Raw genomic sequence first — 72,089 nt, forward strand, 5'->3', positions numbered from 1 at the left:
CCAGCACAGATTATTTCAGCCCTAAACGACCTCATACAGAGTTTCAATCTTATTGACCCCTATCTGACTATAGAACATGACAGATCAACGAATAAATACACCTTTTTTTCCCCCTCCACATAAAGTCTGGTCAAGATTAGACTATTTCTTAATATCATCAAACCTCTCCATGAAATGTCAAAAATACGAGATCAGCAAAAGAATAATTTCTGACCACTCAAGTCATAACAACACATCTAGTCAAATTTCCCAACAAGGTGGCCACTATAACTGGTATCTAAACTTTCTAAACCAAAAATGTTGTAGAGGAGATGGGTAGGACAATAGTTAAACTAGATCAAGAAGCACTACAAACACAAATCCTATTAGATATTAATTTGGCAGCTACTAAAACTGTATTAAGAGGAATCCTAATACAAAAAGCTTCAATTTACAAAAATCAAGAGCAAAAACAAATAGCCTTGCTTGAAATGCAGTACAACAATATTGAACAACTTCAATCCCAGTATTTGCAAGATCTAGAACGTAAACTATATGAAATCAAAAAAGAACTTTATTCAATACAACTACATAAACGCTCAGTAAATGAGTTAAAACTCCTCTATAAATACTCTGAATGGGCCCAAGTATCCTCTAAGGTTCTAGCAAATGTGATAAACATGAAGAGAAAACTCCAAAATATTCCAGAAATTCAATATAAAGAGAGAAACTTGTATAATAAAGTAGACATAATCAAATCTTTCAGGGAAATATATAACAATGTATGCAATCCTATAAAACAACACCATATGCTTAACATACAAGAGAATTTCTTAACCTAAAATTCTAAAAACTAGACAAAGAACAGTATAACATATTAGACAGCCCCTTATCAACCAGTGAAGTCAAGATAGCAATCAATAAACTAAAGATTAACAAATCCCCAGGCCCTGATGAAATTACGGCAATGTTTTACAAAAAAATCAGTCACATAAGCTCCAATCCTGTTAAGATTATGCAATCATATCATACAACATGGGTTCACTGACAAATATTTAAATAATTCAAAGACTATCTTAATACCAAAACCAAACTCTCATAATTTAAACCCTCAACTATAGGCCTATTGCCCTTATCAATCTAGATATAAAAATTCTGACCTCATTGTTGGTGAATAGACTACAAAAAAACCCTGGATAAAATTATTTCCCCAGAACAATTGAGTTTTATGAAAAGCAATTAAGTGACAATACCCGCATACTAGACACCTTAATTTCCCTCTTGGGTAAGGATAGGTTCCTAAGATACGCACTCACAAAAGACTCTTCAAAAGCTTTTGACAACGTGGATCTGGATTTTCTCTGTTTAACAATGACACATTTCAACTTTCCCCTTTCTTTTATAAAAACTGTTAAAATGATTTACAATGCTACCACCACACTATGTATTAATAAGGTTCACTCCCAACCTATTAATATAACAAATGACACCTGCCAAGGGTGTCCCTTGTCTCCATTCTTGTTTAACATATACATAGAACCGTTGTTATTACACATCACCCAAAATACCTATCACCACCTCCCTAATGTTTATAACACAATAGTAAAATACTCAGCTTTTGCTGACAACCTAAACTATTTCGAACTCCCAAATTAAACAATTATATCTTCAATCGAACAGTTCTCCAAAGTAGCAAATTATAACATGAACCCCCCAAAAATCCTCTGTTTTTCCTCTAAACCCACTTAAATCATAAAACTTCCTGTTTTCCCTTAGTTGACATACTCCTAAACTACACGCTAAAATCTTTAGGAATAATTTTTTTTAGCACCTATAAAGAAATGTATAAATCAAATCTCTTAAAAACATGGGAAACAATTAAGACATCTCAAGATGGGTAAATATTAATCTATCCCTGTTGTCCAAGTCAGACATTATTCAAATGAATATCCTTCCTAAAATACTATTTTAACTCAACTCTATTAGTCTTAAAATACCAAAATTGTTTTTTTTACATCAATGGAAAAGGCCCTCTCCCAATTCTTATGGCAGGCATCCGAAAACAACACTAATATGTTACCAAAACTCACAATACCAAAATCAAAATGTTTGGGGCTTCCAGGTTTCTATCTGTACTACCATATTATCAAAGCAAACGGATAAATCCAAATATCAGAATATGATAAAACTATAAAGATTTGGTAACCAACATGGGTCAATATATGGTCTAATCTACTACACTCCTTAAATATAAACCCTAAAGCTATCTCTTTTCTTAATCCTAATAATAAAATCTTTTTACAAGCTACACCCAGTAATCAAAAATGAAATAATGGCTTTCCAATCTCTCTTCACATCTCTCAATCTACAAAATCTCCTACAAACCATACACATGAACCCAAATATCAAGCTAAATAAAATGATAGATCTTAAACTATTCCCACTAATTAAAGATCTTACAGTATGGCATATTTTACAATATAAGGAATCAACACTTGAAATTTAAGAACGCAACTAAAGGCACCAAGCAGCTATAACACTATTCTTAGACAAATTATATCATTAATAAGGATAAAGTTCTCAAACTACAAAACTGACACTCAAAATATTCTAACTACCCAAAACATAGTCAAATCATTAGCTTCTAAGGAGAAAATGATCTGTCTTATAAATTAATTAGTGAGATAAAACATCAATCTGCTCTACTCTACTCAAGATATTGGGATATTAGTCAAACTATCACAACAGCTCAAAAATAAGAAGCTATTAAAAATACCTTAAAATTAACACCTTTCGAAAACCTAATATACACACACAATTAACAATAACAGATATTACACTCCAGCTGTCCTTAAAAACAAATTGGCTATAAAAAAGAAACACCATGCCTCTTTTGCTCCAGAGAGAACGTCGGTATTCTCCATATTTTTGGAGCTGTAAGATTATTTTCAAGCTCTGGTACTCCTTGAGAGTGCAAGTTGAAAAAATTGACTACGAAAAAAAACACATTTTCCTGGGGAACAATTCTACATATAATTCCTAGTTCAATCAAAGGAATCCGTAAACATATTTTAGTCCCAGTATGTGCCCTTCTTAAATTTTATATAACCAAGAATTGGGTAAATAAAATCTCATGGACAAACTTCAAGAACATGGCAGTCAAATATATCGCCTCCCACAAATTAGCTACAAAAAGCATAAAAAAAAACATATTTTCAAACATATTGGAATTCTCTTCTCGACACAATCCTAGTAAGCAAATAAAACCCAAACACACAAATACAATTCAGGTGGCTTTTACTTAAACTTTTATATACTAAACTAAGTTTATTGCTCAAAAATAATATGTCAAGATTAGCATCATTCAGATGGCATCCAACAGTGTTAAATAGTTTACTTTTGTACATAGTTTGTGTTTCACTAACCCTTCTGTAAGTAAGGTTATCATACTTACACAAGTCAAACGACATAAATGAGGCCATAAAACAAACTTTACATTTTACTCTTCAGTTACGAGAATAAATTTACTTTATTCTGAAATGGGGTAATATATAATTTCAGTTAAAATTAATAGTCAAATATGGGTCTCTTTATCCCCCTGTACCCTCAGAAAATGGTGAAACTGCTAGTTTTCTTTTCTTTTTTCTGTAAGTCTTCATGTGAGCATTGTGAAAATTGCTGTAAATTTGTTACTCCTTGTTTTATGTTGTAAATGTCTGTTTACTATGGCTGAAAAAACAAAACTAAAGTATATTGGAAACAAAAATTAATACAGGTTAAAATGTGTATAAAGAATGCTCCCCTCTAGTGTTCAAAAGAAATATTGCACCATGAAAACTAAACTGTTGATTCATAGTATGAAGGGTTCACAGGAATAAAAACATTTTAAAGTGTATTTTTAAAATAGGACAGTTGTCACACAATGAGGAAAAAGATGGTAAAAAGAATTAAAATAGCACAGCATGCTACAATAATTATTCAAATGCACTACATTATAATTTAGCTGATCTAAATTTTAATATTGGGGTCAGGAAGACCATGTCATTCAGACCAGGCCATCTGTTTGCTTCCAACACCAGCTGCCAGTATATCTCTCTATACTCTAACTTGGTGTCCCAAGGGCCACCCCTAATGTCAACCGGGACCTCATCTAAAACAATGAATAAAAATGTGGCAAATTCACACATCTGTATGTGCTTATAAAGTGCATTTCTCAAATTACACTTCCTAATGTCATAGACATGTTCATATATCCTTTTCCTCAAACATCTTTCCTTCTTGCCTATGTCAAAAGCCTCACATTTCCCACACACTGCAATATATACAAGCCCTTTAGTATCACAATTATACTAGGATTTCGATGTTATATACTTATTCCTACTACTAATATACATCTCAGAAGTGTTGAATATAAGGGACATTGTTTGTAAGCTCCACATTTACAAGTGCCTACTTTCTTTTTTCCTGTATTAATACATTTGTTTTCCAAAAGGTCCTTAATACATTTACTTTTCCTAAAAATAAACTTTAATGGCATGTCAAACTTAAGATTCAAGTCCGAAAATTTAGAAAGTCTGTCCCATTCTTATAGCAGAGCCCCTAATAATATTAGAACCCCTATTATAATCCAAAATAAAAGCATTTTCATATCCAGCATCCAACTTATTAACTTCGTCTTCTACCGGTACCATATCACCCATACCTAAATAGGCACAAATCTACCCATTGTGTTGAAAGACTATTTCCTTTATAAGTGTCTCAGGGTACCCTCTTTCTAAAAACATAGATTTCAACAAAGCACTCATTAATAGTCATTCTCATCAGACGTCATCCTACTTCCCCAAATGTATTGGCTCTTTACAATACTTTTCTTTTGGGAAAATGGATGAGCGCTTTGAAAATGTAAAAATGAGTTACAATATGTCTTTCCTGTGGACTTTAGATACAAATTTATTATCGTCCTACATAATGGTAACATCAAGATAATACTTTCATATCCAATTTTACAAGTGAAATTCAGAAAGTCAGTACTATTCAATATGTAGTTGAAAAAAAATTATGAATCTTTCTTCACTTTCTATCCAAAAAAGACAAATATTGTCCAAGAAACATTTGTAAAGCACCCAACATTCTTTAAATCTAGAATTGAAAACATTTCTCCTCCCACCATGAGAGTACCAAGTTGGCATATGTAGGGGCACACAGCTCCCATGGCAACTCCCTTATTTTGGTAGAAAAATTTGCCTTCGAAATATATAAAGTTATTGTTAAGAACCATCTCTTAATGCCAAAAACACAAACTTCTTTCTCAGTAATTTTTTTTATCCTTTCTTAGGATTTCCTCAAAAAATCTAAACCTTCCTCATGCGGATTCGAGGAAAAGAGATCAGTCATATCAGTGGTGATGAAAATAATGATGTGAAGTTGTTCTCTCTCGCCTTCATTCTCACTGATGGGTTCGGAGCTGATCCTTTGCTCCAACTCGGCCAGATGCAAAAGCTCTGTCTTCAAACAGCTTGTGGCCTTCTCCCTATCCCATGATGCAGTAGTGCTTCCCTCAGATCTCGTTTGCCGCTGCAACAGATTGGGAGTTCTTTGACAGCTCTGGCCAATATTGTTAAAAATATCTTTGTATTTTCTCTTTACAAGTTATACTTAGTACTAGAATGTTTTTTCTCTGGTTTTGGGGCCACTTTTTTCTAGGCCTATTTATAATAATCTTAGAGATTAGTTAGTTAAAGCAACTTTACTCCCTGTCCTTTCTGTTAGATTGAACTTGTAAATTTAATTCAACCCTGTGATGGTGGTAGAGTTGTATTATTATTATACCTCTGAACAGCATGTGTGCTTCTTATAGTTAGTACCGTAGTTTCTTGTAGTCTAGAGTTAGACGCTGTTTTTATTGGGGCTGTTGTTGCTGTTATTGATATTGTGTGCCTTATAGTTACATAGTGTGTGCTGTTGTATTATATGTTATATTATATAGTTAGAGCCCTACATTTTTTTTCTTTGGGGCTCTTATTATTATTATTATAGATAAGAGTGCTTTACCATGTCTGAGAAGGCTAAATCTGGTTTCAAGAAATGTCCCAAATGTGGGCAAAAGATGTCTATCACAGATGGGCACACAGACTGTGTTTGTCTAGGTGAACTTCACCTTCAAGAAAATTGCGCCATCTGTCACTCTCTTAGTTCTTGCATTCTCCACAAACGCAGGAGTAAATTAATGGTGAGAGGTTTATTAAAATCTTCTTTTCAAGAAGCCTAAGATAAGGACAAACCTAAGTCATCAAAAACTTTATCTTCCCACTCGTCCTCAGAATCGAAGCCGAAAAAAAGACTCATCGATATCTAAATCTAGCCGGACTACCACCTCTGCTCCAATGCCTGCGGAACCAGAGGTGATGGTTGTCAGTAGGAGCCAATCCCCAGTATTGGAACCGGCATCTCCTACTCTAAAGTCTCCAATTTTACAGTCAGAGGCCTCTTCTATAGCTTCCCGGTCCTCAACACTATTAGATAAGGATGTGGATTGAGTGGTGCAGAGGCTGTTGCAGTCACAGGCACTAGCAAAAATTCTGTAGAGTTCGACCCTTAGGGCTTTGGAACCGACCAGGACCCAGCCCATTTCTTCAGTTCCTCTGATTCGACCCGAAGTTTTGGAGCCAGACTTTTCAGAACCGATGATTGTGAAAACACTGGAGCTGACACCCCTGGTGCTTTCGGTTCTGACTACTCTGACTTCTTTGGTACCTACCTTTAGAGTCAAGGAGCCGTCACTCGCTGGTCGGGTCCGGAGAGGATGGTCGTACCGATCCTTCGGTGCTGACTCTGCCTCTCGGGACCTCGGCTCAGGTGAGTTCGGCACCTACCTCGGGCTCAGAGCCCACGGCTTTGGCACTGCAGAGACTGCCTGCTACTATGGATCCATATTCATAGGTAGGTACTAGGCTATTGGCCCTAGGGCCTATATAAGCTTAGCCAAATGGTACCCTGGCTTTTGCCACCCAAGAAAATTATTTTTCTGTGCCCCTGTCAAGCAGAGCCACAGAAGTGATCCCTGGGGTGAATTTCCCATCTCCCATCCAGTCATCAAGATTTTTCTTGAAGACTGCTAATGAGCTTTGTTTGATATAGATAGGTAGTTTGTTCCAGAGTATGGGAAGTCTCTGGGACAGGACTCTATCCCTCCAGCATGTTTTGTTTGTTGTGGTGACAAGGGTTATGTCCCTAGAGCATGTAGCTTGGAGGGTTGGGATTTCTTTAAGTAGAGCATGTCCAACAGCTCTGGGTTTGACATAGCTTTGTATGTTAGGCAGAGATCACCTCTGAGTAGGCGATATGTGATAGAGTAAAGCTGGAGTTTTTTTTAGATGGTCTGTGTAGGGCATCTGTTTGAGGCTGGTAATCCTCTTTGTGAGGTATTTCTGTGGCCTTTCTAGTTGTAGCTGTCTTGTGAGGTACATACCAAAAGGGGCATTGTACTCTATAATGGGTCTAATGAGTTATGAGTAGAGGGGAACAATGACCTCTCTTTTTTTTCCTGGATGAGAAACCTTTTGTGATGGTGTGTGCCATCTAGAAGGATTTCCTCACTACTGTGGCGATGTGATTATCAAAAGAGAGACTACTGTCCACCTGTGTCCCAAGGTCTCTTATCACACTTTCGGTGTTAAGTAGACTACAACCTATATGGTAGTTCATGGGTACAGAGTTTTTACCAAAAGGGATGACAATGCACTTTTTGGCATTCAGCTTGAGGCCATGGCTTTCGACATCAGGCATCTGTCTCAGTGAGGCCCTTTTGTAGGATGTCCACATCGTTAGGAGTTTTGCTTATGGCTCCTAGTTTGCAGTCATCTGCAAACTTTGTTAGCCAAATGTGACCTGTGTTAGCCTGTACTTCACAGAAGTAGATAAACAGGAGAGGACCTAGGACTGAACCCTGTGGTACTCCACTTGTCACTGGTCTGAAGTTTGATTTGGAGTCTGCTACTTTCACAGTGTGGGTTCTGTCAGTGAGCCAGCTGGCAACCTATCTTGTGACATAGGGATTTATACCTAGTTTAGTGAGTTTATCTATAATTCCAGAGTGGGGGATGGTGCCGAAAGCCTTGGCTAGAACTAGATAGGCTGTGTGAACCACCGTACCCTCATCTAGGCTTTGGTGACCGCTTTAAAGAAGTCGATCAGGTTTAGGGGACATGACCTGCCTTTTACAAACCCGAACTGGGCAGGGTCCAGAGTTTGGAGATTACTAGTGTCATTGTTTATAAGTTCTATGATGATACGTTCCATAGCCTTGCAGACCGGGCTCATTAAGCTAATGGGGCAGTAGTTCCCGGGGTCCATGGTGGCTCCCCTTTGTGGAATGGGATAACCATTGCTGTGCGCCATTCAGTGGGCACAAAGCCTGAGGTGAGGCTATGATTGAACATGGTACTTAGGTGGGGTGCCAGTTCATTCTGTAGTTCATGTAGAACGCAGCCTGGGATGTTGTCAGTTCCCATGGATGCTGTGTTCTTGGCTTTGGAGAGTTTTTTTTTTTTTTTTGCCTGTGCAGGCGTGATTACAGGAACTTTGCACTCTTCCAGTATAGAGATGGACCCTTTAGGGGATGAGAGAGGTGTAAAGTTAGCACTGAGTCTATCTGCCAGGATGTTGGCCCTTTAGGGGATGAGAGATGTGTAAAGTTAGCACTGAGTCTATCTGCCAGGATGTTGGCAATATCAGTTGGTTCTGTATATTTTGTGCCATTGTGCTGTAACTCAGAGCAGATCTGAGTGTTGCCATTGAGATTCTTTGTGGTTGTCTTTAGAATCAGTGGCAATTTTGTTTTCGCAACTAACTTTGGAGGATTTTATGAGGGATCTCAGCTTCTTACTGAGGTTGACCACAGAATTCCTGCAATCATGAGATTTTACTCTTTTTTTTTTTTTTTTTTTTTTTTTTTTTGCAGCAGTTTATTTCTTCTTTTGTAGAGTTTTATGGCAGGGGATCACCAGATTGGCTTCCTTTTTTTTGGAGGATAGCATCTTGATTCTGTTAGGGATTGCACGATCCATGCACTCGTGTAAGTGCTTATAAAGTGCAGTTGTATAGGATTCAGCAGTCGTACCTCTATTGTCCGTCAGCATGGATGTCATGAAGTTTGCCACTTCTGTCTTAAGAAGCGTGAAGTTGGCTTTGGAGAAGTTATTTACAGTGGTTTCCCTAATGGGGGGGGGTGGGATGTGGATGTTTAGGGTGATTTGCTTGTGGTCGGATCTGACCAATGAGGAATTGACCTCTGGTGTGGAACACTGGTTGCCCATGTTGGTAATGACCAGGTCTAGGATATTGCTGCCTCTGGTGGGGGTGTGGATAAGTTGATCCAAGGCGTTGGAATTTATGAATTCCAGAAAACCTTGAGCACAAGAATTGGTACATGAGAAGTTTTCCCAGTTAATGGTGGAGTAGTTGAAATCGCCCATTATTAGGGTGTTAAGTTGTACCCTAATATTTTCCAGTGTATCAAGAAATGAGGAGTGGGAATCTTGGGGCATGGTGGGGGATCTGTAGCAAGCTACAATTTGGATTGTGGTCTTGCCCAGAGTTAGTTGCACTTGGATAATCTCGGATGCATTATGCTGAGAAACTAGCCTGGAGGCGTGGATATCCTTAATGAATATGGACACGCCTCCGCCTAGGTTAGGCGGCCGAAAGGTGTGGTATGAATTATAGCCTGGTAATGCAGGGGTGCTCTCTGGAGCCTTGAACCCAGGTCTCTGTCACTGCATGTATGTCGATGTTCTCCATTTTAAGGAGTGCCTCGAGTAAGTGCATTTTGAGGTTTAGACTTCTAGCATTAAGTAGCATTAACCTCGGATTTTGCTTGCTTGTACCTGTTACGGTGGTGAATTTGTCATTTGAATCTTGCCTTAAAAAGGCACTATAGGGGTGGCAAGAGCCTTAGCCAGTATCCGGAATCCCAAGGGCGACAGGTGCAGGCCACCTCTGTAAAAGCATCGTGGTTTGTCGATCATGTCATCCCAGGCAGACAGATACTGGATCCGCTTAGAATGACACCAGAAGCTTAGCCAATTATTGAAGTTAATCATTTTGTCCTTGTACTGTGGTATCATTCTGGGTGATGGCAGGATGCTACTCTGGTCTAGGGTCATACCTGCCTGGGCTACAAGATTTGACAGCTCCTCCATGTCTCTTTTCATGTAGTTCAGGGAGGTACATCTCAGGTCATTCACACCAACATGGGCAATGACAGAGTCATATTTGTACTTGTGGAGTGACCTGAGTGCATGCATTATGTGGCAGATCCTGACACTTGACAGGCAGCTGACAGTAACTTTCTCCTTGTTTAGTCTGGTGAGTGGAACATCAGTGTGCCTGACTATAGTCACCTATGGCTAGAGTGTTGGGTATGCTGTTATGCCTTATGGGCTGTGGTTGAGTGTCACACTGAGTTTGTGGGCTATGTCATTTGGGTTGTGTTGGGGGGTTGAGGTTGCTTGCATTTCTGCTTTGGAGGTCCCTGTTGCTTGGGTAGATTTTTTTGAGAGCCTCCGCAAATGTAGGTGTGTGTTGTGTTTTTGTGTGTGCTTTGGTGGTGTAGGTTTTGAGGGACTATGATGAGTGTGGTGTAGTACAAGTGTTTACCTTCTCCTCTTGACTGTCTAGTCCAGTCTTGGGTGAAGAGAGCTTTGCTTCCAGTTTGGCTATAATAAGTGCATCTCTCACAGGTTATAGTGTTGGGTGGTAGGAGGAGAGGGTTTTCTGTGTACGAGGCAATTGCTGCATTGCCCCAAGATGCCCAGATTCATCAGGTAGACAGGAGAAAACACCGGGAGCTGACCCTTAGACTTGCCGGGATAGGTGCTTATTAAGTGCTAAAAACTGTTGACCTCTAGACAAGTGAGGAAAGTTGAGTGCTGTAGTAATTTGTAGCTTATGTAGTGCTTCCAATGAGTTCTGAACAAGTGCTGAGCTCAAAGAAACAGATATGAGTGCTGAATCTAGAAAACTGGCTAGGTCTGAGAAACAAAATTAAGCTAGAAGGCTTCTGTCCAGCACAGAATGGCTTGGGGGCTCAGAAGCTTACAAACAGTCCTGGATACATCAAATCTGTATCTTGATTAGACAGCTTAGGAAAGGCAGCAAACAAGCTTAGAATTTTTTTTTTTTAAGGGGAAAGGAGGAGCAGAAACTAACTGGATTGGTGTTCTCAAATGTTCTCCCTGGATTAGGTGGAATGAGGTAATGACACTAGACTGGGAGGAGTGTCCCAGATCAAATTTACAGTAGGGACGGGCAACTGCAAAGCCAAGTATATAAAAACAGGATACCAATAGGGAGGGAGGGTGGATCAGAACAAACAAGCCCAACCAGATGCTTAGCAATTGTAGAAAATTTCTAGTTAATACCTCACACACAGTGAAACTAGCTAGCAAAGTATATGCAGGCAATATAAGTGCTATAGATAACTCAGAAATGAGCAAAAAACAGGATACAATGTTATATAGCACAGATTAGTTGGCACAGAGCCCTTCCTCCAACTAGCTCAGTGCGACTCAAAGGTGTCTCTCTGGATCGGAGCCATGGGGCCTTCAATGCTATGAGGCAAGCATTGTCCCCTTGGGCACCCATATCATTGGTACCACCAATCTTCTCCCCTAAAATTCCTGTCTGCCTCTGCTTCACTGATCCCTCAAGAGTCTAGAGACCTGGAGTCTCCGGTCCCCCCCATCGGGTGAGCCCTGCTCTTCCGGGACCTCCCCGAAGCTCCCACTGAGGAGGTTCCCAGAAAAGGGATTTTTTTAAGAGGAAGCATCTGGATTCCTCACAGGAATCCATCACATCAGATACTGACTTAGATGAGTCAGAAGGGTCCCCACAGTCCCCCTCTGAAGATATCACCTTCTGTGATATCTTAGAAATACTAAAACAGAGGGGTGGCTGGAACCCCCTTAACCCTACTGATGATGAGTCAGTACTCCTGAAGGCTTTCGGGTCTCAACCCTCCACATCTTGGGTGAGACTGCCTTTTGATGAGTTGATGGACTTTCTCTCTCAAAAAGCGTGGGAGTCCCCAAATACCATAGAACCAGTCCCTCAGAGGCCTAACAAATTTATAATGTCACCCTAGGACAAGGCTTTCCTTACCAAAGGTGTACCTATTGATGCTATGGTGGTGGTGGCCACCAAAAAGGAGTTATTGGAGACGTCCACATCTGTTCATCCTCCTAATAGGGATTCTAGCATCATGGACAGATACGGAAAGTGCATGTTTAGTTCAGCGGTCTTTACTCTTCGATCCCTGAACTACCTCACACATTTTACTAGACTACACAGAGATCTGCTTAAGGAGTTGGGAGATACTCTACAGGGTTTGGTAGCTGCAGGGGTTTCAGATAAGGTAACCTCCCAGCTTGCTACCCTAAATTCCCTTATAAACTCTTCATGCGTCTAATTTCATATGCAGCTGATGGAACAAGTACGGCAGCAGGTACAGGAATTGCTCTTAGGAGAGACTCCTGGATGCGCTTATGTTCCTTTGCAGAGCCCTACAAGTCATCCTTTGTCAACACCCCCTTTATGGTTCATCATTTTTGGACCAAAATGTAGGAAACTCTTACCAGGTGTGAATAAGATGGAAAGACTCTGTCTGCCATAGGAGTCCATTTTTCCACCCCTACCAGACCTTATCCTAAAGGTCGGAAGAGTGGGAAAATGTGGTTTCACAAAGCCCAAGGAGCTTTTTTTGACACACGTGGTGGAACCCCCTCTGTAGGCAGAGGAGGGGATTCAGTAATGGAAGATGCCATCCACGCAGCAGAGGGGGCCTGCAAAATCAGGGTGACTGGGATCAGTTCTTTGGAAAGCCATACCAGCACTCCTGAAAGGAATGCTGCGATGGTGCTGCGGTAGCATTGTTGCCTCACAGTAAGATGTCCGGTTCGATTCTCAGCTAGAGCGTCTTCTGTGTGGAGACGTGTGAATGGGCGTACCTTCGTTGAAAGTTGTGTGTCAGGGCCGGCAACTCAGCACGTAAAAATCTACTGCCAATCATTAGCGGACCAGAGTTCCGCTGTGGTGACCCCTAACCGGGAAAAGCCGTAAGACACAACCACCACCACCAGCATTCCTGAAAGGAGGCCCATCTGTTCGTCTCTGGAGGCAGTTGAGGGTTGCTTATCTTTGTACCCAGCCACTTGGCTAAAAATATCAAAAGATCGTTGGGTGCAAAGCATAATATCCAGAGGATACACCATTCCCTTTGCTACACCTCCAGCCCCTGTGAAATGAATCCCAGACATTTCATCCAATCACAGGGAACAGGCAACCATAGAGATTACAAAGTTGCTAGAAAGAGTCATCCAACCAATCCCAGCAGATCAGAGAGGATCCGGAACTTACTCAAGGTTCTTTTTAGTTCCAAGGAAAACAGGGAACTGGAGACCAATTTTGGATCTCAGCAGATTGAACAAATCTGTCAAAAAAAAGTTTTGGATGGTCATGCTACAGTATATACTTTTCTAGGAAAAGACAATTGGATGTGCTCAATAGATTTCCATGATGCGTACTACCATATAAAGATGGCCAGACCATCCAGGGATCATCTGCACTTTCAGCTGAGAGCTAGTCACTTTCAGTTTCGAGCTCTGCCCTTTGGTCGCACTACAGGCCCCAGAGTGTTCACCAAATGCATGGCAGTAGTCAAAGCTCACCTGAGATGGTTAGGATTCCAGGTGTTTCCATATTTAGACAACTGGCTCCTCACCGCCACCACCAAGCATCATCTCATACAAGCAAGGGAGACAACCTTAGATCTTTGCAGTCGATTGGGGATTACTGTAAACTGGGACAAATCTGCTTTACAGCCATCCAGACCTCCTGTTTTTATAGGAGCAGATCTCGACAGTTTCCATGACCATACAACTTCCAACAGAGTGGTGAGCCTTTGATAACACATTTTGAACCTCATCCCCAAACAGAGAGCCCCAGTTTCAGTAGTGCTCAAATTACTAGGGACCATGGCTGCAGGCATCATTGCCATTCCATTAGGCCGAACGCACATGCGGATACTGTAATGGCTTGTATTCACGCAATGGTCTTTTCAGGAACTTCCAAGGTCTCATCCCATTATAATAACAAAGTCATGCAAGAGGGATCTTCTTTGGTGGCTGACCTCTCCTCAAGTGACAATAGGACGTCCCTTTGTTCTACCAACCCCTGTTGCCACTGTGACCACAGATGCCTCCTTGATAGGGTGGGGGGCATTTTCAGGGAAGGACAGCGCAAAGCACATGGGATAATCATGAAGCTCATCTGCATATCAATGTCCTAGAGATGAGAGCGGTACTTGTAGCATTGCAGTCCTTTCAAAACTTTCTCCCTCTAGGGACTAATGCAATACAGATGGGCAACATGTCAGTGGTCTGGTACTTGGGAACCACGTCATACCCCTTATGTCGAGAGGCCCTGAGAATATGGAAGTGGGCAGTATCCACCCAGCGCTTTCTGATGGCAACGCACATCCCGGGGGGTCAAATGTGATAGCGGACAAGTTGAGCAGAGCAATTCTGTTGCCTCACGAGTGATCCCTGAAAGAAGCAACGGAAAGGATATTCTGCAGATGGGGCCAGCCTTGCACACTCTTTGCAGCCCCCCACCAACACCAAATGCAGCAACTACTTTGCTCTGATCCCCAACTCGGGGGATGCCCCAAGGGATGCACTTGTACACAGTTGGCCCCCGGGACTTCTTTATGCCTTTCCCCCATTTCTTCTGATGCCCAAATTCCTACAGAAAGCCAGCACTCTGGGAAGGAGCATTATTCTAATAGCCCCTTAACTGGCCTCATCAAATTTGGTTCCCCTTTCTGCAGCCTCATCTACTGGAAGAACCATGGATTCTGGACCCAGTTCAAAATCTGATGCATTTATCAGGGGCTCTTCTTGCAATTCATTCTCTAAAGTTGACAGCTTAACTGCTCCAATTCCATGAATAGCCAGGTTCCACAATTTATCACCTGCAGCATAGAACATCCTAATCTCTTCTCATAAATCTACCAAGAAACTATACCTTAGCAAGTGGAAAAGATTTTCCATATGGGCGTCAAATAATGTTGACCCATATATGGCTTTGATCTCTTCCATTTTAGAGTTACTGACTAAACTGTTTCATGAAGGAGTGGCTGCGGCAACCCTTAGGGTTTAATTGGCAGCAATTTCTGATTTTCATATTGGCGATCAACAGACCCCCATCATGTCGCACAGACTTTATAAAGCCTTTCTTAAGGGTATTTTTCACTTGAAACCACCTATTAGAACCCCAGCTGCTTCATGGAATCTGAATTTTGTGCTCACAGTTCATTTTACCCCCCTTTGAACCGGCATCATCCTGATTTGAAATAACCTATCAAGGAAGACCATTTTCCTAGTAGCTATTACTTCCGCTCGAAGAATTTTGGAATTACATGCCTTGTCCATCAAAGCCCCGTACTTGATTTTATATAACGACAGAGTAACGCTGAGAACAAATCCTTCATTCCTACCTAAGGTTTGTTCTGAAACTAATCTTAACCAGACTACAGAATTACCTGTGTTTTTTCCCAAATATACTAACAAAATGGAACACATGTTGCACAAACTCGATGTTCATAGCCAACTTCAATTCTATTTAGACAGGACTAAGGGCTTCAGAAAGTCTGATCAACTTTTTGTCTCCTTTTCAGATTCAAAGAAGGTACTCCAGTGGTAAAAAACACTTTGTCAGAATGGTTGTTGGATTGCATTTCTTTCACATACAGCTCTATGCACATGGCACTAAATCATAAAGTTAAGGCTTACTCAACCAGGGCAGTTTCCACATCTTCAGCCTTTCTAGTAAGGCTACCTGTAGAAACCATTTGTGCAGCAGCCACATAGTCCTCACCTTATACCTTTATCACTCATTACAAATTGGATAGGACCTCCAGGGACAGGGCCTTCTTTGTTTCTATGGTTCTGAGGAAAATACTTCCATGAGCCACCCAAGGACATGGTGCTTGGGACGCTGACCCATCATTGAGAATGAAGGCGAGATAGAACAACTTCACACCATAATGTTCCATGTGAGTTGTTCATCTTGCCTTCATTCTTGCGTCCCACCCACCAAAGTCTTGTGGGCCAGGAAGTTCAGACAAATCTTAGTGATGCTTTGTCCTTATCTGCGGTATTCTTATTTCAATGCCTATGTACTTTAGTTATCAGTATGATTGGGCAAACAAGATCTGAGGGAAGCACTGTTGCATCATGTGATAGGGGAGTAGGCCACGAGCTGTTTGAAGACCTCGAGCTTTAGCATCTGGCCCAGTCAGAGCCGAGGATCGGCTCCAAACCCATCAGTGAGAATGAAGGTGAGATGAGCACCTCACATGGAACGTTATGGTGAGTACATAACTTTTTATTTGTGCTCAAGTTATTCCTAACACTCCTTAAAAAGTCGAGAGAGTCCTTTAAAACATTAGTTGCCCCCATGGACATACTCTTTAGTTTAAAATCCACATATTTAGCTATAGGGGCCGTAACTGATTGACTAGCAGCCACGACTGGCCTAAGTGGTGGGTTATCTATGTCCTTATGGACCTTTGGGACCCCAAATATAGATGGGACCCTAGGTTCTTTATTAGGTAAAAATCTGAAGGTTTCTGTATCAGTAAACCCTTCAAGTACCAAATCATTAAGGGTTAAATATATTTTCTTATACGCAATATGTATCTCATTTATCGATACCTTAGTATATTTACTCTCATCAAGTAATCCATCATTTTACCTTCATATATGATAGAGTCCATAAGTACAGTCCCCCCCCCCCCTTATCCGGTTTCATAACCCTAACAAACTTGTTAGATAATAGACTCCAATAGGTACCTTTCCTCTACTGTCAGGTTAGACCATATTTTGTTTTTAGAAATGTTCTCCCTTAATTCTGTTTCCACAGCATTTTCGAAAATTTTTAATTGTGGATGTAGTGGGGGATTCCATGTACTCTTCCTTCATAAATTCCTAACCATATCTACATGTCCATTCATTGAGTTCCATATCCAAAAGGATAAATGAACATGTCTGACATTAGGAGGTGTAATTTGAGAAATGCACATTATAAACACACAGACGTGTGAATCTGCCACATTTTTATTCTTTGTTTTAGATGAGGTCCCGGTTGACATATGGGGTTACCCTTGGGAGACCAAGTTAGAGTATAGAGAGGTATACTGGCAGCTGGTGTTGGAAGCAAATAGATGGCCAGGTCTGAATGACATGGTCTCCCCGGCCCCATTATTAAAATTAAGATCAGCTAAATTATAATGTAGTGGCATTTAAATAATTGTAGTATGCTGTTATTTTAATTATTTTTTTTTTTTACCATCTCTTACATCATTGTATGACAACTGTCTTATTTTAAAACACTTTTTTAAAATATTTTTATACATGTGAACCCTTCATACTATGTACGAGTCAACAGTTTAGTTTTCATGGTGCAATATTTCTTTTGAACACTAGAGGGGAAGTATTCTTTATACAGATTTTAACCTGTATTTTGTAACATTTTTAGTATGGAATATTTGTATTGAACATGTTGTCTTTCGGCTTTTCCCGGTTAGGGGTCGCCACAGTGGAACTCCGGTCTGCTAATGATTGGCAGTAGATTTTGGCGAACGCCGAGGTGCCAGCTTGACTTTCAACCTTCAATGAAGGCACGCCCATTTATGATAAGTGTTTTAACAAGTTATGGTAAAAATGTTTAGGAATTTTAAATGATTTTAGAACATGTTAAGTGTGAGGTTAAGCCAGCAGAATGTGTACTTTAACTTTGCATTTATTAGGTCAATTAACAAAGGTTTAATTATACTAATTGGGTTATTGGCAAGGTTATACAAGGATAACAGAGTAACATTCATAGTTATCTGATGAAGTTTTTTTGAAGAAAATTTATCAATGGTAAATCTTACATTGTGGTTGCTGGTGCTTTGTCTTTGTGAATAAACATTGTGGTTTGCAATGGAAATGGCTACCCAAGTGCTTTTTATCTTTTGAACTAGCCAACTGCAGATATTGTCCCTCTGTTGCTAACAAACCCAGGATTAGATAATCTCATTAACAACTTTCATGACAACCAGAATAGTAAGACCATTTTCTACAGACCATAATTTACTAAAGCCATTGGTGAAAAAATGTTTTAGTAAGGTTGTCCCTGCCAACTGGAACAACCTATCAAAAGGTACTAGAAACAAGTTGCATTACAATAAGTTTAGAGAAAAAAGTGTTTTTTCGTTTCACCAGTTTGTCTTTTCGAAGTTTAGAGAAAAGTTGAAATGCCTGATTAATATCAACACATCACTGCTTCAGGGAATACGGGCTAATCTCACCAGCTCTCTTCAATACTCTCTGTCCTCAAGTACATCAATATAATTCCATCTCTGCCAGTAGTGTGAGACTACCTTAGTTGTGTATGTTTTATATATATATATATATATATATATATATATATATATATGTATATATATATATATATATATATATATATATATAAAACAGATTTTCTCTACATTTTTTATTTATTTATTTTTAACTTTTGCTGTACTTTTATTCTCCTCCTCTTGCAACCACCTTCATTTATTCTTTGGTACTACTGTTCAGTTCAACATTATCCTTAGTCATTTGCCTAGTGTTGTAACCCCTACCTTTGACTTCAGCCAGTTGTGCTTGCTTGCTGTTTACTGTATATTGGCTATTCATTGCATTAAACTATTTTTCATTATGCTGTGTGTGCATACACTTTTGTAAAATGAAGTTAGTTTGTCACTGTTTGATATTTACTGTGTATTCTGATTTATAATTATTGTTTCTGTCTTTGGCCGGGTTGCCTTGAGGGGTCCCTGGATCAACTCACTGACCCAATTAACTCATTTGTAGCAAAACAAATTAGTTATACAGAAGAGTCAGTCATCCTTAGCACTTCACTGGGATCCACTGGGATTTTGTATGTGTGAGTAATCCTACCCCTTTTAGCTTGCATGAACCCCAACCCTAGAGTGCTGTATATCCATTATCGGGCACTAGCCAAGAGTCTCAAATGCAGATTTTGCACTACCAAATTTTTCTTCAGATGTTTTTTGGACTGTGCCAGCTTCTCCTTAGGAGGGATGGGAATACACTGGCTGCTGCTTTCATCTTTTACCGGCCAGTTCCTGTATTGCCCGAACCACTAATTGAATCCAGGTCATCTGAGAAATCCAGACAGTATCTCTTTGCCCCAGAGCTGACGTGCTGTGAGGCATAGACATGATATGCTTAGCAGGATTGCTCACAGAAAATAACTGTTCAGCATTGCCTGATGTTCATCCTGAAAATCACTGCTGCAATAGTAGTTTTCATGCAGTGGGTGTGCTGGAAAGCCAGATGTCTGACTTCTGGATAGACTTCCTGGGTTTTCTTTTGATACCCTGAGTGAAACTTCAGCCTGTCTTGCATCTGACAAACATTTGATATAAAGGAGGCCATGTTCATGCCGTTAAGTTCTTTTCATCTTTTGAAGCACATGGGTAGACCACATCTGTCATGGTTTCCATGTAGCAGGGTAGCAGACAGCAAGTACCCAGTTTGAGAACTTTCTTAAACCCGTTTAGATTGTGAAAAACATTTAATGATTGTAATTGTATGAACTGGGCAGTACAAATGCTTCATTAAGTGTGTACTTGTGGAAGTCTGTGCTTATTCTAGGTAGGAGAACATGACAGCCTCTGCAAACACTTTGCTGTTTGGAGGAGAAAATCATTGCTGAGTAGTACTGGAGATACACATAGGTGTGTACTAGGCTAATGGCCCTGGAGCCTTTACAAGCCGAGCCCATGGGATTATCCTGGCATCATGCCACCCGACCTTAGTTTCCAGTGTCTGTCGAGTAGAGCTACTGAAGTGATCCCCGGGGTGAATTTTCTATTTCCCATCCACTCATCAAGATCTCTCTTGAAGAGGGCCAGTGAGGTGCTCTGTGTGACATGTATGGGAAGTCTATTCCATAGCACGGGCAGTCTCTAGGTTATGAAACTGTCCCTCCAGCACGTTCTGTTGATTGTGGTAATGAGGTTGAGGTCTCTGGAGCGTGTGGTGTGGTGGGATTGGGATTTCTTTAGATGTAGCATTTCTAACAGAGCTGGGTCAGACATGGCTTTATAAGCCAAGCAGAGATTGCCTCTAAGTAGGCGATATGAGACAGAGAATAGTTGGAGTATTTTGAGTCTGTCCATATAGGACAAGTGTTTAAGGCCTAGGATCCTCTTTGTGAGGTACTTTTGCGGCCTCTCCAGTTGTTGCAGGTGTCTAGTGAGGTACATGCCAAATGGGACATTGTATTTGATTGGCCTAATGAGGGAAGAGTAGAGGGAGACAATGACCTCTTCCTTCCTGGATGCAAAACCCTTAGTAATGAGATGTGCCACATAGGACTTTCTGACCACAGTGGCAGTGGGGTGGTCAAAAGAGAGGTTGCTATCAATTTGTGTTCCCAGATCTCTTATAACACCTGTGTTCAGTGGACTACCATCAATGTGGTAGTTCATGGGAACTGGGTTTTTCCCACAAGGGATGACTGCACATGTTTTGGCATTGAGCTTAAGGCCATGGTTCTGACACCAGTCGTTGGTCTCAGTGAGGCCTTTTTGTAGGATGTCAACATCACTTGGGGAGTTAATAATGGCTCCATCGTCTGCAAACTTTGTCAGCCAGAGTCCCTTTGTGTTGGACTGAACGTCTGAGAAGTAGATACCAAACAGGAGAGGACCCAGGACCGATCCCTGTGGGACTCCACTCGTGACTGGTCAGCAGTCTGATTTGGAGTCAGCTACTGTCACACTGTGGGTTTTATCTGTGGGCCAGTTTGCAACCCACCTAGTGATATAGGGGTTGATGCCTAGCTTAGTGAGTTTTTCTAGGATTCCTGAGTGGGGGATGGTATCAAGGTAGGCTGTATGAACCACCTTGCCTTCATCCACAGCTCTGGTGACTGACTCAAAGAAGTCGACCAAGTTGAGCAGGCATGACCTACTCCTTCACAAAATCAAACTGTGTGGGATCCAGAGTTTGGAGATTCCCTATATCCTTGTTTATCGGGTCCATGATGAGGACGCGTTTCCGTAGCTTTGCATAAAAGACTTGTCAGGCTAATGGGGAAATAGCTCCCAGGGTTTGTAGTCGCTCCTCCTTTGTGGAGAGGGATGACTATAGCAGTGCACCATTTGGTAGGGACAAAGCCTGAGGTGAGGCTGTGATTGAACAGGGCACACAGGTGAGGTGCCAGTTCACTCTGTAGTTCATGTCGAACACAGCCAGGGATATTGTCGTGTCCCATAGAAGCTGTATACTTGGCTTTGGATAGTGCTGTTTTAACCTGTGCAGCAGTAATACTGGGTGCCTGGCTGCTGGTATTGTGATTGGACCTTTGGGGGGAGGGGTAAAGTTGGTGCTGAATCTGTGGGCCAGTGTATTGGCAATATCTGTTGGCTCAGTATAGGAGATACCATTGTGCAGTAGCTCACATCAAGTCTGGGTATTGCCACGGACGTTCTTTACATAACTATAGAAGGCCTTGTGGTTGTCTTTGCTATCTGCTGCAATTCTGTTTTCATAGCTAGCTTTAGAGAATTTGATGAGGGATCTCAACTTTTGTTGAGACTGATAAAGGGAGTTTTTCCAGTCTTGGGACTTCACCTTATTCTGTATCAGTTTCCTCCTCCTGTTGTAGAGTTTGTTTATGGCAAGGACCACCAGATTGGCTTCCTTTTTTTTTGGAGGAGAGCATTCTATTGGTTATGGCGAGATCCATGCATTTGTATGTGTGTTCATACAGTGTATTGGTGTATGATTCAGCGGTCATGCAACTATTCTCCATTTGCATGTGTGCCGTGAAGTTAGCCACCTCTGTTTTTAGGAGCCCAAAGTTAGCTTTGGAAATGTTTTTCATGGTGGATACCTTTGCAGGGGGGTTGGGAGGGATGTGGGTTTCGAAGGTGATTAGTTTGTGTTCAGATCTAACCAGGGAGGAGTTGACTATTGGTGTAGAGCAACAGTCACCCATGTTAGTAATGACCAGGTCAAGAATGTTGCTACCTCTAGTGGGGGTAAGAACGAGCTGGTCCAGGGCATTGGAATTAATGAATTCCAAGAAACGTTGGGCAAGTGTATTGGTACATGAGTAGTTTTCCCAGTTAATGGAGGGGTAGTTGAAGTCGCCCTGTATGAGTGTGTTAGGTTGGACCCTAATATTCTCCAGGGTGTTTAGGAACATGAAGTGAGTGTCTTGGGATATGGTTGGGGACTTATAACAGGCTATGACCTGAATCGCTGTCTTACACAATGTTAGCTGCACCTGAAGTATCTCTGATGCATTATGTTGGGCTACCAGTCTGGAGGTGTGCACATCCTTTATGAATATGGAAACACCACCACCTTTGGAGCTTCGGTCCAAGTTCTGGGGCTGAAAGGTGTGGAATGAGTTATAGCCTGGTAGTGCAGGGGTGCTTTCTGCTGCCTTAAACCAGGTCCCTGTTACAGCACAAATGTCGATGATCTCCATTTTAAGGAGTGCTTCAAGTGAGTGCATTTTGAGATTTAGACTTCTAGCATTGAGCAGCATGACCCTCAGATTGCATTTGTTTGTAGCTGTTACAGTGGTAATTTGATCTTTGGAACACTGCGTAAAAAAGGCACTATAGGGGTGGCAAGAGCCTTGGCCAGTATCCAGAAGTCCAGGGGTGACAGATGCAGGCCATCTCTGGCAAAGCATTGAGGTCGGTCGGTCAGTCATGTCATCCCAGGCCGACAAATACTGGATCCCTTTAGAATGACACCAGAAACCTAGCCAATTGTTGAAATCAATCATTTTCTGCTTGTACTGTGGTGTCATTCTGGGTGATGGTAGGATGCTGCTCAGGGCAAGGGTCGTGCCCATCTGGGCTACTTAATCAGAGATCTCCTCCATCTCTTTTCATGTAGTCCACGGAGATAAGTCTCAGGTCATTCACACCCACATGTACAATGAGAGAGTCATATTTGTACCTGTTGTTAAGGGATCTGAGTGTGTGTGTTATATAGAGGATCCTGGCCCCTGACAGACAGCTGACTGTTACTTTCTCCTTATTCAACCTAGTGAGTGGGACATCAGTGTGCCTCACTATCGAGTCACCTATGACTAGTGTGCTGGCCATGCTGCTCTGCCTTAGGGGCTTTGGTTGAGTGGCACACTGTTCAGGAGAGTTGTGTGTCTCATGATTAGTGTTGTGTTGTGGTGGTAGAGTGCATTTCTGCCTTGGAGATCTCTGCTGTTTGGGTAGATTTTTATTGAGAGCCTCCATGAAGGTGAGGGTGTAGTTTGTATTTTTATGTGAAGGCAGTGCTGGTGTGTGCTCTGGAGGGCTGTGTGTTTCATGTGGTGTGGTGCAAGTGTTGACCTTCTCTTGACCAGCTAATTCCGGTCTTGGCTGGAGAGTGCGAGGCTTCCAATTTGGATATATAAGTGCATCTCTCGCAAGTCTAAGTGTTGGGAGGTAAGAGGAGAGGGTTGTCTGTCTACATGAGACAGTTGCTACATTGCCTCAGGATGCCCAAGTTCAAATTAACAGGAGAAAGCACAGGGAACTGACCTTTAGACATGCCTGGAGGGGTGGGCATTAATAATAAGTACTGGAGCTGTTTCCTTGTAAAATGTTTAGGGCTAGTATCACTTTTGTGTGCTACAATAATTGCTACAAGAAGCCTGTATGGTAAAGTGCTAGACTAATAAGCTAGTGAAAGTGCAGGAGAGAAGAGAACTAGCAGATCTAAGGGAAAAATTAAAGGTCAGATCCATGGTGGTGCAGCGGTAGCATTGTTGCCTGACAGCAAGAGGTTCTCCCGTTCGATTCTCAGCTGGAGTGTGGGGAGTGCCTTCTGCGTGGAGTCTGCATGTCCTCCCCGCAGATGGGTGGGAGTTCGAAAGACATGCATAAATGGGCGTGCCTTCATTGAAGGTTGAACATCGAGCTGGCACCTCGGCATTCATGAAAATCTACTGCCAATCATTAGTGGACCAGAGTTCCACTGTGGTGACCCCTAACCGGGAAAAGCTGAAAGACAACAACTTTGACGCCTCTCTGAAGCTTGTAAACAGTCCTGGATACAGCAAATCTGTATCTGGACTACACGTGTTACAGGAAAGGTGGGAAACAAGCTCAACATGGGCTTTTAGACCAGAAAGTTGAAGGAGATGGAAAAAAAAAACTGCCCAAACGGCCAATAAACTACAATTTCTGGGCCAGAAACTGCTTCTCATGTGGTAGATAGGCTACCTAGTGCTTATCACTCCCACTGACAAGCCAGAAGGCTTCCCTACAACACAGAGAGGCTTGGGGGGGGGTGGCTCAGAAGCTTACAAAACAGTCTTGGATACAGCAAATCTGTTTCTGGACTAGACTATTTATAGGAAAGGCGGAAAATGAGCACAAATGTGGGCTTTTAAACCAGAAAGTTGAAGGAGATGGAAAAAGTGCTCATACGGCCTATAAACTACAATTTCTGGGCCAAAAAGCACTCCTCTTCTGGTAGGCTACCTAGTGCTTACCACTCCCACTGATAAGTTAGAATGCTTCCCTCAATGCAGAAAGGCTTGGGGGGCTCAGAAGCTTACAAACAGTCCTGGATACAGCAAAACTGTATCTGGAATAACTAGCTACAGGAAAGGCGGGAAACAAGCGCAAACGCAGGCTTTCAGACCAGAAAGTTGAAAGAGATGGAAAAACTGTCCAAATGGCCAATAAACTACAATTTCTGGGCCAGAAAGCACTCTTGTGGCAGATAGGCTTGCAAACAGTCCTGGGTACAGCAAATCTGTGTCTGGACCAGACTTGTTACAGGAAAGGTAGGAAACAAGCCTATACATTTTTTTTTTGTTGCAGAAAAGCAGCTAAAACAGCACTAAAAATAATTCAAGTGCAGTGCAAGCCAAGTGCCAAAAATATACTTATCAGGTGAGAAGCACACTCAGAACACAAAGTAAAGTGGAAAGGGAGAAAGGAGAAATAGAAGATAATTGAAGGTTAAGGACCTAAGTGGGTTGGCCTACTCAAATGTTCTCTCTGTATTAGACAGAATGAGCTAATGACACTAGACTGGGACAGAGCTGGGAAAGAGCTGAACAGATGGAACTGGTAGGAGTGTCTGAAATCAAAATATGATCTCACTTTACTCAGTTGAGTGAGCAAATGAGATGGACCCAGGAGAAGTGTTCAAACACAAATTTTCAGGAGGGTCGGGCAATTCCAAAGCCACCAAGATTAATACCACGACAGTAACAGGGAGGGTGGGAAACTAACTGCAGAGAGATCACAATATTCAGTGAAGCAAATAGAAAAAATAAAAGGCAGTACTATCTTATAACATTAAGTTTGTACTTATCTCAGCTTGTAATAAAGTTGATGTGGGTATATAACAGCTAACTAAATAGCTCAAATATTCAGCAGAAATAAATTCAGAGATAAGTGATTAAGACTTATAAGCACAGAGAAACCCTCAAGGCCAAGAGTTCAACACCGAATATCAATGAAGTGAGAATAACAACCCCCACTTACTGCAGAGAGACAGAGATCACATTATTCAGTGAAGCAAATAGAAAAAATAAAATGCCGTACTATCTTTAACACAATATTCAGTGAAACAAATAAGCAGAAAAGTAAAATGCAATACTATCTTATAACACTGCAAGTTTGTACTTGGCTTGTAATAAAGTTGATGTAGGTATATAACAGCTCAAATATTCAGCTATTCAACAGAAATAAATTCAGAGATACGTGACTAAGACTTATAGAGACAGAGAAACCCTCAAGGCTAAAAGTTCAACACTGAATATCAGTGAAGTGAGAATAACCCCCCTCCACTTACTACAGAGACATCACAATATTCAGTGAAGCAAATAAAAAGAAAATGTAGTACTATCATTAACACAATATTCAATGAAACAAATAAGCAGAAAAATAAAATGCAGTACCATCTTATAACACTGCAAGTTTGTACTTATCGCAGCTTGTAGTAATGTTGATGAAGGTATGTAACAGCTAACCAAACAGCTCAAATATTCAGCTATTCATCTCAACAATTTGTATTAAGGGAAAAAGATACTAGAAACAGCCCAACCAGATTAAAAAAAATGCCCCCCCCCACCCAACGCATGATGAAACTGGCCAAATTAATTTCCTTCAAGTGTCAGTACAGTTTCTACCTAGTTGAGCACTCATGTCAAGTGCCCCCAGTCTGCAAACAACATTACAACACATCATAACACGCAGTTGCAAGGTGGAACACCATGTCATAAGGTGGATAAACCCCATTTTTCCCCAAAGTACAAAATAAATGCAATAAAAGATAGGAGGGGGACACAGTTGTAACAAATAGGAAGTGGAGAAAAAAAGGCAGACATACTGAGATAAGATGGCGCTGGTGAGGAATAAGGGAGAGAATGTTTAGGTTGTCTCGCTCTTTTTGTTACCTTTACTAAATCCTATGTAAACCCGGGGTAGGGGGACATTTGATAAACCTCAAAAACTGATGGACTAATTCCATTAAAAAAGAAAAACATATCCTGGCCACTGAAAAAGACTAAAAACACTTAGTCTGAAACGCTCACCATTTTTTTTCTTTGATTTCACACAGTATGCTGAAAAGGGCCGATTTCATACGGTGACAGTTCGCATTCTGTTTAAAAAAAAAAAAGCTTAACTGCAAAAATTCAGTGTGTCAAACTGTGGGCCTGGAATGCAAGGGCATAGAAGACCCCACCAGATCTTGATATTAACAGCCTCATGCAAATTCAAAGAATCTCCATCTGTTAACCATTTATTTAGAACTAGACAGTAACTTCCTTTATGTGGCCATATCTGTACCAGCTATTGCACGTTTTCTAGTAAGATTCGTGTCTATATCCTGATAGGATTAGAGATCATTTCTGCATTAAAACAACCTCTGCACTACTTTGATGATTACGTCCCCTTTTGAAAGGCAAAAAAAAGTGTTATACGTACACTGCTGGTAAAGAACTTTTGGATGGCACTGTTTGATATGATCCCTATTCCACAGTGGTTGAATACTTCTGCTTCCCACTGGGAAATGAGTGGTGCCTTTATGATGGCAGCTGCCTTAAAGAAATAGCTGTGATATAGTGCAGCAGGGTATACCCCCTGACTAATTCCAGACCTTTAAACCACTTTGGGAAGTGTGCGGACTCCATTAGTTGACTTTTCAGGTTTGTGCATTTAACTGCCTTACACATGGTTAGGTTTCAGTGTGATTTGTCAGGTCACAGCTTAAAAGTGCCTGAAGGGGGTATATCTTTTTTTTTTTTTTTGTAATATGATTTTTATTACAATTTTCAGTATACAATACAGGTAAAAGAAGAAGAAACAATGAAAGAAAGAACTTTACATTCACTTACAATATTTGTTTGTTGTCAGGTACATTCAATGATAGACTTCAGGAAATATAATTAACATTTACTAAGAAAGATGCTTACAATTGCACAAACCGAATTATCCCATAAGATATTATGTACCCGTATATCTAAACCTATTCTAATTAACTATATATATATATATATATATATATATATATATATGTATATATATATATATATATATATATATATATATATATATATATATATACACACACACACACATATATATATATATATATATATATATATATATATATATATATATATATATATATATATATATATATATATATATATATTCCAAAACGTACCCAAAAAAACAAAAAGGTAAATGCAAAAACACTAAACCCCAGACGGATGGAGCAACCGCGATAGCGCTAACGTTTACTGGTTACTATTGATTAAAACTGTTTTTACATTTATTTCTTCGTTGGCTTTTGGAGTTAGAAGATTCAATACGCAGTTTATTATTGCACTCCATCCGTCTGGGGTTTAGTGTTTTACACACACACACACACACACACACACACACACACAGTTGTCACTGATAAAAGATAATTAACATAAAAAAATTGAGTATTACTACTACCATTAGGGGGGTATAGGGTATGATAAGTGTATATTATATCCCTTTATGGAATGACTAGAGGTTAACATCCTCGTCTGGTAAGGCTGAAAAACAGAAAGTAGAGCGTTTTAAGAGGAAGACTATTTAAGTGAGGAAAAGAGGGGAAAAAGCAAAGGAAAAGAAAGAAAAATAATCTAAAATAAATGAGGGTCTAGTTAAGAACTTGTATAAGGTTACTCCAGTATTTCTGAAAGTACTTTATTTTCTTTTTGCTTATTGTACTTAGTTTGCTTGCCATAACATATTTGGTAGCCATTGATTTAAACTTTTTCCAAGAGGTTTTAGATCTGTCTAGCCAGTTGAGTGTAATATAGGTTTTGAGTAATGCACAAAGTGTAACAATAATATGTTTAGACTCAGAGTTGTAGGATCTAGGAAATATGTTCAAAATTGCCATTTCCCACGAAAGGGTGGACTTCATGTATCCCATTTTCTCGAGTTGTGCTCTCAAAGAGAACCAGAGCTTGTAGACGTTTTTACAGGACCAAAATATATGTAAAGCATCGGCTACTGAGTTGGGACAGGTAAGTCATAGAGGTGAGATGTATGAATTGATTTTACTCAGAAATAGAGGCGTATGATAGGCATTGTTTATCATAAACTGAGTATAGATTAATTTTTTGAAGGGAGTTAGTTTTAGTGTTATATCAATCGCCTCAAGCTTTTGGTTCAGAGTTATTTCTTTTTTTGGCTCTCCCAGTACTTGGAAAATAAAATTTTGTCATGGTGTTTTATTTTTGTTATTAGTCTGTAAGCGTTTGAAAGCATTTTAGACCTTAACAGAAGCTGTGTTATTAATTGCTGATAGAGTTGGAATTCTAATGGCGTCACTTCGATCTTGTCTGTAACTAGGTATATTATTTGTTTGATGATTATATAATATCTTTTATTGACTGCCAATGATGCTATAATAGATTCAAATGGGTGGTCTTTGATTTTATAAAAGTCCCAGACTATACAATTCTTAATGAGAGAAACTTTGTCTAGATTTAGCATGTTGTTATTTAGTTTGAAGTTAGGATTTAAGTGAATTGGCTGGGCCATCATTAAGGAATTTTTTAGGTCTAGAGATGTTATAAGCTTTTGGAACCCTACAATATTTTTTATTAGTGTAGGGTGAATCTTAAAGTCTTTAAGAGTTTTGTTATTTAGGAAAATGGTTGCTTTAGGTTTAAGCTTGGATGCCATTAGGTGTGAATGGTAGATTTTTAACCATAGGGGATTCCAAGTTTTATTTAAAGGACCGTAGTTAGCTATGTGTATAATATGGCTAGCATTTATTATATAATAGTATGTTAGAAAATCCGGGAGGCACATGCCTCCCTTTTCTTTGGGAAGGGTTAGTTTAGAATAGCTGATCCTAGTATTCTTGGAATAGCTGATCCTAATATTCTTGGGGTACCATATAAATTTCCCTAGTATAGTTTCCATTTTTGAGAAAAAGCTGTTAGGAATGTTCTGGTTGAGGGTATAGAAATGAAAAAGAATATTGGGGAGGATATTCATTTTTATAATAGCTGTCTTGGAAAGAAGGGGGGATTCAAATGTTTCCATCTTGAGAGATCATCCATGATTTTAGACCACGTTTTATAGAGATTGTTTTTAATTAGTTCCTGTTGGGGGTGGGTGAAGGTTATGCCCAGATATTTGAGTGAATAGTTAACTTTTATCTTTGTTTCTGGTATGAAGAATTCTTTGTGTCCAATGGAGTTTAGCGGGTAAATTATTGATTTATTTGGGTTGATGGCATAATTTGAAATTCTTGAAAACTTGTCGATGATGCTTAAGATTTTTTCTAGATCAGTCGAGGGAAATTCAAAGTAGATATTTAAATCATCTGCAAAGGCAGTATACTTCACTGGAACTTTGGAGATGTAAACGGAGTGATGAAATGTTTTTTTGACTTAATTTCAACAAAAAAACTTCAAGATAGAGGTTAAATAAGTAAGGTGAGAGCGGGCACCCCTGCCTTGTACCATTAATTATTTGAATTGGGTTTGAATTCTTTTTGTTTATATTTAGTGTGCTGGATGCTTTGTTATAGAGAGTTGTGACCATGTTGATATATTCGTCAGGAAAGGCAAAGCACTTCATGGTCTTGAAAAGAAAGTGTAAGTTTACCCTATTGAATGCTTTTTGAGCATCCACTGAGAGTGCATACTTAGGTGATTTTTCATTCACTGTCATATTGGTTATGGTTTCTATGGTCAAAGTATTGTCTCACACATGTCTATTATTCATAAATCCTAATTGGTCGTGGGATATGATGTGTGGTAGTACCTTTTTTAATCTAAATGCCAGAATTGATGACAGAATTTTCATGTCTAGATTGATTAAAGCAATTGGACGGTAGTCATTTGGACTGAATTTAATGTCATTAGATTTTTGTATAAAAATAGTCTTGGAATTATTATGTATAAATCAGAGATGCCAAATTGGATTATATAATTGTAAACTTTGAGTAAAAGGGGGAGCTAAGAGGTGCTTGAAGGCTTTATAAAATTCTGCAACATAGCCATCCGGACACGGGGCTTTTCCTGGTTTCAGTTTGTTTATGACTAGAAGGATTTCATCAACAGATATAGGAGCATTGAGAAGATTGCCTGAGGGTATCATTTATTATTGGAAATTGTAAGTCATCCAAGAAAAGGTCAGTGAAAACCTCCCCATCAAGTAATTGAGGTCCATACACTTCTTTATACACCTCTTCAAAGACCTGAATGATTTCATTGTCTGTGAAAAAGGACTTGCCATTATGGTCAATTTGTTTTATTTTAGTAGTTGGGGGTTTAATATTTATTATCCTGGCCAGAAACCTTGAAGGGGTTTGGGCCCATTCAGCGTATCTATGTAGGAGTCTTAGTTCCGTGAGAGAGTGTTGTTTTAGGTGTACTTCATGAAGTTGTTTTTGCAGGGATATCATCTGCTTTTTGACACCAATAGAGAATTTAGTTTGCAGTTCTGACTCTAGTCTTTTTAGTTCGGCTTCTAATGACAAACATGCGATTTAACCTGTTTTTTGATTAAAGATGCATTTTGAATAAGGATACCTCTGAGCGTAGCTTTAGCTGCAGCCCAATGAGTGTCAAGGGGAAAATCTGAATTGTAAAAGGCATTTGTTGTAAGGGATAAGAATTCCTGGATTTCTTAACAGAGTCTTATTATTTAAAAGATTTGAGTTAAAGGACCAGTTAGATGGGATTTGTTCGTCTGAGTTTGGTCTGGAATTAATTATGTTAAGATTAATTTTGGCATGATCAGAAAGAGTTCTAGGTTCACAACTGTTAAGTTATTTTATAAATTGAGAAAAATGTTGAGATTAGAAAAAAGTCTGTCCTAGACCAGGATTTGTGAGTAGCTGAGAAAAATGTATATTTACTAACTGAGGGGTCCTTCCTGAAAGATTCAAATGGATCATACAGGTTAAAATAATCTATTACGTTGCCTAGAAGGTTGGTAAGGGCTGCAGGTTTTTGTTTATTAGCTTTATATGTCCTGTCAAGCTCAGGTCTGTCATGTTCTAATCCCCACCCAGGATCATTACATGGTTATGAAATTTTTCAAGGAGTAAGTAAATTTCATATAAGAAAGAGGATTGGTATAAGCAGGGTCCATAAACATTTAATATAAAGATTTCTTTATTGCAGAAGGGAATAGAGCATGTTATGTAACACCATCTTCTGTTAGGATCCCACCCACTTGATATTAATGAGCCTTTAAAGAGTTTTTAACAATTATGGCTACTCCTTTAGAATCTGTACAGTTCCCAGCAGCTGCTATTTGTTTAATCCATTTCTTTTTGACATCTTTTTCCCATTGTTCTTTTGTCACGTGGGTTTCTTGAATAAGAGTTATCTCGAAGGTAGATTTGTATATTATATGTAACACTAGGTTCTTTTTCTTATTATTTTGTAAACCCTTGACATTCCATGATTCCAGCGATATCATTGGGGGAGTACCTTTGGTGATCCAACAGTTTATACTATAGTTAGACATAGTGAAAGAAAAAGGGATGACTGAATTATAAAGGAAAATGTAACCAAGGTGGTAGTAGTTAAAAGCGTTTTTAGATGGGTCAAATATAAAGTGATATTAAGAGACAGTGACCCCCCCCCCGTTCTTAACCACATCCTACTATTATCTGAAAGAGATAAATAAAAACTACTTACAAAACTACTGTACAAAACATTTCAATCGTTCCAAGATCCATCTGACTCCACACACTAAAACTTCCTGCTCTTTGTTGACTTTAATTAAAGCAGAATGTAAGCATTCACATGTACTAACTCAATCAATGGAGGTAACAAAATCCTCTTAATAATGACAATTGCAAAATTTTAAAGAAAGTTTTAAAAGCAGTCTTATTTCGTAGTAGAATATTACTTTTTCCAGTACCCAGTGGATGACATCTTCATTTAGAGCATATTGTAAACAAGTACAGTATTAAGGTTCCTGATTATAAATATTTAAATAGTTAACTTGTATTAGTTGTTAGATACCATTACAAATTGAATAGCATTAAATATCAGTAGATATACAGTGAAGGTCAAACTGTAAATTGAACACAGATTAAAAGAGTATTAAACAAGTTTTGGATCAGCTTTTGGTTTGCAGCAGTCTTATGGCCTTTCCATAGAGAGAAATTATTGTAACATGACCTAGTTATGGGTTTTGGGGATAAGGAAGAAAAGAGGGGTATCCTAGGATGGTTGTAGGACTTCCAGCCACACTTCTTGCACAACACTTTGAGGGGTATCCTAGGATGGTTGTAGGACTTCAGCCACACTTCTTGCACAACACTTTGTGAGCTGTACAGTTTACAATTTGGCATTACTTATGTACTGAGCAACATATAGGCAGAATATTATCACATGAAGCAAAAGGATAGCCCATTTTTACTACAATTTCATGTAACTGCCCTTATGATTTAATTGGAAGTTTACATAAACTGTGCTATATACAATAATCCCCTTATGGATGTGGTTAAGCATGCGTATGAGCATTACCATTTGTGTGCGAGTATAACTATATGAGCACGTTTATGCATGTGTGCAAATAAGCACCTGCATGTATATATGTAATTATGTATATATTTAAATGTCCAGTTATAAAACCACACCTAAAACACACATCTATACCCACATACTTAAAACAACACAAATGTGTAGGTAAGATAAGATGAAGGGGGGACAGCAGACATGCCACTGCTACATGTGGTATTGGCACAGAATAGCCAAGGATATTACACAATAAGTCTTGGAACTATAATTGTGGCAAACCAAGCAGTATTGAATGGATAAGGCAGGTAACTTACTGCAGACAAGAAACCTGAGCAGTTACAACTAAAGAAAAGGCTATCACCTCCTACTGTTTGTATATGCACACTACATGGTTCAAACCTGATTTAGTGTAAATCTGGTCAATAGATAATCTTGTTGTTCGGTCAAGTATGAGGGCTAACTAGTAAGCAATGTAAACAGTGAGCATAATTGCCATATATAAATAAGATGGGCTGAATGTGAAAATGGTTCAGGGCTGTAATGTGTTGCAACAGTGAGAGAAATGCATTTCTTTAGGCACCTTTGTACGCATATCAAGAAGAAGTCTGCTGGCATATAAAGAGCAACTCACATGGTAACTCCAGACCCTTACGGCAGAGTGCATGAAATTAGATACCTTAAGCTTAGTATAAGGAGGGGTTTTAGGTTAGTGCTACTAGTCATTAATTATTAAACTAAGTGCACCTCTCAGCAAAATCTGCCAACCCCAAAATAAATTACGAGCATAAACCATAGTATAAATACACTGCAACAGCTTAGATACAATAAGAAAAAATGTGAATATAAGATCTACAGACAAAATGTAAATATAAGAGTTAAAGGCTTTTTCTCTTTTTTTTTCTTTCATCATTCCTTTCTCTTTTCCCTTTTCCTTTTTCTTAACTTCCATCTACTTTTTTTCAAGTTTCAAATGTACACATTACATATAAAAATTAAGGCAAAAAGCAAATGGAGATACAATACTATATATTAGTAGCTTAAAGACCTGTGGAACAATGCAGAACTGTGGAAGGATACCATGCATTACCAAAAATAAGATGCCAAGAACAAAAGAGTTTTATAAAGTTAGTTATTTGCAGTATGATTGAGATGGTCAATTTATAGCCAGACAACATTTTAAAGCTAACCATTAAAGAAATCTGCAAGTTAGAACTCATGAGAATGGAGTACAGGGCAACCATTGATTTCTACTTACAGTAGTTCTTTAGGCACTAAAGTTCAGGTAAATGGCTGAAGCTGCAGATAACTTCCTCTGTCCACGCTTGTGCTGAGTATAAAGGTGATGCAATGTTGCCCAGGAATTAAAAGAGAAGCTCCTTTAAGGCATCCATCGCTTTTCCTCTTCTTTTCTTCCTCCCCCTTTTCTTTTTTTTTTTTTCATTTAGTTGCTTGAACCTCTCCACAGAGCTGCTCGAGAGGATCCGGAGATGAGGCGGAGTCGGCCTTGCATGACGTAATGCGCAGAGCGGGTTTTTGCACTCTAACCTCTGTAAGCAGAGGCTCTTCCTGTAAGGAAGACTGGAAGATGATTTTTGCAGGTCAGGGGGCACTAAACGGCTGCATGGTTCAGCTTTGCGGCTTGCATATAGAATGCCGAGATGTAGAAAAGACAGGAATAGTCCTTACTGAAGCAGAATTTGCGGCTGAAAAAGTTAGAGGTAAAAAAAAGATTCCATCTAAACCACAAGGCTGCAGGAGAATTACCATCACAATTTTGCATCCATTTGGAATTATATCCATTTCTGGAGCTTAAAAAAACATGAGTGCATCATTATGTTAAGATATTTCCTTTTGTTTAGAATCAGGTCTGATTTTAATACTGTGAGTATCATTTTGTTTGTTTACCCCAAGGTCGTCGGCACTTCACCAAATGCTTTGTGAAAGATTTCACTTCTTGAAGGTTTTTGATTGAATATGTGGCGCTTTTGTGTTGAAAAGATAGTGTCGCTGGGTATTTCATCTGGAATTTAATATTTTTATCAGGAATTTGCAGAAGGGTGAGAGAGTTTGTCTGGACTGTTTTATGGGAAATGGTAAATCTTGGGCATTTGGGATTTTATTTCCTTTCCATGTTATAAACTTTTTTTTGCAGACAACAATATTGATTGAGCTTGGGAAGCATTTAATAATCTTGTGTAGATTTGTCTTGGTGCATCCAGAGACTGGGATATATACCAAGGGGGTATATCTTGTGATTTCAGCATTCCAAGTGGCAACCATAATCAGCATAACCAGGTTCTCTAGCTGATTCCTACATAACACAGTTGATGGAATAAGCCATACAGCATCATGTCTGGCTGAGGTACTGTAATTTTGCTCTCTACTCAGCAGAGGGCATTCCATCATGACCAAAAAGGTCTCCACAACACGATTTAAGAATAGCCAATAGCAGCCACTTGAGTAGTAATCTGACAGAAACCAACCTGAATGTGGGTTTCTGGAATGGATGCTACCCCAGTAGCAGAGGTGCCCTGCAAAATCAGCAATTCCGCAGTCATCCTTCAGAATTCCTATAAGGTTTGCTTGGCTGTGGGGGGGTGGGCAAATCTCTCTACATCTTCCTGGCTGGCTGGCCATCACACAGGATAAATGGGTGAGAGTATAGCTGGAGGCTACACCATTCTTTCTTGTCCTAAATACCTGTTTCTGTTCCCATTCCCAATGCCTGTTCTCCTCTCAGAAGGTGGCATCTAAATTAGAGCCGATAAAACTCTTAAACAGAGCTAGTCAAGAAGCCCCACCAGACAAGTGAGAGACTAGAATTTATTCAAGTTTCGTTTTAGTATCCAGAAAAACTCAGGACCTCAAGCCCATTCTATATATGAATAGCCTAAACCGGTTTGTGAAAAATGCAAAATTCTGGAAGGTAAATGTGTAATCCCTCCTAGAGAAAGGGTGGATGGAATATGCTTTGTCGACCTTTGGGATGCCTGTCTGCTTACCATGATAGCTGGGCAGTCCAGTAACTGCTGGCTCAGGGATCTCCCTTTTAGTCTCACCACAGCCCTCAAGATGTTCACCAAATGTGTGATGGTTGTAGCAGCACATCTTGTACTGATGGATATCTGTGTTCCTCTGTCTGCATGACTGGCTTCTGTTTGTCCCCACAAATGAGTTAGTGATTTGAGAGAGTTGCTGCTTGCTGTAGCTGTTCATATCCTTCGAAATATCATTGTGCTCTTCATAGTCACAACCAGTGCCATTGGGTGTCACCTGGACATGACCTTGAATAGACAGGCTCATTCCTATTCCATCCCCTTCTCAGCAATGGCAGCATTATGATTTAGTAATATGGCACAGGTCTTATGATAGCAACAATTCTGGTTCCATCAGTGAGGTATCACACAAGAGATCCTTAGTGGACCTTCAAAGTCCATAGTTATCAAAATTCAGTCCCTCAGTTTTTACAGTAAAGATTTGTTGGTCATGTTAGCATTTCATGAGGATGTCTGTTTTCTCCTTCGTCAAAATGATAGTTGCCATGGATGCTTGGGGTGAGAATTTAGGTAGACACCCCAACAAACTCTCACAAGAAGAGACCTCACCACACCTCACTGTCCTTTAAATTTGGCCAGACCTTTTGGTGTTGCAAGGCCTTACAGGACCTTCTTCCTCAGGGTGTAGTTGCTATCCACTCTGACAGAATCACAAGGCTCTGGTGTATTGACAAGTAGGAAATCATTCTTAACCCCTTTGTAGAAAGGCTATACAGTTATGGGAATATACTATGTTGACATGTTTATTGACAGCTGTGCTTATTCCCAGTCTGGCCAGCTCATTTGATATCTCCTGATGCCTCATGAGTGGTGTCTACTTCATTCTGCAGTGAGAACCATTTTTTGCCATTGGGGCTGTGACCACTTTGCATCGCTGATCACTACCAAATGCAGCAGCAACTTCTCTCTCATTCATTTAAAGGTTATTTTGCATGTGGCTTCTGTATGTCTTTCCCATTTTTTCCCTGTATATCACATCCCAAAGAGGTTCAAATTGCGCAAAGCCATGGTCATTCTCAAAAGTCTGATTCCTTCTGCTGTGGCTTTACCTCCTTGAGAAACCATATCATCTCAGTCCTTAAAAAAGGTCTCTTCTCCCCTGTTCTGCAAGCCTCACTGAGAATTTGTCAAGTTAACTGGCTGGGTGATGCCTGTAGTTGTTTCTGCAGTTACATCTTACTCCTGTAGGTGTCAATATATTGCTGGTTCACATTTTCATTGATGCTTTCCAAAACCATTCTAGCTACAAAATATTAAAAGGTTTAATTTTAAAGCTTACACAATGGCAAACACACATGCTGATATTTGACATCTGGCTAGTGCACGTAAAGAGAAATTAATTATTGCTCATGTAATATTTATATTGTCATAAATGTCACTCTTGTCCAAGTATCCTAACAGCCAAGTAGGACAGACAGAACTGCTTAGCTTCTTAAGAAAGCTCTCAGCTGGATGAACAAATGCTGCTAGCAGTATGCTTGTAACTTGATGGTTGCTTGTAAGCTGTATACAAAATGCTACAGGCTTAATAGTTACCATGTTTACTGTGACCTATAAAATCCAATTTAAAGTCTAGAACCTAAAGAATACTACCACTTTAAAAATAGTTTATGCTGAAGAGTTTGCCATTGACACTTACTACCTATGGTTCCAGAGATGCGTACATTTGTTCAAAATGTGAGGACATCATTTTATTCTGTCAGAAAGCTTAGGCTTCACCCATTGGAAGTTGCAGTGTAAACTTCAGATCCCCATTGCAGGGAATGAGTTAACTATGTGGTTTACTTAGTTCTACTGATGATCATGGGCACAGCTTATCTCCACAGAGTTGTCCAGATCCTCATTGCTTTATGAAAGCCTTCCAGCAAAGAGGTTTATAAATTTTCTTTATGGGCTATTAGCCAAGGACTGTATCCTTTCTCAGTCTCAATCCCAGAAGTCCTACAGTTTTTTACTCACATGATCAGAGTTCAAGTTGTTAAAAAGTCAAGATGTTTCTAGGTGCAGTTTGATTTTCATCAAGAGCTTAATTCTTCTTTCTTAATATCTTTAAAGGTCTAAAGGTTTCCTAAGAGGTACCATTCTGTTGAGACGACCTGTTGGAAGAACTTTACTTTCCTGAGACCTCAGCATTATGTTGGAGAAGTCAGTGCTGCTTGTCCCCTTTTGACCTGCAGCCAAAGTTGATTTAAATTTTTTATCTTGGAAGACACATTTTCTAGTAGCACGGATATCATTGAAGAGGGTTTCTGAAGTGCAAGCTCTTTCTTCAAAACCCCTGTGCTTTATTTCTTGTAAAGATCATATAGGTATACATACTAACCCAACATTCATGCCCAAGGCTACTGTAGAAATTTATCTTAACTAGTCTGTTAATCTTTGTGTCCCCCCCCCCCAGCCTTTAGAAGCATGAATTGCTTTACCTTATTGATGTACACAGCTGTGGTTTTGCTTGCACTGAACCAAAGATGTTAGGAAGACCATTTTGTTTTCTTTGTCTGGTAAAACAGGACCGAATCCCTTTAAGGTGGCTTTGTCCAAGTGGCTTTCTTTCAGTCTGCATTGCCTTCTGCTGTGCAAACTACATTACCTGGTAGAGACGCACCAGTTGTTCATTCTGCAAGGACCATAATACCTCTTGCCCTTTTAAGAATTTTTGTTGATGCTGTCCAGTTGTAGCATGAGCTTCTGTTCTTATTTGATAAGACACTAAGTTGGATGATATCCAGATCTAGGTCTACCTTCTACTTAACAGATGATTCAAATTTAAATAGTGACTATAGGAGTAGGCAGGGGAGAATGGGAGTGAGTGGCTCCTCGTTTTATCTATGGGGAAGGAATTGGCTCTGCCTTCCCACATGGTTGACATTTAGAAGGGGGCACTTGGTGTTTTCCCTGTAGAACTTGTATATCAAGCCCATGCCAGTTTGTGTAATTGCACTGTGGGCCAAACAGAACCCTTGGAGGGCAGCTATAGCAGAGCTCAGAAGAGCTGCTGCAGGGGAGGGAGGTGCTCCACTGTGTGGGGGGAGCTGTCCCACAGCACCAGCAAGCTAGACCAGTCCCTACCATCTGACTTTTGCTGTAAATAGATGAGCTCTTGGGGGATTCTGTGGCAAGAATGTATGAGGCTGCATTGCTTTTGCATATCCAGGAATTGCCAGGTTTTGTGACTCCTGAAAGAATAGGTATAAGTAGAGGAGCCATCGGGCTCAGTCCTGCAAGGTGGTGCAAAGCAAAATAAGATCTAGGGTCTACCTTTAGGGTTACCATTCTTCAGGATAATCTGTTACGATGCCACCTAATAGGGAAGCTGTGAACTCTGTCCTGCTGTTAGAGTGGGCAGACTGAGTAATTTAAAATATGAACATTACACTTCACTTTAGATCTTACTGATCCGCAAGAGTTTCAGACTGCAACCATTGGATGAAGACATTAAAAGAGCAGACTATAGATCTCCCTTGTACCATCTGTCTCATGTAGTCTTTTTTGTTTGGAAGAGCATGGTAAAACAATGCCAGTGTTCAAGCATTTAATCAAGTTCAAAAGTATTACCGCAGCTTCCAAAATTCCTGACCCCCTCTACCTGAAGCAAACAATTGCAAGCAGAAAAAGCATTAAGAAAAAAAAATGGTAAGCCTGGCATTACAGCAGGTATCACATGAGGCATGGGGAAGGCGCAAAAGTCCAGTCACACACTGAAAACTCCCAGGCAATACTAAGTAAACCCCTCTCATATTTCTTTCCTTTCAGCTGGGTAGTAGACTAGCCATGTTAAAGAGAGGTTGCTTCCAAATAACATCAACCAGTAGGATACGATGCATCATGTCTCAAGGCTTGCAGACTTATCTTTTATTTCTAAATCTGCTTTCCTGGGATTTTTTTTTTCAGTTCCAGAGACCAACTGCATCTGGCACTGGATGTTGCAGTACAGCTGCTACACAAGGGACAGTAAAAGTAGGAATTAAGGGACATGCTGCACCTCAAAAAATCCAAATCCCATCGAGCTACACGCTCGAGAGACTTGAACCTCAGCACTGAAATAAATAGGACATGCTGGAGGGACAGATTCATAACCCAGAGGCTCCCTTCACTCTGGAATAAAATCCCAGTCCAGGTTAGGCAGAGTCCCTCATTGACTCTCTTCAAGAGGAATCTTGATGAGTGGATGGGAGATCGTAGGTTTACCCCGGGTATCACTTCTGTGTCACTGTTAGACAGAGGCACAGTATACTAACCTCGAAAAAGGGCATAGCAAAATTAATTTAAAATGGGTGGCGAAAGCTAAACATACTCTGGCTAGGCTTATAAATGCCCTAGGGCAGATAGCCTAGTATGAACCTGCAAGCAGGAAAATATTTCTACTTGCTGATGTTCTTCACGTTTCACTGTTGCAGTCATTACATTTGGGTAATCTGCTGGCAGGTTGCCCTCAGTCAGCCTGATTAACAAAGTCTTGGGTCCTGCGTCGGTTGCTGTCCCTTCTTCCATGACGTCAGGTTGTCAGGGGTATAAAATATGCAGCCGACGTCATTACCTCAGTCTTTCTTGCCCTGTGGTGCCCGAAGCAGAAGCAGTTCGCAAGTGCCGGTCAGCCGACTCCTGAAATTTTCATTTACGAGTTTCAGAACCGAAGTCTTCAATTTAAAGCTAAGTACCCCATTGGGGAAACTTTTTCTTGCTCCTTACCGATGTCAGTAAAAGTTAATAATTGCATTGCTTGTGGAAAGCAAATACCTCATAAAGGTTTTCATCTGTACTGTATTCCTTGCCTAGGCCCTGACCCTGACGGTACCTTGCTGTCGGTTTTGTGCTTTATTTAATTAGCACACTATCCGTCGTCGGTACATTTTTGCCTCTAAATATTTCATTTCTCAATTTAATTATCCAGAAATTATGTCAGTTAGCCATCCGGCTACCGGAATTTTGAAAAAACACAAAGATAAAGACAGAGACAGACCATTGAGGTCCAAAACTGACGATGCTTCTAAGCCAGTCGCCAGTACTCAGTGAGGTGCTTTTGCTGCCCCTGATACCCACTACTTTTGACTTGCAGGCTTCTACTGAGAACTATTCGGAGTCCGGTATGCCGCGAGATACTTCAACTATGGAACTCGGGTATGTCTCTACCTTGGATGAGTCTGGAGCCACTGTGCAGGCACCAGCTTCTGAGGTGTATTCAGGCTTACAGACTTGCATATCAAACCAACTCCATCTTCAATACTAAGGCCTAAATCTCGATCTATGTTGAAAAAACCGACACCCAGGCCACATGTTTAGGCCCATATGCCTAAAAAACAAATTATCAAAATGGCTGAAGATCTAATTACTCTAATCAGGGGTAGTCAACCCCCCCCCCCCTTAAGAGGCCTAGGCCTGAGCTTGACTATGAGTCTTCTGATCAGAATTCTGTTTCTTCTGACTCTTCTAATGACCTGGATTTGTCCATACCTACTTTTGAGGATTCTGATGCAGAGGATTCCATTCCCTCTGCTTCCCCCCCTGAGGATTTTTCTTTTGGTGAAACTTTACATACTTTAAGGGAGCATTACCACTGTTAAAGTCAGGAATTCTCCGATTCAAAAAAGAGGCTTAGGGATTTTCTTCTTTTACCTCGGCATAGGCCTTTGGCCATTCCACCTGTACTAGACATTGTTGATGTGTTTTCGGAATCAAGTATGGCCCCTGATTCCCTGCCTCCAGCTCCTTGTAAACCTGACAGATACTACAGGGTTCCTGAGTCCCACAAGTTCCTTTTCAAAAATCCTGTTGCAGATCCTGAAACCATTTCTCAAGGGCCTAAGGGCATTAAGGCTTCTACTGCTAAAAATCCTACCCCTTCTGATAGAGACCCCAGAGCGCTGGATAGATGGGGTAAATAGGTTTATACTTCTGCAACCTTGGCTAACAGGGCTTTAAATTGCCAATTTCATATGTTAAAATATCAATAGCATATTATTGGACTGCTTAAACAGAAAATGATGTTGATTTCTGACTGTGTGGAAAATAAAGATTTACAGGATTTATTGCATTCTGCTGAACAAGTTGGAAAACATACTTTGCAATGTGGTTTTGATTCTTTAGAGGCCTCTTGCAGGGCTGCTGTTACTGGGTCTGTGCTTAGAATGCATGCTTGGCTTAAGGAGCAATCTCTGCCTGATCATGTTAAAGCAAAATTGTTGGATGCTCCTTTAAATCAGGACTGCCTGTTTGGCAATAAGGCAGAAGAAGTTTTAAAAAAGACGGAAGATAAAGCTAAATCTATGCAAACTGTAAAATATTTCTTACAAGTGCAACCTCCAAGATTTAGTAGGCACTGGCCTACCAAAAATTGGTCCTTTCCATCTCCTTCCAGATCCTCTCAAGCCAAATCCAGACACACCAAAAGCACCAGGTTTCAGTCCCAGGGGACTCTGAAACCTAAGCAATGGGGGGCCTCCACTTCCAAATCTGGAAATAACAAGACACTCCCCTATGGTAAACAGTCTTAATGACTTTCCTTTAAAATTACCAAGCACTTACCTTTTAGCTGCCCCTTTGGAGGAAAAGATTGCTTTTCATGCAAAAAACTGGGAACATAACCCAGGACAAATGGGTTTTAAATATAGTGTCCCAGGGATACAGATTTCATTTCCACACGTTCCCAACTACAAACGGGTGGCCAGGCCTGCCCCCAAATCAGTGGGCAGAGGCTCAGAAACAAGTACTTTCCCTCCTAAACATGGGGGCTATTCAACCGGTATCAGAAGAGGAAAAGGGACAAGGTTTCTATTCCAGGCTTTTCCTGGTACCCAGAAAAGACATCATGGTGTCCAATTCTGGACCTGTCTACTCTAAACACTTTTCTGGATATTCCAAAATTCAAGATGCTGACTCTTCACCAGTTACTTCTTATGCTAGGCAAAGATGCCTGGTTGACAATTCTAGATTTAAAAGAAGCTTACCTGCATGTCCCAATCAGGGAATCTTGCAGAAGATACCTACGCTTCAAAGCAGGCTACTTGCATTATCAGTTCTCTGCACTGCCCTTTGGCTTGTCTACTTCGCCTAGGGTATTCACAAAGCGCCTGGCTCCAGTAATTGCATTTTGCAGGCAAAGAAATATTCAAATATATCCATACCTGGACGATTGTCTAATTCAGGCAGAAAACCAGGCCATACTTCTAAATCATCTGGCGTTTGTAAAAAGGGTTCTAACTTGTCTAGGGTACACCATAAACTAAAATAAATCACAACTGGTACCCTCTCAACAGATTACATTCCTGGATGCAAGCTTGAATACAACTGCCCAGATGGCTTTCCTCATGCCAGAAAAGCAAATTCATTTGGTAACTTACTTCAAACAAGTGGCCACAAAAACCCTGCTATCTGCAAGACAAATACTGCAAACCTTGGGGTTCATGGCCTCCTGCATTCTTCTAATTCCATATGCAAGACTGCATATGAGGAAACTTCAGTGGTACTTAAAAAGTCTATGGAGTCAACATTGTCACAGCCTGGAAACAATGATTCCTATCATACCTTGCCTACGCCTGGAGTTCCATTGGTGGGCAGAGGCCTGCCACCAAAACAAGGGACTGCCATTCACACTACCCTCTTCTGCCCAAATCATAACTACAGACGTATCAGATTATGCATGGGGGGCTCACCTGGCAGGGAAGTGCATTCAGGGCAAATGGAACCTAAATCAAATGCACCTACATATCAATCAAAAAGAAATGTTCCCTGTACAGAATGCTTTGACTCCCTTCAAGGACTACATTCTTCCAGGACAACTAATGGTAAAGATGGACAACACTACGGTTATGTGGTACATAAACAAGCAGGGGGGTACACATTCCTACCTCCTCTGCAGACTAGCCATTGCATTGTGGAACATGGCCTTGAGCTACCAAGTACACCTACAAGCTCAATTCCTGCCAGGAAAATTAAATACACTGGCAGACGGACTAAGCAGAAACCTCATGGACCCACAAGAGTGGAGACTGGAACCAAAGATTTTCAACATGTTGACAAGCAAATGGGGAGCCCAGACATAGATCTATTTTCCTTCCCCTGGAACTACCAGTTGGATAAATTTTGCACAAGGACTCCCCACAAAAAAGCCTGGAAAGTGGATGCTCTCTCCTTCAGTTGGAAAAACCCATCAGTCTACTCCTTTCCCCCTCTGCCTCTACTCTGCAAAGTTCTGTTAAAAGTCAGACAGGACAAACTAAGAATGATTCTGATTGCTCCAGACTGGCCACGCCAGCACTGGTACCCGCTCCTGCGCAGTGTGTTACAAATATCTCCATGGCACCTGCCTCAGACACCTTCCTTACTGTCTCAGCAGGAGAACCAGATTCTGCACCCTCAGCTCCAACATTGAACTTTGCAGCTTGGCTAATCACTTAAATTCACCCTTAGCATCCCTCAGCAAACCTGTGATGGAGGTCATCTTGGAGGCGAGAAGACCTAGTACTAGAAAATCCTATGCTGACAAATGGAAATGATTCTCTGCTTGAAATCAATCTCAAGGACTGAGCACAGCAGCGCCCAGTTTACCTCAGATTTTACAATACTTAACTGAGATGCTTCACAAGGGCCTGTCATTTTCCTCCATTAAAATCCATGCCTCAGCCATTTCAGCTCATTATAACACAGAACCTCCCTTCTTCTCACATCCTCTGCTCAAGCAGTACTTCAGAGGGGCCAAAAACTTGAGACCACCCAGGAGAGCTCCAACCCCTGCCTGGGACCTTAACTTTGTATCGGAGAAACTCACTCTACCTCCTTTCGAGCCAGTTGCTACTGCAGACTTAAAATTTCTTTCTTGGAAAACAGCCTTCCTTCTAGCAATCACTTCAGCTAGAAGGATATCTGAGTTACAGGCCCTTACGGCAGTGGAGCCTTTCATCATCTTTCATGCGGACAGGGTGTCACTCAGGATCAATCCATCCTTCATGCCCAAGGTGGTATCCAGTGTGGCTCTTAATCAGTCCATTCATTTGCCAACTTTCTTTCCCAATCCACAGAACAAAGGGAAATGGATTCTGCATTCATTGGATGTGCACAGACAACTTAGATTCTACTTGGACAGGACTAAACCTTGAAGAAAATCTGAACAACTGCTGGTAGTATTTGCTGCAGGGGCAGAGGGAAAGGCTATTTCAAAACAAACCATTTCTAAATGGATAAGCCATTGCATTCATTTATGTTATTATAGGCACAATGGAAAACCCTATCCCCCAGGGGATCAGATCTCATTCCACCAGGGCTGCATCTACTTCTGCAGCTTTTCTCAGAGGTGTTCCTACCAGGGATATTCTAAAAGCTGCTACCTGGAGTTCAGTTCATACTTTCACCAAGCATCATCATTAAGCAATTTTCTCTAAATCCAGAGCTGGCTTTGCCACTGCTGTCTTGCAGGGCCTTATAGCTGGTCCTAATGCTGTATAAATCCATCCTCCCAACCATAGCTTTGGGAATCTACCCAAATGTAATGACTGCAACAGTGAAACATGAACATAGTACAGTTGTGTATACTTACCATAAATGTAGCTGTTTGAGTGTATTCACTGTTGTAGTCCTGGTTACCCTCCCTCCAGCCCCCTGTTTTTCTCTGACTATACCTCTACTTTCTGTTACTATGCTTAAAAGACTTTTTGGTGTATTTGCTTTTGGTTGGAGGTATATTTTTGTGTTTTAAAATTTTATTTTACTTCCCATTCGGGGGGCACCTGACATCTGGGCCAAGAAAAACCGAGGTAATGACGTCAGCTGCATGTTTCATACCCCTGATGACCTGACATCATGGAAGAAGGGACAGCAACCAACGCAGGACCCAAGACTTTGTTAATCAGGCCGACTGAGGCCAACCTGCCAGCAGATTACCCAAATGTTATGACTGCTATAGTGAATACACTCGAACATCTACATTTATGGTAAGTGCACACACCTGTACTTTTTTCATAACAAAGAAAGATTGACTGTGGAGATGGATTCTAGATGTATCCAAATTAAACAAATTCCTAAACTGAAAAAAAGTTCAAGATCTGACTGTACAGGTTCTCCTGACTGGAAAGAGCACCTTGCTTTCTGTTCTAGTCTTAAGGCCTGCTTATATACTCATCCTTATCTATCCAGATCACAGGTGCTTCCTCTAATTTTCTGTAAGGAGTCAACCACCTCCAGTTCACATCCATTCCCTTTAGCAGCCCATAACACCAAGGGTATTCACAAGGTGTTCCGTTCCAGTCATTTTGAGAACAAAGGGAATAAACATCCCTTTCTACTTGGATGATTCGTTGCCTTACATGAGATTCCTTTACAGTGGACTTGAATGAGGTAGTAGCTACCAGACTGAGAATGTCCATACTGCCCCACTTAAGATTAGTTCTGAACACACCCAAAGCAAGACTGCATCCAGAGGAAAAGGTATTCTTGAGATCCCTATTGGATGTAGAGGAAACCCGTTTTTCTTGGGGAGAAATTCTTATGCTGAAGTCTCTTTCAAAGTCTATACAGGCAAGTTGCAGACCAGAGAAATATTGTAATGGTTTATGTAGCTTATTTGGGTGTGAAAAAAATATGATGGTAGCAAAAAGAGTTTTTTATTTCACCATCAACACTCTCTCTCTCACTGGATTCCACTTTCCTTCCCTAAGCATAGAACTGAGCTGATGCTACCTGAGGACAGCAACCCAGAGATGCTTCATAGCTGTCCCACCTTTCAAGACAAGCTGTCACCACAGATGCCTTAGATGTAGCTTTGAGAGCCCGTCTGAGGCACCTGGAACAGGGAAATGCAATAAAAAAGAACATGATGTGAAAAAAGATGGCTGACCTGACTCAAAGCCTTTCTGTACTACCTCACACCTGGCACTCTAGGTAGCACCAGCCTGCGCTACAATGATGTGATATGTCCATAAGCAAGGGACGGTGATGCATCCATACCCACTGTGCAGACTGGTTATGCTAGGTTGGAGAGAGAGAGACTTTTATCTTCTAGTCACCTACATCCCCTCAAACCAGAATACCCAGGCAATGTCACTCATGCATCAGCAATTGAGTACAAGGTGGCGTGTGTGGTCTCTAAGAACTTGGAGCGATTGCTTCTGGAACTGTTTGCATCACATGACAGCCACCAACTCCCACCCAAGCTACCGAACATGTTGACCACAGATGTGTTTGTTGTACACAGAGTAAAGAATCTACTCTATCCCTTCAGACTACTGCCCCTACTCCTCCACAGTGGTGAAGAAACCAAAAGAGTGAGATTAAGGAACAACCCACCATACTACTTATGGCTTAGACAGGCTCGATTCTAGATTCTGAAACATTATGGTGTAGCTGGGAAATTCCTCTTCCTTTCTGTACGCAGTGCACTGTAAATATAGTAAGGAAGATATTTTGTTGCACACAAAGATGTGTGAACCTTGAAATTAGCAGCAGATGTGCTTCCAAATGAAGTTGCACAAGTCTTGCGGGTGGCCCACTACTGGAAAATTATACCTGGCAAAACAGGAAAGGTTTTGTGTGTCGTGCACCAGCAGGGATGCTTTATCTAAATGCTACTCAGCAGCCGTAGACTTGCAGTACTTCCTGGCAGTAGACATTTCATGTTGATTAAGCTATTCCTCTCTGGATGGTCCTGCACATAAGTCCTCCTAGAAAACAGATGCCTCTTTCAGGAGAGTATCAGCATCAGTTCCCTGGACTTCAGTGGATGCTTTTTGTTTTCTACTATAATTATTAGTACAAAGTATTTTAAGCTTCTTATAGCAGTTGACTTCAGCTTAAGAAGTCTAGATCATAGTGTTTGGAGGGAGTAATTTCTGGCATTCTCATAACTGATTGGGTTTCTTGATAAGCTTTTTCACAGACTCCTTGCATATAGTTATGACTCCCAGAGATGAAACATGCTAAATTTACTCACATTTTAAGACCATTGCCCTTGCACCAATTAATATGATCTAATCCATGCTGGAGCCATTGTGAGTCAGTGGAAGATCAAATAAGTTTGTGCAGTCATGCAAAGTTGGATGACCATAGGCCAGGAACGTTGGCTTGAAGTTCTGAGAAATAGATGCAAAGTAGGAGAGGGCACACCACTGGTAACATTTTTGCTTTCAGAAGTGGCACCTGACACTCACAATACATGGATAATATCATGCAACCATTTACCTGTCCTCCATACAACATAAGGATTTATATTCAAATTTACAAGTTTGTCAATAGTGCCTGTATGGGGAATAGTGTCAAAAGTGCTTGACCAGTTTCTGCTATGCTGTATGGCCTACATAACTACTGTCCACTGCATTTATTTTTTTCAAGGAAATTAATGAGGCAGGACTTTCCTTTGACAAAGCTGATCAGGGTCCAGTGCTAAGTTTTTCTGTGTCCTTTTTAATGAGGATTGAGATAATAAGCTTCATAGCTTTACATAGGAAGCTAGTGAGACTAATAGATCTGTAGATATGCTTCCATATCACTGCTGCAGTTTTCCTTACACTCGGAATCCCCTGCCAAGGGTAGCCTGACATCTGGCTGATGTACCAGAGAATTAGGATTACTAGTACATCGTACGTCACACACATGTTCCCTGCTTATGGCATAGGACATAAGGGTGACATATGGACATGCCTCAAAGTAGTTCTGAGGGAGGTCAGTCCGAACACCATCTTTGATTGTCTTTCTGAATGCTGCTTTGTTTGCTGGTTATCAAGGAAGTGCCCCGTTTGGGGGGTTTCTTCTTATCTTGCATTTACTTACTTTCGTTGTGAGGCTAATGTCATCCAGAAGGGGAAAATGTCAGTGTGGGAAACCAATTCCCCATAAGGACAGTCATGAGCAGTGCTTATTTTGTTTGTGTGCTTCTCATGACCATGTGTCCTGCCTGGTTTGTCAAACATTTTCCCTAAAACTCTGCATCATCCCTCTCCTTCATCTAGTTACCTTGATAAACCAATGTCTTTAAGTTGATGACACAAGTGCAGTGGTCAACAGTCTGCCAAGATGACCAAAAAAAAAATCAGGTCAGATTTGGCTGCTGTCCTGCCTTCCCCTGGACATCTCTCTCGAGACTGGAGCAAGCCCAAAGGATCGTTGAGTCATTCCATCGAATTCCACTGCAGCGACCGCTTCAGAATCTAGCATGGTTCCAATGTCTTACATGTCCTCAGAGGCTCTGCAGATGTCCATTATGGATATTGAGGGGGAACTGTGGCTGATAATACCTGTGGGACCGAGGGGGTGTTCTGCATTTTCTTATCTGAGAAGAGATTCCTACTATATCGACTGAGTGCAAACAAGGGTCTGAACCTCATAAGATCCTTAGGGCTCACGTCTAATTAAAAAAGCAGAAAACAAAACTTATTTCCCCTGCTCCTAAGGACTTGTCAGCATGAGTGGCAGAATTTCACCTGGGGGTTGTTTAATGCACTCATGGCCTTGAAGCTCCACAGGGAGTTTCTGTTCCTATAAACCCCTCCCTCCCATTTTCCTCTCTTCTTAAGAGGCCTAGGGAACAGGATTCTTTTGATGAGGAATTGGACTCTGTTGAAGAGTTTTTAGTCTATTCCTCCTAGATTCCTTCTGTATTAGACTATGGCTGTGAGGAGGAGGACTCCATTAGTCTAGATTCTCCATTGGAAGAGCATTATTTTGGGGATACTATTTCTAGGATGACGGATTTTTTAATGGAACTGTACCCAGGTTTCTGATGTACAGAGGAGATATGAACTCCAAATGGAGTCTCCTAAACCTTCTGCTATCCCTCCTATTCTTGCTGCCTTGTTGGACACTTTTTCATCATCTTCTCAGGCTCTTGACACACTCAGCCCCGAGCTCCTAAAAAACTGATTGGTTTTATAAGGTTCCTGATGATTTTGTTTCTTCACAAATGTCCTCCTGCTGATCCCTTTGTCTGTTTCTTCAGACAAACGTTTCAAACTGTTACTATCCACTAAGTTGCTTCCTTCTGACAAGGGCAGTAAGGCCATGGAAAGGTTAGGCAAAAAGTTCCACACTGCTGCTACCCTGGATTTCCAGACTATTAACTCCCAGACCCATATAACTAGGTATCCTTTAGCTGTTCTCAACCAGAGCCATTCAGGTTGTTTCTGACCTTCCTGACTCGAGAAGAAGGCTTCATCCCTGTCTTTGTTGGGATGTTCTTCTCGAGTAGCCTGCCATTCTATAAAATATAGTTATGATGCAACTGATGCTGCTTCTAGAGCTGACACCTTTTGGTTCTGTGTTAAGGTGGTATTCTTGGTTTCACCTCCAGCCTTTACCTGATGATATTAAGGTTAAATTGATGGCTGCTCCTCTTGACAACAAAAGTCTCTCTGGTTTTGATGCTGCTGAGCTTTTTTAGTCCTAACAAGAGAAGGCTAGGGCCTTGCAAGAATAGAAACATATTTTTGTTTCCCTTGTTCCAAAATTTCAGAGGAATTATCCTACCAAGCCTGCCTTTTTTACATAGACAGTCTTGCCTCCCCCCTCCCAAAATTAAAATGGGTTCTAGAAGGGCTCTTCCTGCCAAGTCTACTCAGACTCCTACAGCCCAGAAGCCTCCTTTTGCAGACAAACCAGGTTCTGTTTGACTTTCTTTTTAGTCTTTCCCTGTCTCTTCACAATTGGTTAAGGATCACTCACGATTCTTGGGTTCTATCATTCGTCAGGGGTATTACATGGCATGGAAATATCTTCCTCTTCTTTTGATCATTCCTCAACTTCCCCCAGAACAGCTGCCCTTTTTTCAGATATCCTTCAGAACCTTTTGTCTCAAGGCACCATCCAAGCAGTTTCTGCTCCCAAAAGGGAATGAGTTTTATTCCAGAATATTTCTAGTTCCCTGGAGAGAAGGTGCCTGGAGACCTTTTCTGGATCTTTCACAGCTCAACACCTTTTTAAAGATTCTTTCTTTTTAAATGCTATCCCTTCAAAACCTGTTTCCTGTTGTTCTACTTTAGGCTTTCCTAATCTCTCTGGATCTCAAGGATGATTTCTGTGTTCCTTGCATTTTTCATTTGTCGCACAAACTAAGAAGGAACAAACAAAGTAGTGAAGACTTCAGATATTTAGAACCCAAACAAAGTTTATTGACTAAAGTTAAGCGCTTTCGTTCCTAATATAATGGGATTTCATCAGGACAACATCCACAAATAAAAATTCACTATTTATATGATTCAATATGTAGCCAACAACCCATCACTATTGAGATACATACAGATAGATGATTAAGTAGTTCAATCCATAATAAAATGACTCACATTAAAAAGACTAATGTGTTTATTCCTCCACCTCATCCTATGGTACTCTTATTTGAAAAACTTTGTGAGGCTAATTTTAGGGGTTATTTTAAAAATAGTTATAAGTGGAATATTTGTAGCAATATGTCTTTGAAGGAAAGAGGTCTTATTAAAGGAAATCACCCAGAATAATAAATTAAGGTTAATGAAACCAGACAAAGGTGGAGGCCTGGTGGATATGGATACTAATGATTACATCAACAGAACATTTAGTATTTTGTACTCTGATGCTTATGAAGAGGTTTCTGTCAATGAGGTCAATATAGTGTACAGGAACATTGATTTAAAATTAGAAGAAATGTTATTGGAAAATTTGTTTACTGTGGATGTATATAATTTTTTAATGGTCCATAATCCCAGAACCCCCACCATTTTCGGGATCCCTAAAATTCATAAAAACCTGATTGATCCACCCATGACCCCGATTGTTGATGCCAAAGCCTCTAAAACATTTTGTTTAGCAAAGTATATTGACGGCTTGTACAAAAGGCATTTTTAGTAATGGTCATTGATTGCTGAAAGACTCATGGGACTTTCTTACAAGGGTGTCCAAAGAGATGTTCAGGGGTGACTTGATCTTTTTTACTATTTATATTCAATATTTATATTCAGTTATCCTCCATGACACTGGACTGGATTGGTTCTATGAATATCTTTCATTTTTTACCAACTTAGGGAAAGACCTGGTGGATAATTTGAGAGTTTTTATGAATCTACTATTAGAAAATCATTTTTTAGTTTTTGAGAATCAGTTTTTCAGGCGAAAGACAGGAGTTGCCATGGGGGTAGTATGTGTCCCAATGTTTGCTAATGCTGTACTTTCGTACTGGGAGAACCGATTTATATTGAATTCAAAGATAATTGTGTGTATTGTGGTCTCTCTTTGGATGACCTGGTTTTCTTTTGGATAGGAGATATAGATAAATTGCAAGAATTTTTTGACTACACTCCACCACTGATTTTTTAAGTTTCACGGTGGACTTGCAGTCATATTCTGTTAATTTTTTACTCATTACTGTTAGGAAAAATAGAGAAAAAATGTTTTGAATTGACTTTATTGCAAGCCTACATATTCAAATTATTTTTTACATTTTGATAGCATGCACCTGGTTCACCAAAAGAAGGCCCTGGTCAAGGGACAGTATGTCAGACTAGCTAGGATGATCATGGATGACATGGAATTTTATAGGGAATGTGACAAATTAAAAAATATGTTTAATGTGAGAGGTTATCCAGACTCCTTTGTGTTGGAAATCTTAGTTGAAGTGAAGGAAAAAAGAAAGTCTGGCCTCTTTCTACCACTCATGGGTACTTCGGTTAGCAAATTGATTGGTGTAAATAGGGCACAAGCTATCTCTAATGATTACAATAAAGCTTGTGTTTTAACATGCAACAAAGATTTTTTTGAATTGAGACATATAATACAGAAGAATTGGAGAATATTTGGGTTGGATCAAGAACATTTAGAAGTGGTGAGTGAAACGCCAATGGTACTTTATAAGCAGGATGGTATGCATTAAGGTGCTATTGGAAAGACCAGTGAAAGACTCAGGAAATGGTAAGAAGATGAAATGTGGTCATTGTTCACAGTGCCTTTTGTTAGAGAAGGCATGTCAATAGATCTGGTGGATTATGGTCGTATCAATATGAACAAGAAATTGTATTGTGGAAGTAAAGGTGTGATATACCTGGGTTTGTGCTTTGACTCCGATGCATTTTATGTAGGAAAAACTATAAACTTAGTTTGAGAAAAAGGGTATACCAACACCTTTATGATGTAAGGAGGAAAGACTCTAAAAATGCATTATATAAACATATAGAAAAAACCCAACACATAAATTTAAGTTTACCAGTATTGACCAGGTAGACCTTGGACATTAAATGGTTTTCTGGAATTTCAAGAACGTAAATAGTAGTGGAGAATGAATGTCATTATGTACTCAGGATTAAATTAATCTGTTTCTCTATCTAGTTTTTTTTTTAAACTAAGAGCTGTGTTCTTTTTGAAACAATACACTTCTTACAATTTATTTTAATGTGCCCTAGTATGTAGGTTGCTTGAGATGTTTTTTTAATATTATGAAAGATGGGGGACATGGTTTTAAAAGTCTTTAAAGAAATGGTGTGGTTTTTAAAGGGGTAGGATTTGTATTAGTCACCATGGTGATTCATTTTATTATGAACTACTTAATTATGTATGCATTTATGTATCTTAATAGCGATTGGTTGTTGGTTACTTACTGAATCATATAAATAGTGAATTTTTATTTGTGGATGATGTTCTGATGAAGTCCCACTAAATTAGTGATGAAAGCACATAAATTTAGTCAATAAACTTCGTTTGGATTCTAGCTCTGAAGTCTTCACTATTTTGTTTCATCTGTGCATCTTCAGTCTTCTGCTTTGCCCTTTGGCCTCTCTACTGCCACAAGGGCCTTCACCAAATGCCTTGCTCCTGTGAATTTTTTTTTTTTTTTTTTTTGCAGGATGAGAGGAATACAAAATTTTCCTTATCTGGATGACCTGTTCATTCAAGCTTCCTTGCTTCAGCACCTTTGCTACTTTATTTTCCTCTTGCAAAACTTAGATTTACTATAAATTTCCAAAGAATCCTTTTTGACTCCTCCTCAGGGTCATATTTCTCTGATGCAGGCTCCACACCATTCCTATGCTGGCATCCCTGCTGCCTACCAAGCCTTTAACTTTGATTGCCTTTTTTCAGTCCCTTCTTCCTCTGGTCTCAATTACAGCCAGGGAGTTCCTAAGGGTTCTGGGGTACATGGTTTCCACCATTCCTATGCTTACTCTAGCCAGGCTTCGTATGAGAAAGCTGCAGTGGTTTCTAAAGTCTGGTTTCAGCATTCTTATCCTTTAGATTTTCCAATTCCTCTTCTTCCATGTCTCGTTAGAGCTTCGGTGGTAGATTTATCAACTGTCTCTCAACCCAGGGCTTCCTTTTTATAGCCCCCAGTCTCCTTTCAAGAATTTTCTTTGGATGCCTCAGACATGAGGTGGGGAGCTTCTTTTGGCCCTATAGAGGTTCAGGGCTTTTGGTCCCTTCATCAGAAGGACCATATCAGCATCAAAGAGATGAGATCTGTTCTGACTCTTCAGGCCTTCCATTCTCTCTTCCTTCCAGGGCCCCTGAGAATCTTTACATACAATACCACAGTGATGTGGTACCTCAACAAGCAAAGGGGAACACATTTTTGCCTCTTGTACAGACTAGCTGTTCAGGTTTCGGAACTGGCTGTCCAGTATCAGGGTGACTCTTCAGACTGTTTATATTCCTTCAGAACAGAACATTGTGGCAGACTCTCTGAGCAGGTCCATAACACAGACAAATGGATTCACAGAGATGTGTTTCAGGACATTGTCCACCAGTGAGGTACTCTTCAGGTAGATCTTTTTACCTCCCCTCTGAACAACTTCCTCTGGTTTGCACCAGAGTCCCACATTCCCTGACTTGGGAGGTGGGCAACCTCTCTTTTTCTTGGAAGGAGATTTTCTTTATAGATTCCATCCCTTTCCTCTCATTCTGAGGGTCCTGTTCAGGATAGAACAAGACTCTCTGAGAATCTTTTTATTGACTCCCTTTTGGCCCACACATCATTGGTTCCCTCTTCAGCACTAACCCAAGGGCAGTCACCACAAGTTACCTCACAGGGTGGGCCTACTCACACAAGGCAAGGGGTCTCTCATCCATTCCCACTTGTCCACTTGTCAGCTGATACTGTGGTGATATGGTTTTGATCTCTTTTAGTCACCTTTTTTCTGAGGATGCGCTTCGGGTTCTTCTGGTGGCCAGGAAACCTTATCCAAATGGAAGAGATTTTCTGTTTGGTGTTTTGCTTGTAACTTGGATCCACTTTCTGTGAAAGTTCCTTTGTTTCCCTCTTATTTGTATGAATTGCTTTATGCTGGGTTGGCATACTCTTCAGTTAAAGCCCATCTTTCAGCTATTTCTGCTTGTCTGCCTCTGACGACTTTGGCTTCTAGATATGAGGTCAAACGATTCCTTAAAGGCATCCTTCATGTTAGACCTCCCAGGAATACTATTCTTCCCTCCTGGGACCTTAATTTTGTTCTAGAAAAACTGACATGGGCACCTTTTGAGCCTGCCGCTTCAGCTTCCTTACAACACTGTACTTTGGAAGGCTGTTCTTCTTTTGGCCCTTACTTCAACTTGAAGGGTGTCTGAGCTTCAGGCCGTTATGGCTGTCCCTCCTTTTTTAGTTTTTCATAGGAACAGGGTGTCTCTTTGTACAAATCCTCCTGTTATGTCTCTCAGTTAGTCTATTCATTTGCCCTCTTTTTTCACTGCTCTGCAGTCTGCTAGTGAGAAAGCACTTCAAACCTTAGATTTGCATAGAGAACTCATATTATTTAGATAAAACTATAGCCATTCATAAATCTGAGCAACATTGTTTATTTTTATTCCTGATCCCTAGATTTGTCCGTTTCTAAGCAAACAATTTCTTTTTGGATCTCTAAGCCATTTTCTTTTGTTGCTCTTTTCATGGGAAAATCCTTTTTACTTCTGTTAAAGTTCATTCTACCAGGGCTGTGCTTTCTTCTGGTGCTTTTCTTTTCAAAAGATTGGATACAAACTCCATCCTTGAGGCAACTACGTGAACTACTTTGCACATGTTTACCAAGCATTATAATTTGGATGTCATTTCCAGAGCAATAGCTGAATATGTTAGAGCTATCCTGTGTGGCTTTCTTGAGGGCTCTGCTGGACCTTCCTCCTGCCATGATTCCTCTTGGGCTTTTGTACTTTTCCTAGTGTAAAGAGTACTGAAACAGTGATATGGAAGAACATAGTACAGTTGTCTAAAATCTTACCATAACACTAGCTGTCCTTCCCTTCTCTGTTGCGATATTTACTCCCTCCCACCTCCCCCTTTTTCCTTTTTCCTTCTGGATGCACATGTTCCTCCTTTACTCCTTGGACTGTTATTCCTCCTGGGGCTTTTCATTTCTGAGGAAGGTATTGTCCTTTATGCACAACGCTGTGAGCGGGGAGCATACATGCGACATACAGCGTACTAATAATCCTAAGGCTTTTGTATACTGGACGGACATTGAGCTATGCTTAGCAGGGGATCCCTAATGTAAGGAATACTGCAGCAGTGAAGGGAGGGACAGCTACTGTTATGGTAAGATTTTACACAACTGTACTGTCTGTGATTGGGCTACCCTTGTGTAATGGCATTACAATGAGTGTTTTACAGACTTCAGAAATATAACCAGTGGAGAAGTTTAAAAAGGTTAAGTAAGGGTTCATATATGCCATATTTGGCACTGATATACCACCATCTTGGTAATATCATTGTCCATGGGTGAGGTGGTATTAGCTTTTGAGAGGACTGAGAGAACATGTTCCATAGTAATTAAAGAGGGTGGCTGGGACTGTGGAATAGTGTAAATTTTGCACTAAATCTATCAGCTGGGATATTAGCTATTCCTTTGGGTTAGTGCATGCAGTATTACTGTGGACTAGCTCCAAATATTGCTGGGTATTCTTAACTCCATGACATAAAGAAAGATTTGCTGTTATTTTTGGTTTTAGTGTTTTGATTTAAGTTCACCACACTGAGATTCCTAATGCCTCCTTTAAGCTCTTTACAAGTTTGTGTAAGTGTATTGAGGTTATCTACTTGTGCTATATTAATGAGCTGGAATAAATGACAGTAATTGTGTGCAATTAATTTTTTTTCAATGCATTTATTATTTTAGGTGTTATATAATCAAAAATACCAAATACAAAATGCAGAGAGAGAACAAAGACAAACATTCTATCATGTCTAGAAAACTACAAAAATGAATAACTTTATACAAACAGAACGCATTCTCCTAACTAATATATACTATTATACAATTTGGAATCGTATTAAGAGCGTGTGTGATAAGAGTAGTTTGTCTTGAACTTGAGTGATAGGGGAACAAATGGCTAGTAAAGTATGTATTGAATGCTATCTATGTACACCGTGGATGCCACTAAAAGGTGGGCTAAAAGGTATTACTAATATCTTTTAATTAATTGCTTGCAGTTAATGAGTCTGTGTAATGTAATACCTGAATAAGTTTACTAGCGCTGCCCAGCCATATACATAGTTTTGTAACACTGCTCACCCCACACCTCTGTGTAAACCTTATGATAACCATATATATAATTATCTATGAATTTGCTTTATATCCCACTTCTCAACTACAATATTAACATTTCCTTTCCTCTGTTTTATCAGATCAACAAATACACATCCTCCAATGCACAATAATGTTCAACATCTACTAATATACAAGTATCTTTATACTGTAAGTTTGTCTTAATTACATTACATTCATATGAAATAAGCAAATTTATTTGTATCTCTGTATAAAATACATTGGAATTTTCTTCCTAAGCCACTGCTGAAAAGGAGATGTTCTTCATGTTTCACTGTTGCAGTCATTACATTTGGGTTATCTGCCTGCAGGTAGCCCTCAGCCGGCCTGAATACCAGAGTCTTGGATTCCTGCGTCGGATGCTGTCTCTTCTTCCATGACGTCAGGTCATCAGGGGTATAAAACATGCAGCTGATGTCATTACATCAGTCTTTCTTGCCGAGCAGTGCCCGAAGCAGAAGCAGTTCACAAGTGCTGGTCAGTCGACTCCTGAAATTTTCATTTTTGAGTTTCAGAACCGAAGTCTTCTAAAAAAGCTAAATACTCCATTGTGATCCTTTTTCTTGCTCTTAACCGATGTCAGTAAAAGTTAACAATTGTCTTACCTGTGGAAAGCAAATACCTCATAAAGATTTTCATTCATACTGAATTCCTTGCTTAGGCCCAGACCACGACATCCCTCGCTGTCGGTTTTGTGCCTTATTCAACCCCCAAACTATTCATCATCGGTCTATTTTTGCAGCAAATTATTTTGGTACTCAGTATAACTATCCAGAAATGGCTTCGGTAAGCCATCTGACTACTGATATTCCGAAAAAACGTAAGGATAAAGACAGAGACAGACCACGTAGGTCCAAATACTGGCAACGATGCTTCCGTTAAGCTAGTTGCTAGTTCGCCGGTACTCAGTGAAGCGCTTTCACAGCTCCTGATACCCGCTACTTCAGATTCGTAGGCCTCTACTGAGACCCATTCGGAGTCCGGTACGGCACGAGATGCTTCTTCGACTATGGAACCTGTGGATGTCTCTACCTTGGATGGATCTGGAGCTGCTGTGCAGGCACCAGCTTCTGAGGGTGCATTCAGGCCTACAGACTTGCATTTTAAACCAATGCTATATTCTTCATCCAGGCATAAAACTTGACCCACGCCTAGAAAACCGACATCCAAACCACATGGTCAGGCCCATATGCCTAAAAAACAAATGCTTAGAATAGCCTGAAGACCTTATTACCTTGATTAGGGAAAGCCAGCCTTCCCCCTCTAAGAGACCTATAACTGATTTTCCTTCTGATTCTTCTGATCAGGATTCTGATTTCTGTTTCTTCTGATTACCAGGATTTCCCCTTATCTACCTATGAGGATTCTGATGCAGAGGATTCCATTCCCTCTGCTTCCCCTCCAGAAGATTTTTTTTTTGGTGAAAACATGCACACTCTTAGGGAGCATTTCCGCTGGGAAAGCCAGGATTACTCTGACTCTAAAAAGAGGCTTAGGGAATTCTTACTCCTTCCTCAACACAGGCCTTTAGCTATCCCTCCTATTCTGGACATTGTAGATGATGCTTTCTTGGAATCTAGCCTGTCCCCAGATACTTTACCTCCAGCTCCCAGAAAACCTGACAGGTATTACAGAGTACCTGACTCTCACAAGTTCCTCTTCAAGAATCCTACTGTGGATCCACAGATCATTTCCCAAGGTCCAAAGGGCATTAAGGCCACTGCTGCCAAAAATCCTACCCCCTTCTGATAGAGATTCTAGAGCCCTGGACAGATGGGATAAGTAGGTATACACTTCTGCTACTTTGGCCATTAGGGCTTTAAATTGCCAGTTTCATATGTTAAAGTACCAGCAGCATGTTATGGGACTACTTAAACAGAAAATGATGTTGATTCCTGACTGTGCTGAACACAAACAGGATTTAATGCATTCTACTGAACAAGTTGGTAAACATACTTTGCAATGTGGTTTTGATTCATTAGAAGCATCTTGCAGGGCTGCTGTATTGAGGTTATCTACTTGTGCTATACTAATGAGCTGGAAAAAGTGACAGTAATTGTTTGCAATTATTTTTTTTTTCAATGTATTTATTATTTTAGGCATTATATAATCAAAAATACCAAATACAAAGTGCAGAGAGAGAACAAAGACAAACATTCTGTCATGTCTAGAAAACTACAAAAATGAATAACTGTATACAAACAGATCACATTCTCCTGTCTAATAATGTGAAGTTGTTCTATCTCGCTGTTTTGTTCTTACACGTGGGTTCGGAGCCGATCCCTCTGCTCCGAGTCGGCCGCTTTTTCAAGCTCAAACTCTCAGAGAAGCTCGAGACCTAGTGTATATCCCATGATGCTCTACTGTAAACCCCCAGATCTAGTTTGCCGCTGCAACGGATCTACAGACTCGGAGCAAGCTCGGGCCAGTGCTATTTTTTCTATATTTAGTGATATTTTTCTGAAATATTTCTATTATAGTGTTAGCTAGTGTTTAGTATTTAGAAAGTTTAGTTGAATTTAGAGTGTAATTAGAATCCTTTAGGATTAGTTAGATTGGAGTGTGTTCTTATCGGCTGTTTGTTAGGCCTCTCTTAGTTTTTGGGCATGACAGGGCTTTGTCAGCTCCTTTGCTGTGTTTTTTCTTAGAAATTCCTTAGGATTAGTTAGATTAATAGATTAGTTAAAATTTAGCTACTTCTGAAGAGGGTTATATATGTATATAAAAAAGACTGAATAACTTTTTTTCTAAGGTTTGAGTTCAGGGATCTGAACTAGTATATATATATATATATATATATATATATATATATATATATATATATATATATATACATATACACATATATAGTTACATAAATATTTCTATTATAGTAAAATGTCTGAGAAGCAAAAGTCTGGCTTCAAAAGGTGCGAGTGTGGCCAAAAAATGTCGGTTATGGACAACCACTCCACCTGTGTCTACTATTTGGGTTCTGTTCATTTGCAGGAAGTGTGCTCTATCTGCCACTCCTTCAGCGCCAGAGTTCTTTTGGAAAGGCGCAGGTGGATAGGGGACTCCTGAAGCCTGAATTACAGGCTGCTCTGTATAAGTCCGACCTTTCTTCCAAGGCTTCGAAGGGGTTGAAGTCGTCCAAGTGGTCCTCGGCTCCGAGCTCCTCTAGTATGGTTCGATCATCGGCTCCACAGCCCTTGGAGCCATGTATCGATCCTTTACCTCAGAGCCCAGTTGTGGATCCAGTGTTGGAGACTCCTCAGTCTCCGATTCTTCAATCGGTGCCATCTTCAGCTCCTTCGACACATCCCTCGACCCATTCTTCTAGGCTATCTGATGTGGACCTGGACCGCATGGTTAAGAGATTGCTAGAGAACCTGGCCCTGGCCAAAATGCTTTCCGCTTCAAGCCACTCTGCTTCGAAGCCTGAAATTCCAGTCCTACTTTCTTCTCCTCTTCCTCCTCCGAAGCCAATTGAACTCTCAGAGCCGGGGCAGACAGAACCGATGTTGGTAGAGCCCTCGGAGCCGAGGTTTGATCCACCTCCCTCGGCTCCTTCAACTTTGATCTCCTCGGTTCTGACTGGGGAGTCTCAGAGCTGACACTCCCTCGCTGGATCCGGGGTGGAGAGTCGGACCGATACTTCGGTTCCGACCCTTCCCCTCAGGGCTTCGGCTCCGTCCTCTGTATTGGAGCATGGGGTCTCGGCTTGGAGAGGGCTGCCGGCCTCTTCGGAGCCAACAGACTTCTCGCACCGGGATTCTGGTGCCTTCAATGCCATGAGGAAGGTGTTTTTGAAGGTCATGTCTGCCAAGACCACAACCTCCTTGGATCTTTCTTTCCCTCCCCCTAAAGGGCCTCGTTCTGTTTCTTCCCCACAGGTCCCTACCAAGCGTCGAGACCCAGAGCCTCGGGTATCCCCATTGGGCAGCCCCTCCTCTACAGGGACTTCACCGGACGCTCCCACTGATGAAGTACCCAGGAAGAGACTGTGCAAAAGGAGGCACTTGGATTCCCTGACATCGGATACCAACTTGGAGGAATCAGAAGGATCCCCACGATCCCCCTCAGAGGATGTCTCATTTGCAGACATATTGGAGATCTTAAGGCAGAGGAGTGATTGGCAGTCCCTTGCCCCTACTGAGGATGAGTGGGTACTCCTGAAGGCCTTTGGGTTTCAACCATCCACCTCCTGGGTTACTCCCCCCTTCAATGAACTAATGGATCTGGTTGCTCGAAGGGCGTGGGAGTCCCTTGATTCAGTGGAACTGGTCCCTCGGAGGCCCAACAAGTTCATTACTTCCCCTGCTGACAAAGCCTTTCTTACCAAGGGAGTCCCAGTTGATGCCATGGTGGTGGCGGCAGCCACCAAGAAAGAGATGTCGGAAACCCCTTCTTCTGTCCATCCTCCTAATAGAGATTTTAGGATGATGGACAAGTATGGGAAATGCATATTTAGTTCTGCGGCATTTTCCATGAGATCGCTCAACTACCTGACCCATTTTACCTGCCTTCAACGAGATCTCCTTAAAGAGCTGGGAGATACTCTACAGGGTAACACAGCTGATGCAGTTTCTGAGAAAGTGACTGCACAACTCAACACCCTCAATTCTATAGTCAACTCATCCACGTGACTCATTTTTTATGCCGCCGATGGATCGAGTAGGGTGGCAGGCTCAGCGATAGCTCTTCAGAGACCATCCTGGATGTGCCTTTGCTCCTTTGTGGAAGCCTTCAAATCTTCCTTCGTCAATACCCCATTCGATGGTTCCATCTTGTTCGGGCCTAAAGTTAAGGAGATGCTTCCTAGGTGTGAATAAGAAGGAAAGACTCTGTCTGCTGTAGGAGTCCATTTCTCCACTCCAACTAGACTGTACCCCAAAGGGCAACGAAGTGGAAAAATGCAGTTCCGAAAACCCCAAGGAGCTTTCCAGAACACACCTACAGATACCCCCTCTAGGGGCAGAGGAGGGGGTAGAAATTGAAGACGCCGTCCAAATGGCAGAGGGGGTCCGCAAAATCAGGGTGACAGGGAGCAGTTCTCTGGTAAGCCCTATCAGCGTTCCTGAAAGGAAGCCCGGCTGTCCTCCTTTGGAGGCAGTCGGGGGTCACTTGGCTTTATACCCAAATGCCTGGCTAAATATTACAATGGATTCTTGGGTAAAAAGCATCATTTCCAGAGGTTACTACATCCCCTTTACAAAACTCCCTCCCATGTGTACAAATATTCCAGACGTTCCACCCACTCTGCGAACGCTAGCAGCCATAGAGATTCAAAACCTGCTAGACAAAAGAGGCATCCAGCCAGTCCTGGTGGACCAGATAGGATCCGGAACTTACTCAAGGTTCTTTTTAGTTCCAAAGAAAACAGGGGACTGGAGGCCCATATTAGACCTCAGCAAACTCAACACCTTCATCAAGAAGGAAAAGTTCTGGATGGTCATGCTTCAATCGATACTTACGTTCCTAGAAATGGGCAATTGGATGTGCTCTATAGATCTCAAGGATGCTTACTACCACATCAAAATGGCCAGATCATCCAGAGATCATTTGCATTTCTGGCTGGGGGGCCAGTCATTACCAATTCAGAGCCCTGCCCTTTGATCTCACCACAGCCCCCAGAGTGTTCACCAAATGTATGGCAGTGGTCACAGCTCACCTGAGATGTTTAGGATTCTGGGTGTTTCCATATCTGGACGACTGGCTCCTCACCACCACCTCCAGGCATCAACTAATCCAAGCAAGAGACTACACAATCAACCTATGTTCCCAGTTGAGCATAATCTTAAACTTCGAAAAATCGGCGTTATCGCTCTTGCAGCGTATTACCTTTATAGGAGCAGAGCTAGACACAGTCAATTCAAGGATCAGGTTGCCTCAAGCAATAATTTTTTCTCTAAGGAGTCAATTGTCCAGTCTGTTGACCCAGAACAAAGCTCCTGCGTCCCAGATACTGCAGCTATTAGGCACAATGGCAGCCACGCTAATAGCAGTCCCATTGGGGTGCATGCACATGCGGATACTCCAGTGGCTACTCTTCACACAATGGTCTTACAAACAACTACCCATATCACACGAGATTCTATTAACAAACCTTTGCAAGAAGGTACTCAATTGGTGGCTGAACAGCGACCATATAGTAGTCGGACGTCCCTTTGTTCTTCCCCAACCCACAGCCACAGTGACCATGGATGCTTCCCTGATAGGGTGGGGGGGGGCTATTTCAGGGAAAGACTGTCCAAGGTACTTGGTCAAGCATGGAATCACATTTGCATATAAATGTCCTGGAGCTGAGAGAGGTGTTCCTGGCATTGCAACACTTTCATGACTGTCTTCCTCCGGGGACAATGGCAATTCAGACGGACAACATGTCAGTAGTCTGGTACATCAACAAGCAAAGGGGAACCAGATCGTATCCCTTATGCCGAGAGGCCCTAAGAATTTGGCAGTGGGCTGCATCCACCAGACGCTTTCTAATAGCAACGTACATCCCAGGGTCATCCAACGTGATAGCGGACAAACTGAACACGGCCATCCTGTTGCCTCACGAGTGGTCCCTCAAACAGCAGGCGGCGGACCAGATTTTCTGTAGGTGGTGCCAGCCTTGCTGTGAACTGTTTGCATCTCCGATGAATGCCAAATGCAGCAGCTACTTTGCCCTTTATCCCCCACCGGGGAGCAACCCGAGGAACGCGCTTGTACACGATTGGCCCCCGGGCCTCCTATATGCCTTCCCGCCAATTCCCAAATTCATACAGAAAGCCAGAAGTCTGGGAAAGACTGTGATTTTGATAGCCCCATCTTGGCCTCATCAGATTTGGTTCCCCTTCCTACAGAAGTATTGAGTGGAAGAACCATGGATTCTGGACCCAGTGCCAGACCTTCTGACTCATTCATTGGGAGTTCTTCATCCCTCCCTCATCTCCCTAAAACTATAGCTTGGCTGCTCCAATTCCCATATTAGCCAGGTCTCAAGACTCGTCTCCCGCGGTCCAACATATTATAGTTTCCTCTCATAAATTGTCAACCAGGAAGCTGTATAACAGCAAATGGAAACAATTTGTTCACTGGACTTCTCACCATGACATTGACCCTTATGTTGCCCCTATTCATACCATTTTAGAGTTCTTGTCTTCCTTGTTCTATGACAGCGCAACTGCTGCCACCATAAGAATTCAATTGGCTGCCATTTCTAACTTTCATGTAGGGTTTAATGGGTCTAACATCATGTCCCACAGACTATGTAAGGCCTTTTTGAAAGGGACCCACCATCTCAGACCACCTATCAGACACCCTATCTTTCCCTGGAATTTGAATCTTGTTTTATCCCAATTGATGTTGCCCCCTTCGAACCCGTGTCATCCTGTGACTTGAAGTTTCTGTCTTGGAAAACTGTTTTTCTGGTAGCCATTACATCTGTGTGTAGGGTCACCGAACTTTAAGCTTTATCTTCCAAGCCCCCATATTTGATCTTCCACCATGATAGGGTGTCCCTCAGGACAAATCCTACCTTTCTTCCTAAGGTCTGTTCAGAAACTAACTTAAATCAGTCCATTGAACTCCCAACCTTTTTCAGACACCATACCAACAGACTGGAATATATGTTACACAATCTTGATGTTCACAGACAACTGAGATTCTACTTGGACAGAACGAAAGACTTCAGACAATTGTATCAACTCTTTGTCTCTTACGCAGAGAACAAGAAAGGTTCTGCGGTATCAAAAATCACATTATCTAAATGGCTTTCTGACTGCATTAAATTCATTTATTCTTCCACTAACCAGCCATTACCGACTAATGTCAAAGCCCATTCTACCCGGGCTATTTCTACGTCATTAGCTCATGCAGCTCATTTACCCTTGGATACCATTTATGCAGCTGCCACATGGTCAAAACCTCACACATTTCTCACTCATTACAAAGTGGACAGGGGCTCCAGGGACAGGGCTTCCTTTGGTTCCACTGTGCTCAGGAATGTTCTCCCTTGAGCTACCCAGGATTAGGGTGCTTGGGACGCTACCCACATGTAAGAACAAAACGGCGAGATAGAACAACTTCACATAAAGAAGTTATGTCCTTACCATAACGTTCCATGTGAGTTCTTCATCTCGCCTTTTTGTTCTTACATTCCCTCTCACCTTCCCCCTCCTGTTGAGAAAGATGGTTGCCTTGGTGGATTGGTCGGCCTTGTCAGCTTGTCTTCTTAGGACAGACTGTTTTTCCTTTCTCCAAATCTATAGGTACCTAGATAGGTAGGTACTGTACTGTTTTCTTCCTTTTTAGGCTGTATTCGGGTGCAGCATACTAGATCTGGGGGTTTACAGTAGAGCATCATGGGATATACACTAGGTCTCGAGCTTCTCTGAGAGTTTGAGCTTGAAAAGCGGCCGACTCGGAGCCGAGGGATCGGCTCCAAACCCACATATAAGAACAAAAAGGCGAGATGAACAACTCACATGGAACGTTATGGTAAGGGCATAACTTCTTTTTATATACTATTATACAATTTGGAGTCGGTGTATTAAGAGCGTGTGTGATGTGTAGTTTGTCTTGAACTTGAGTGATAGGGGAACAAATGGCTAGTAAAGTATGTATTGAATGCTATCTATGTACACTGTGGATGCCACTAAAAGGTGGGCTAAAAGGTATTACTAATATCTTTTAATTATTTGCTTGCAGTTAATGAGTCTGTGTAATGTAATACCTGAATAAGCTTACTAGCACTGCCCAGCCATATACATAGCTTTGTGACACTGCTCACCCCACACCTCTATGTAAACCTTGTGATAACCATATATATAATTATCTATGCATCTGCTTTATATCCCACTTCTCAACTACAATATTAACATTTCCTTCCCTCTGATTTATCAGATCAACAAATACACATCCTCCAATGCACAATAATGTTCAACATCTACTAATATACAAGTATCTTTATACTATAAGATTGCCTTAATTACATTACATTCATATGAAATAAGCAAACGTATGTGTATCCTTGTTTAAAATACATTGGAATTTTCTTCCAAAGCCACTGCTGAAAAGGAGTTCTTAACTAAATCCAATCAGACAAACCAGGTCAACAAAAAGCAAAATGTTAACAAAATTAAATGAAACTGTATTAATAAGGATTTGTGGGTCATTCTCAGTAAATCAGTGTTTTGGTGGAAGACAGGTTAGTCCTGAGGGTTGTTTTCATATTTCTCTTGATGCCTTTGAAATGTTAGATGAATAAAATGTAAAACACCTATATTTTAGTTCCCTGGATTTCAAACTGGCTATCAGACAGAATTCAGGTATTGAGACGATCATCATATGCATCACTGTTGTAGTAGTGCTAGCTAAATGGGTTATAACAGCTAGTCAGCTACCAAAGCTTTAGGGCACCTTTCACACACTCAGATGATTAAGGCTACGCTGACTAAAGAGGCATATGTTTGGGTGTAAAGCTATATCAGAGCTTTCCTGCCACTGCAGATTGCTCCTTTTTATGGGCTTTTGAAGATCGATGGTCAGCTAATGCTTTCCCTTCAAGGGAAAAAAACGCATACATCTACGTTTCATGACAGAACTTGAGCTTTTTTGTGTGAAAGTATTTATTTTAAGTTAGGATAACTGTTTTTACTGACTGTCACTTGGATTTTAGTAACTTTTGAACAGAAGTCTTTTAACTTTTGTGGAAAAAGTTAAAACTAATTTAAAACTTTTCCTGAGGTAAAAGTTATGTTTTTACTTTTGGGGGCTAGGATAAGTGTTTGAAGTGCTTTTTACTGTGTTTTTTTTTTTTTTTTTAGGAAGAAGATACTTTTTTATTGCTTGCCCTTTTCATTAACTACTGCTGCCAGGCCTCCCTGGGAATCCAGCATCTTTTATTTTTTTGGTTCAAGTAGGGAACAGCCTAATGGTTCCTTGGTTCTTCCTTCCAACCACAAAAAGAGCAAACTGGCTTTGCCTCTGCTGCTGGATGTTAAATTGCCACAGCTGCAGACAGGTGACTGCTATGCCATTTCTGGTTCCTCAGATCATACTTTTTCCTTGGCTGGCCCTGATGTAGCCTCTACAGCCACCATGGACAGGGTGTTAGAAGCACCCTCTCTCGCTGTTGGGAGTGCCTTTGGTGAGCAATGGAGAGCCACTCTTGTCAGTTTTGGAAGATGGGGCAATACCACTCTGCCTAGCCAGAATGCTATGCCTTTCCCCTAGAAGAAGTGGTTTGCTTTAGAAATTCCTATCAAAAAGCAAAAACTTAACACATTTCTTCCCCTGTGTCGGTCAGTTTGGACAGGAGTGATTCTAGTACCAGATATGTGACTAAGGGTTTAGTGTATGTTGTGTTATGTGAGGATTGTGTAGTATATTTGACAACCAGAAAATTCTGCAAACATGTTTTGAAATATTTCTATGCTATAAAAATGCATAATGTCAATAATGCTTTGTTTAGACACTTGTCAGAACATTCTGAGCATAAAACGTTTACTTTTGAGGGTTAGAAATAGAGAGATATGTGAGAGGGTGATTTTAAATGTATGTTGAGCAGAGAGACTTTATGGCAGTTAAAATTACAAGCACCAAATACCCTGGTTTGAGTATTACAGTGAATATTAATTAAAAAAAAATTGTTATATTTTATTTTGTGTATGTATATATTTAAATTTTATTTTCAGTTATATTAAGTGAAGTAACTGATGTATAACACACATTTCTAACTTAATTGATTTATATAAGGTCATATAGATTTTCTGTTTTTATAGTGGGGACGAAAGCCATAACTAAAAGTCTCTTCAATTACTGCATTGCGGTTTTAGTGATTTTTCTGGGCTTAGCTCTGGATTTAGATCAGGTTCTTGTCCCTTCTAGTTTAGTTATTTCTGATAAATGGAATTATTCTGCATTTTCTGAAGAGGTTCAAGTTTATGAACCACAAAGTAATTGTGAAGGGACAGATTGTATTTTTGCTCCATCAGGCTTCTGGTTCAGATCCTGAGGAGTGTGTGGCTACTACCCAGTCCCTTTGAAGGATTTCAGACATTATTTCCTGAATGAATCAGTTTCGGTGGGAACATGACGACACTCCATTGTCCCAGAAGTATTATGATTTATTACAACTGTATTTTCCTGAACCAGCCCCAGTTCCTCCTGTTCTTTCAGCTTTTGAGGATGTTTTTTCACAGCCTGTAACTTACCTAATGGCCAGCTTGCTTCCCGCAAGAAAGCAGATTGTATAAAAACTTAGACTGAGGAAATTTACACAGTCATCACAGAACAGACTCTGTGGTTGTTGCGTAGTGAACCCAGCTGCTGCTGCTAAACATCTGGTGAATACAAATCCCTCTCCTCCTGTCATGGATTGGAAGGCTTGAGGAAAAGTGTATTCTTCTGCAACACTCTCAGCTGTGAAGCTCTTAAAGTTGTGCACTTGCCTGTTGTGAGAATATGAGGAATCTTACTGGCATCTGTTTCTTCTGAGGAGAAAACTGCCTTGTTTAACTTGGTTGCTTCTGTCTCTCTCAAGTTGCTACTATCTATTTGAAATATGCTTATAATTCTGCTGATGCCACTTCCAGGGCTGCTGCCACTGGAGCTGTCATGAAGAGTTTTGCTTGACTGTGTTCTCAAAACCTTTCAGATGATGTCAACAATGAAATGCTGAATTAGTGCTGCAGAGGTCCTTAAAAAGTGAGATGAGAGAGGTAAACTGATTCATGGACTCAGATTTTTCAGCCTTCTTCCTCCAAGTTTACCAAGGGATTTAATTATGCCCCCCTAAAACCTTATTTAAAAGGAGAAAACTAAATTCAGCAAGCTGCTGGTAAGCAAACATTCAAAATGCAGTAGCTAGGAGGTTCCAAAAAGAAAAGAGGAACCCCCTCCCTAAGGACAAAGGACACTGTAATAACTGTGAATGACCATCTACAAGACTCTTACCCTAACAAATACTTAATCCTTCCAGAAAGTCTGAACCTCCATTTCTGTCTCTTTGGCAACAGCTTCAGTCAGATGGGTTCAAGTAGTAATCCATCAGGGTTACAGATAGCAGAATGTGTGTCTCTCCCTCCTTTTTGAGGGATTCATCCTCATCCACCAGATCAAACTCTTTTCTGTCTTGTCATTCAGCATCTGCTGTCTCAGAAGAAAAGCAGCCCCTCCTCCTCAGATAAGAGAGAGGTTTTATTCAAGAATGTTTCTGGTGCCAGTGAAAGAAGATTCTTACAGTTCTGAGTTTCCTTTCTGAACCTGTTTGTCGTAATGCCCAAGTTCAAAAGGTTATCCCTTCACTGCTTGTTATGCCTTATTTCTGTTTGGGTTTTCTGGTGACCTTAGGTTTAAAAGATGCATATCATATTCCCATAGATTCAAATTTCAGATGCTTAATGTTTTCTTTGTTTGGATCACATTATCTGTTCTCTGCGTTACCCTTTGGTCTATCCATGGCTCCAAGAGTAGTCAAAAGTGCCTAGCTCCTGTAATAGCCTACTGCAGACTACATGGTATTCACATTTTCATTATTTAGATGACTTGTTTATATTTTCAGAGTCGTCCTCAATGTGTCAGAAATCTCTCACCTGGGTAATGAATCTCCTACACAGACTGGTGTTCCAGGAGAACATGCGTAGTCTTGTTTGACAACTCCTCACAGGATTGTGATCTTGAGATGTCTCCTACATACATCAGTTCAAAGTGCTTTTCTTCTATAGTTAAAATAAATCTGTATCTAAATCTAGAGCTTTTCCAGAGTTTTTCCACACAGACTACTGTCTTGGCGAGGGAATTTCTTAGGATTCTGGGTCTCATGGCTTCTATAATTCCCAAGATTCCTCTTTACAAAATTCCACTTGAGAAAAATCCATTGGTACCTGAAATCTGTATGGTCCCAACATTAACATTCTGTGACATTCCAGATTCCAGTCTTGTGGTTTGTGAAAAGGGAGATTTTTTTGGTGAAGGCACCACATTTATCAGAATCCTTTCCCAATTTTCCATTCCAACTCCAGCAGTCTGTCACAGCAAACTCCTCAGACTTTGCTTGGGGAGCAGTGCCTATTAGGACAAAAGTGTGGGGTCCATAAAACAGGAGAAACAGACAAAAATATATAAACATAAAACAGTTGTTGGCACTTAAAATGCTGTCAGTTCTGTGTAATTTGTGGTCCCCAGGACCTTTCCAAGTGTTTTGTCCTCTGTTTGAACTAGCTGTGATAGTTTACCTAGGATGTAGCTTTTTCAGTGCAGTCTCACTCTACAGGTATCTTGCATACAATCAGAGCAAAATTGTGTGGCAGACAACCCGAGCAGGACCAGAACAGAATAGAACCTCATGAATGGAAATTGAACCAAGGTTTTCCAGAAATTGATCCAGCTATGGGGAACTCAAGTAGATCTTTTCACCTCCACTCACTACAGTCAGTGGGCAAATATCTGCTCCATGACTTCATGCAAGAAGCCCTGGAAGATGGATGCTTTTTCTTTTCCTTGGACAGTAGTGTTCCTGTTTGCTTTTCCACTAATGTCAGATCATTCTGAAGATGCAGAAGGACTCCAAAGATTATCATGGTGACTCCCTTCAGGCCCAGGTAATAGAGGTTCTCCCTTCTTTTGGAAATAGCCTGAGGAAATTTACTATGGCTTTCCTCATACACTGGACCTATTTGCATAAGACAAGGGGTCTGCCTGGATGGTGCAGTCTTTACAAGTATTCAAGAAGCAGCAGCTCTGTCCTCAGTACACACTTTTACAAGACACTATTAACTAGATTCCTTCTCCAGGTCTTGGACAGGCTTTGCTAGGACCATTCTCCAGGGGCTTCTGGACCTGCATACTTCCCCATCTCTGTCAGTCTAAGCTGTAATCTACCTGCATAATTATGGCTACTGCAGCAGTGATCCATATGATTAATTTAATACAGTTGTGTAAATAAACTTTAACAGTAAATGCTCAGATGATCACTGCTGCAGTAGTGACTCCCTCCCTCCACTCCCCTTATTTTTTGTATGTTTTTGTTTCCAGTTTGAGGATCTTTGTTTTTGTAACATTGTCCATATTAGGGCTTTAGCCTCACTTTCTCTGTTAGAGTGAAAGCCCTAAAGGGCTTGGTGCCCAAACCTGCCTTTTTAGTCAGCTCAGCTGGAGTGGATTAATGGTGTGGCATTTGGAAGGTGTCCTGAAACTTAGGAAGTTGGCCAGCTCTTGTAATCATAGCAGAATATAACCATGTAACTAAGGCTACTGCAGCTTTGATCATTTGAGCATCTGCTGTTAAGTTTACTTACACAACTGTACTTCCCTGCTAGCATCTCTGAATGTAAAATTGTAACCATTAGGATACTAAGGAAACTGGTGCTGGACCCTCTCCTGTTTGGTATTTATTTTGCAGACATCCAAGCTGCTGTCCCTGAAATGTGTTTGACCAGCTTTGATGTTGACTGCAAGCTGGGCATTATCA

The sequence above is a fragment of the Protopterus annectens genome, chromosome 6.part1, assembly GCF_019279795.1.
Source record: "Protopterus annectens isolate FY-2018-M chromosome 6.part1, PAN1.0, whole genome shotgun sequence".
In the NCBI taxonomy this organism is placed as follows: Eukaryota; Metazoa; Chordata; order Ceratodontiformes; family Protopteridae; genus Protopterus; species Protopterus annectens.